This window comes from Hemitrygon akajei, chromosome 15 (genome assembly GCF_048418815.1).
Source record: "Hemitrygon akajei chromosome 15, sHemAka1.3, whole genome shotgun sequence".
Classification (NCBI taxonomy): domain Eukaryota; kingdom Metazoa; phylum Chordata; class Chondrichthyes; order Myliobatiformes; family Dasyatidae; genus Hemitrygon; species Hemitrygon akajei.
The window spans coordinates 29,278,311-29,350,399 of record NC_133138.1 but is presented as its reverse complement, the minus strand read 5'-3'; the positions used below and the strand labels follow the sequence as shown (position 1 = coordinate 29,350,399).

The following is a 72,089-nucleotide window of genomic DNA, read 5'->3' as shown; positions in this document are numbered from 1 at the left end:
TTCAAAATGCTTACAGTTCATTTAAGGAGAGACTTTTTAAGACGATTTAAATTCTCTTTTACGTCGTGTTGTTGCCGCGGTTCCAAATCGAACTTTTCCCACGAAGAATATACGAAGATGTAATGTAATGGCTTAAAGGCACTGACCTTTCCTTTACAACACTGTTCCCAATCCTTTCTGCTATTCACAGGGATTAACACGGGGACAGTCAACAAATTCCTTCCGAATGAGGATCAAACAAGGTCGAACCTGTTTCACCGTCGAAATCAACTTTCCTCGATCTTTTAACTCCCGAACTCCGATCTTCGCTCTCCACTGATTCTCAACTAGCAGTATTATAAAGAAACTGCTGGCAATGACCTTTTAAACTTTAGGCATTAAATAAAACTTCATCTTTCAACTAAACTGCATCATAACATTAAATCACGCAGTGGCATGTAGTCAACATGGCAAATCCAGCCACGAACTGCCCCTCCTCACAGGGAGGGGTCCTCCTTTTATACCCTGTAAAAAAAACCTGTCACATGACCTCTACTGGTGGGAAAATTACATCACTCCACCATCACAAGACCATTACCTCAAGTCCAGTACAGCTTCAACACCTGTCACGTGACAAGTACACCACTGTCACGTGTCACGGGTACGTAACAGGTGAAAGGCCTTGATAGAGTAGATGTGGAGAGGACTTTTCCTAACGTGAAAGGAAGGAATGGTGAAGGCACAGCAGGGATTAGAGCTGGGATTAGAAAGGGAGAGGAGAGTGGGAGGTGTCAGAGCAAGCAGAAGGGTTGTGGGTAATCAGCGAAGTTAGTGTCGAAGGGAGATGGAGTCCGGAATAAGGATCTCAGACTGAAACATTGACTGCTTGTTCATTTCCATGGATGCTGCCTGGGCTGTTGACTTCCTCCAGCATTTTGTGTGTGTTGATTTGGATTTCCAGCAACTGCAGAATTTCTGTGCAAATTCAGTACTGCAAAGAAGTCTTAGGTAGATATATGTATAATGAGGGTGCAGAAGATTTTTACACAATACTGTATTTGTCAACATGGAGGAAAGAAAGTTTGTAACTACGTCAGGAGCAAAGGATATTGGAAATACTGAGGGTGCGGCGCTGCAGTAGGGGTGTGGGACAGGTGGCACGGGTGCAGACACACCCTTAAGATAGGACATAGGAGTAGAATTATGCCATTCAGCACATCGAGTCTGCTCCACCATACCATCCTGGCTGATCCCGGATCCCACTCAAACACATCTCTGCCTTCTCATCATACCCTTCGATGCCTGGACCTATAAGGAAACATCATCTTCTGCCTGCAATATACCTATGGACTTGGCCTCCAGCGCAGTTCACGGTGGAGAATTCTGCAGATTCACTACTCTCAGGCTAAAAAAATTCTTGCTTATCTCTGTTCTAAAAGGTCACCCGTCAATTTTGCTGCGGTGCCTTATTGTTCTGGATACCCCCACCATAGGAAACATCCTCTCCACACCCATCCTTTCAACATTCAGTAGGTTTCAATGAGATCCCCATGCATCCTTCTAAATTCCAGTGAGTACAGGCCCAAAGCTGTCAAACACTGCTCATATGTTAACCCTTTCATTCCATGAATCATCCTCACGTGTCTCCTCTGGACTCTCTCCAATGCCAACACATGCCTTCTGAGATATGGAGCCCAAAACTATTGACAGTACTTCAAATGCAGCCTAACAAGTGTCTTATAAAGGCTCAGCATTATATCCTCACTTTTATATTATTTCCACCTTGAAATAAATGCCAACATTTTATTTGCCTTCTTTACCACAGACTGCACCTATAAATTAAACTTCCGGAAATCTTGCACGAGGACTCTGAAGTCCCTCAGCACCTCTGATGTTTGAATCTCTCACTCTTTGGATAGTCCACACTATGTTTCCTTTTACTAAAATGCTTTATCATACATTTCCCAACACTGTGTTCCATCTGCCACTTTTTTGCCCATTCTTCCAATTTGTCTAAGTCCTGCTACAATCGGATTGCTACCTCAGCACTACCTGCCCCTCCATCTACCTTTGTATCATCCACAAACTTTGCCACAAAGCCATCAATCCCACCATCCCAATCACTGACAAACAATGTGATAAGTCAGAGTCCAAATACTGATCCCTGAGGGACAACACCAGTCACTGGCAGCCAACGAGAAAAGGCCCCCTTTATTTCCATTTGCAGCCCCTGTCTGTCAGCCATTCCTCTATCCATGCCAGTAACTTTCCTGTGATGCCACAGGATTTTATCTTTGCAAACAGCCTCACATGTGGCACCTTATCAAATGCATTCTGAACATCCATGTAAATGACATCCACTGCCTCTCCTTTGTCCATCCTTCTTGTTACTTCCTTGAAGAACTCTAACAGATTTATCAAGCACAGTTTCCCTTCACAGAAAGTCATTTGACTTTGACTTATTTTATCTTTAGTCTTCAAGTACCCTGAAATCTCATACTTAATAATAGACTCCAGCACCCAGTCTCGAGACATGAAGCAAGGTCATTTGATTCCAAACAATTTGCTTATGGATCATTACAGAATGTCTCTCTGATGCTTCCCTCTCCCTCACCTTTCCCTTGCCATTTTCCAAATCATGATTCACCTCGCCCTGCCCCCTTCCCACCACAATGGAGACCCATATCAGAATCAGTTTATCATCACTCTTGTCATCACTCATGACATTTGATTTTTTTTTGCAGCAGAAGTAGAGTGCAATGCATAAAACAACTACAATACTATGCAAAGATCTCATGCACCCTAGCTATATATAAGTGCCTCAGATTTTTGTACAATACTATATGTGGGGCATTTCCTGTTCAATTTGGGCTCCTTCCTTCAACTGTTTCTCCACTACAATGACACATCCATTGGCTCTGCTTCCTACCCATGTACAGGACTCAAATCTTTCATTACCTTTGCTGACAATTTGCACACTGCTCTCATTTTCACACTGTCCATCTCTCAGTCTTTTTTTTTAATATGTAGAGGTACAGCACCGTAACAGGCCCTTCCAGCTGAAGGAGCCAGTGACACCTAATTGTACACCCATGTGAACAGTAAACCTACTATCCCGTACATATTGCTGAGCATCGGGAGGAAACCCCCATCATCATAGGGAGAATGTATAAACTCTTTATACTCGACAAGGGAATTGAACCCATGACTGCTGCAGGAATAGCAATGTGCTAATCGCTATGCAAATGTGCCTCCACTAAACAAGTCTACCGATCACTTTCTGAAATTGCCCAACTTCCCCTCGGATTTAGTGAGTGATGTGTATTCATTAAAGGCCATGAATTTCAATGATCATCCATTGTAATTTCTGTTTTCTGTAGCAAAGTTCTACCAGTAGACAAGTCTTTGCCTTCACTTTGAACATTCTGAAAGTACAGTCCTCCCTGGGCTGCATTATGATCTTCAACAAGTCACAGCATTTACCCAGACCACTACAGGACATGCATCACCTGCCTTTATTCCACTTCGTACCCATTATCCTGGAACTGAAGCAATCCACTGTACTGAAGCAGAGATTCACTTGCACATTTCCCAATCTAATATGCTGCATTTGTTGTCTAGAAGTTAGTCTCATTGACAGTAGAAGAACCAAATGCATACCGGGTGTCTGCCTTGTAACAAGAAAGAGTTTCCTGTTGCTTGTCACATTAATTCTTCATTCTATCTCCACTCTGACCTACCTCTGTTCTACCTACTGGGCAGTCATAATGAGACATAATATAACTTTGAGAAACTGCTCATCAACTGCCACAGAAGTACCTGGCATCCTTCTTGTCTCAATACCAAACATAATGGCATGAAGTACTGTGCTTTCTCATTGTCTCCATGATCTGATGTTTCTCTGATAAAACAACAGCCTATAATATTGATTCATATTCTCTCTCCACAATCATGGCCCAACATGTTGAGTGTTTTGTTCAGCTCTGTCCTAAAATCACCTTTTACTTTCCTTTGTTCTTGCCTTTCACTGCTTAAGCCCTCAATAACCTCTCATATATTGACCTTCATCAATATCTTGTCCCATGGCAATCATGACCTTACCCCTCAAATATTACCACATTGTCCAATCCATCAATTCCCACACACTGCTCCTGAAAACTTAAGCTTTTTTCTACAGTTTTCTGATTTCTGAAGATTGATTTTCCACCTGAAGAATATCCTCATGTACTTCAATCTGCTGAGTACTTCCAGAATTTTATGTGCTTGTTTAGGTTTTGAACATCAGCACTGTTTCATTTTCAGTTTCAAATAACCAATGTTTGCTTTGTGTTAAATCTGATAACCTAAATCATCACCAGCTTGACAAATCAGGGACAATTATTGCTTACAATTTATTATGTATTTAGACATTTTAAAGATAACAATGACTGAAATAGGTATTTATCCTTCTATGTATAAATTTCAGATCAAAAGCTACTTTACTTGGTGAGGAAGATTGTCTCCTCTCACATCAATGATGACTGTTGCACTCGCTGACAATGAATCCTGAAACAGCACAAGAATATTTCTTTAGGAACCAGAAGAGCAAAATTAAATCAAAAACTAAAGAATTGGTATTGACCAGGCTACAATAAAAGAAGAATCGAAGGAGATGTTCCAGCAGCCCAGTTGAATTGGGAGTGAGAGAGAAGTCACCTCACAGGTCCATACATGAGATGTAAGAAAGATTGTTCATGGGATTTTTTCCATTTTCCGGCAGCTGAATGAAACAGCAATCATCAGCAAGGACAAATAAAAATATGGTAGGTACAAATAGAGCATCCATTGTTGGAGTGGTCATCGTGTGAGTGGAGCAGTGTTTGAGTGGGAGGCTTTACTTCATCATGTTTAGGCATAAGCTTCTTCTTCATTCTCCATTCCTCATCTGTTAGTACATAGTTAGAGCAGTGCGGATGGCCCCAGGGCTGTGTTATCTTCTTTGTGAGAGATGTGGGAATTCCAGGAGACCTCCAACATCCTGTATAATCACATCTGTACCAGGTGCACCGAGCTGCAGCACCTCAGAAAACTTGTTAAGGAACTGGAGCTGCAGCTCAATGACTTTCATTACATACAGAAAACTGAGGAGGTAGTTGAAAGCAGCTAGAGGGAGATGGTCACCTTTAAGTTGCAGGAGTCAGGTACCTGGGTGACTATCAGGAAAGTAAATAGGCAGCCAATGCAAAGTAACCTCGTTCCTGTCAATAATCAGTGCAACACTTTGTATACTGCCGGGGGGAAGACTTATCAGGGAAAAAGCTACACAACTGAGTATCTGGCATTATGGCTCAGGAGGGAAGAGGAAGAAAATGATTGCAGTAGTGATATGAGATTCCATAGATGAGTAGACATGAGAATTTGGGGATGAAATATGGATACAAAGATGGTATGTTACCTCCCAGGTGCCAGGGTAAGAGACAACTTTGATCAGCTCCATGGCATTCTAAATGGGGAGGGTGATCAGCCAAAAGTCTTGGTACATATTGGCACCAATGATAGAGGTCGAAAAAGAGAAGAAGTCTTAAGGAGATAATTTAGGGAGCTAGTTAGAAAGCTGAAAAGCAGGACCTCTAGGGTAGTAATCTATGGATTGATGCCCATGACACGTGCTAGTGAGGGTAAGAATGGGATGCTTTGGCAGACAAATACATGGCTGGGGAACTGGTAAAAGGAGCAGGTTTTCAGATTTCTGGATCATTAGGGTTTCTTCTGGGGAAGGTAGGACCTGCACAAAAGGGACAGTTTTCACCAAGAACAGAGGGAGTTCAATATCCTCTGGGGTAGGTTTACTAGAACTGCGAGGGAGAGTTTAAACTAATTTGGCAGGGAAATGGGAAACTGACTGATAGGGCTGAGGCTGGGAAAGTTGGTATTGGAGCAGAGGCAGTGTGTACACCAACTGCCCCAACCTCAGCTCCATCCAGAAGGACAGGCAGATGATTGAGCAAAATTGCAGGATGAGTTGCAGTGTAACATGAAACCAAAATCAAAAAGGGCTTTGAATACAGAACTGAATATTTTATATTTGAATGCATACTGTACACATAATGGGATAGATGATCTTGTAGTGAAGCCAGAGATTGGCAGGTACGGTGTTTAATGAATTAGTGAGTTGCGGCTGAAAGAAGATGATAATCGGGAGCTTAATCTGCAAGGACAAACATTGTATTGGAAAGACAAGCAGGTAGGCAGAGAGTGTCTTTATTGATAAAAATTTACATCAGATCATCAGAAAGAGTTGACAGAAGAGGGGAAAATGTTGAATCATTGTGGGTAGCGTTAAGGAAATGCAAGACTTAAACGACCCTGATAAGAGTTTGGAACAGGCCTCCAAGCAGTAGTCAGAATGTAGGCTGGACATTACAACAGGAGATAGAAAAAGCATGTCAAAAGGACAAAGTTAAGATAGTCATGGGGGTTTCAATATGCAGGGGAACTGAGAAAATCAGGTTGGTGCTGGTTTTGGATTCCAAGAGAGAGAAATTGTAGAATTCCTATGAGATGACCTTTTAGATCAGGTTGTTTTTGAGCCAACAAGGGGATCAGCTATTCTGGATTGGGTGTTGTGTAATTAACATGAATTGAATAGCGTGCTTAAGGTAAAGGAGGGCTCGGGAGACAGTGATCATAATATGCCAGAATTTACCCTGCAATCTGAGAGTGAAAGACAGTTGTATGCATACTAAAATGGAGTAAAGAGATTTACAGAGACATGAGAGAACATCTAGCCAAAGTTGATTGGAAGGGTCCCTTGCAGGAATGATGGCAGTGAAGCAGTGGCTGGAACTTCTTGGAACAATTGGAAGGTGCAGGATATACACATCCCAAAGAACATCTATTCTAAGGGTAGCATGACACAAACCTGGCTGACAAGGGAAGACAAAGCCAACATAAAAGCAAAAGAGAAGGCATCTTATCGAGCAAAAATTAGTGGGAAGGTAGAGGATTGGAAAATTTTTAAAAACCAACCGAAGGTGACTAATAAAGCCAAAAGGAGAGGAAAATTAAATATCACCATAAGGTAGGAAATAATATCAAAGAGTATGATAAAATTCTTTCAGATATATAAAGATTAAAAGAGAGGCGAGAGTAGTTACTGGAGAACAATGCTGGAAAGGTAAATATGGAGACAAGGAAAAGACAGACAAACATAGTAATTTTTTGCATTAGTCTTCACTGTGGAAGGCACTACAGTATGCATGAAGTTCGAGACCATCAGGGGGCAGAAGTGAGTACAGTTGCTATTAAAAGGGAGAATGTGCTTGTCAAGATGAATAGTCTGAAGGTATATAAGTCACCTGGATCATATGAACTATACCTCAGGGTTCTGAAAGAGCTAGCTGAAGAGATTATGGAAGCATTAGTAAGGATCATTTAAGAATTATTCGATTGTGGCATGGTACAAAGTTTCAAATGGTTCAGAGATTCAAAGGTTCTCCAAACAGCTGAAACCAAAAAGAAAAGAATGGGAACATGATCATCAACCCCCAAATCCCCCTCCCCTGCACAATAAAAAACAAGAAAGACTAGGCAAAATCACAGAATATAAATAACTATGGGACTGGAAAAATAAGTCCATAGTCCTAGTCCATATGGATCCATATCCTTATCCAAAAGGCAGAAAACCTGGGTAACATTCTCCAGGCACAAAGACAGGCCATATGGTCTCCTGTCTCCAGCAGCAGAGTAATCCCACCAGCGATTATAAGTGAGGCAGCCAGCGCTCACTTCCACATTTATGAAAATGATGCTGGAGGTAGTGATGGCTCTGGGCTTGTTCTGGCTGGAATTTAGAAGAATTTGGAGACTCTCACTGAAACCTATCAACTGTTGAAAGGCCTAGGTAGAGTGGATTTAGACAGGATGTTTCCTATGGTGAGGGAGTTGAGGATCATAAGACACAATCTCAGAATAGAGATACATCGACTTAAACAGAGATGAGGAAGAATTTCTTTTGCAGGAGAATAAGGCTGACAGGGAAAATAGTTCAGCGAAGATGACATGACAAAGCAGACTCAATGGGCCAAGTGACCACATTCTGCTCATATATCTTGTGGTCTTATGGTCTGTGGTCTAGAACAGTTTAATGATATGTGGCAGTTGCTAAAATCAGCTAAATACCCTTTCTTTCATGCTTTTGAGTATAGCAGATAAAGCAATATTGGAAACTAAAGAAAAATCAGAAAATAATTGCAATGCTCTGAAGGTGATGAAAAGGAAACAATTAATATTTCAAGACAAAGACTTTTTGCCACCATCTAGTGTGTTTTTCTTTCCACAGATGCAGAGTTTTCGCAGTACTTTCTGTTTTTATATGTTCATTCCTTAGTTTAAAGTATTTCAGATTTAAAAGAAGAATTAGTCAACTAAAAGATCAACAGGGTCAAATGATCAGTTTTTACATTCTGTTTAAGCTAATCCTTTCCCTGAAGTGAGTCTGTAGTGAGGCTGCCTACATTGTGGGAAGAGAGATGTGGTGAAGCACAGAGACTCAGCAGCAAAGGTCCAAATTCAGAGACACACAATAAGCTGTGGCCCCCAGTCTCACTCTGCACAGTCACTGATGCTACCTCTTGTGAAATAATGTGGCAGCAAACTTCCTTTCCAGTTCAGGACGTGCATATCATTGTTACTCAATGCTGTTGAGCTTAAACACAAAAGGAAAACAGAGCAGGGCTTAAAAATGGGAAGTTAAAAAGCAGAAGGTCATTTTGGATGCTATTGGTCTAAGAACGTTTTTCAAAGACCCCCACCATGCAGGCCATGCTCTCTACTCAATGTTGCCATCGGAAAAGAGAGACAGTTGTCTTAGGTTGTACACCGCCAGGTTTAAGAACATTTAAATTCTCACAAACGTCATGTTCTTGAACAGTGAATGATGAATTCACTCACCTCACAACCTATGGAATCACTTTCAAGGCCTCGACATCTCATGTTCTCAATATTATTTATTTATTGGTTTAATATTATTGATTTTTTTTTGTTTTCTCCTCTTATTGACACAGTTTGTCACCTTTTGTACTTTGGTTGTCTGTCCTTCTTTTCTTGTGTGTAGTTCATCATTGATTCATTTGTGTTTCCTGTATCTACTGTGATTTGTCACAAGAAAATGTATGGTGACATATACAGTACGTACATTGGTTATGAATTTGCTTTGAACTCTGAACCTTGCTACTTTAAATTTAGCAGGGAGATCTCAAATAAGTGAGCTGGTAAATCAGAGAAAATGTTTCCTCATGAAATACGTGATGCCGTGATGGAATGGAATCAGTATTTGTGAGTTCAGGTTCATCTCTCCCCTGAATTTTCCTTGAAACAGATGCAAAATATAGATTTATTGGAAGTTTCATCCACTTTAATGATGACTTCTGATATTCCCAATCCATCCTGAGACTGAGTTTTGAGGCAATACATCCTGACAAGAAAAGTGAGAGAGAACAAAGTGGGAAACAATGTAACCAGATGTGTTTGGATCTCAGTCTACCTGGAGCAACCTGTGAAAAACTGGGTCAAGCCCCTGTTGCAGTGTTAAGCACAGCTTTGTTTACTGTATTTAGGGGAAGGAGTTTGCTGTGAAAAGTCATATTTGTGTTGTCTCTATCCCCCTACCACACAACACACCTCTCACAGGTTTTCCTCAGTCAGGAACAGAAATGGACATGAAGCCACGAAGAAATGACAGAGTGGACTCAATAGGCTGAACGGCCTTATTTTGTTCCTATATCTTATGGTCTTAATAGATCATACATCCCTTCATTGGAGAGAATCCACTGAATCGATTTACTTTCGATTTTGAACATGGAATGCTATAATTTCATGATGGGAAAATTATTTCATTTTAACATTCATGCTATTCAGAGAACGTACATTTGGCATTTTCTGTGGCGAAGAGCTCCATTCTTCGATCTCGCTTTGTATAGTGAAGTGTTTCCAATCTTCCTGCAAGGTTTCTGAATTTCTGACCTCTTGGCCAAGTCTGCAAAGAATCTACCGATCCAACACTCAAAAATCTGTACTCAAAGGAATTTTAAACATGAAATCCAAAGCAAAACACTCAAAATGCTGGAAGAACTCAAGAGATCAGGCAGCTTCTATAGAAATGAATGAACAATCAATGTTTCAGGCCGAGACACTTCATCCAGTCTCGGCCCAAAGTGTTGCCTGTTCATTCGATTCCATTGAATCCTGAGGAAGGGTCTTGGCCCAAAATAGAAGTAATAGAAGTCATAGAGAATTACAGTACATAAAAAGGCCCTTCAGTCCATTTAGTCTAGGCAAAAACCATTTAAACTGCCAACTTCTATCAACCTGCTCCAGGATCATTGTTTTCCATATCCCTACTATCCATGTACCTATTGAACTTCTCAGAAGCATTGCAATCAAGCTCACCTGCACCACTTGTGCTAGCAGCTCATTCCACACTCTCACAGCTCTCTAAGTGAAGAAATTTCCCATCATGTTCCCCTTAAACTTCTCATCTTTCACCCTTAACCCATGATCTCTGGTTGCAGTCCCACACAAACACTGTGGAAAAAAGACTACTTGAATTTAACCTATGTATACCCCTCAATTTGTATGCCTCAATCAAATATCCTCTCAATCTTCTACATTCAAAAGAATACTGTGCTAACCTATTTAACCTTTCCTTATAACTCAGGTCCTCCAGACCCAGCTACATCTTTGTAAATTTTCTCCTCACTCCTTCAACCTTGTTTACATCTTTCCTGTAGGATAGTGCCCAAATCTGCACACAATACTCCAAATTGGGCCTCATCAATGTCTTATACAACCTCAACATGACATCCAATCTTCTATACTCAATCCATTGATTTAAGAAGGCCGTTGTGCCAAAAGCTTTCTTTACGACCCTATCTACCTGTGATGCCACTTTCAATTAATTACATACCTGTATTCCCAGAGCCCTTTGTTCTACCACACTCCACAATGCCCTACTGTTCACTCTGTAAGACCTACCCTCATTGGTACTACCAAAGTGCAAAACCTTGCACTTCTCTGCATTAAATTCTATCTGGCATTTTTTAGCCAATTTTACCAGCTGATGCAGATCCCTCTGCGAGTAATGATAGCCTTGCTCACTGTCCACTACACCCTCAATCTTTGTGACATCTGCAAATTTGCAAACAACAAAGGAACCAGCACTGATCCCTGTAATATACCACTAGTCACAGGCCTCCAGTCAGAGAGGCAACCCTCTAATATCACTCTGGCTTCTCTCACAAAGCCAATCTCTAACCCAATTGATTAACTCATCCTGATTGTTGAGTGAACCTTCTTGACCAGCCTCCCATGTGCTTCTTTATAGAATTGTGAATGGTATTAATTCGATATTTCTTCAGAATCCTGGTGATCCTTGCCGAAAATGGAGAAATATAGTGAAGATGGGCGGTAGTGTTGGGTTCCTCCTCCTCATTAGGTTTCCTGGATTAATACTATCTACAAACAGATCAGAAAGTTTAAATCACAGCTTATTGGGGGTTAATGATGTTTTTGGACTCAAGACAGCTGGTGTTCACAGGATTCCCTGTGAATGCAGAACAGCAAATATTGGCCAGATGGGACACACCGTGGAAACCTGTATCAAGCAGCAGAGGAGGTGCATCCATTTGGGTTACCCAGAGAAATCAGCGGGAGCAGAACATTGCACTAGAAATGGCTACAGAACTGGCTTTGATGGCACAAAACTACTGTGCTGCACCAGTGTCTTCTGGGACTGCCTGGTGAAGGAAGCCATTGAAATAACACTGGGGGAAAAGAATTTTAACACAGATGAATGTCTCACTCTAAGTAATAACTGGAATTCTATTGTAAACAACGTGGTACAGCAGAAACCTGATTGGATGAGGAATATCCAATCAGGAAGGACAGACAATAGGGTATAAATGCCACCAGACTAGACATGCCCAGACATCATCCCTGATCAAGATAGTAGAATTTGTCATTGAAATGTTGGCTATAATTGATACCTGTACACAGCTGGAAGCCCGAGAAGATTTTATTGGCACATGCAAGCTTTCTATTCCCAAAAATTTTTTTGAAGGCCTCCCATTTTCCAAAGACACATTTGCCAGAAAACAGCCTGTCTCAGTTGACATTTGCAAGATCACTTCTGATACCATTAAAACTGACCTTTCTACAATTTAGAATCTCAACATGCAGATCAGATCTATCTCTCTGCATATTTACTTCAAAACTAATGGCATTGTGGTCTCTGAATGATAAGTGTTCCCCTGCACAAATGTCTGTCACCTGAATGGCAGATCCAGTATTGCTGTTCTCTCACTGGGATTTCTACATACTGTTGAAGGACTTTCCTGAACATACTTGACAAACTCTATCCCATCTAGTCCTTTTACAGTATGAGATTTCCAGTCAATACGTCAATAGTTAAAATCACTGACTATAATAACCTTATGTTTCTTGCAACAGTTTGTGATCTCTTTAGAAATTTGTTCCTCTAAATCGCTCGCATTGTTGGGTGGTTTGTAATATTGGACTATTAACGTGGTCATACCATTTTTATTGCTTGGTTCCACCCATAACGACTCACTAGTTGAGTTCTTCAGTCTGTCCTGATAGAACAGTTCTGTGACATTATCCCTGTCTATTATTGCCACTCCTCCCCCTTTAATCACTCCTGTTCTGCCCATCTAAAAGAGCAGAACCCCAGAATATTGAGCTGCAATTCCTGCCCCTCCTGTAACCAAGATTCACTCATTCACTCCACGTCCCATTCCCATTCTGATATGTCTATCCATGGCCTCCTCTACTATCAAGATGAAGCCACATTCAGGTTGGAGGAACAACACCTTATATACCGGCTGGGTAGCCTCCAACCTGATGGCATGAACATTGACTTCTCAAGCTTCCGTTAATGCCCCTCCTCCCCTTCTTACCCCATCTCTGACATATTTAGTTGTTTGTTTTTTTTCTCTCTCTCTGCCCAACACTCTGCCTGTTCTCCATCTCCCTCTGGTGCTCCCCCACTTTCTTTCTCCCGAGGCCTCCCATCCCATGATCCTTTCCCTTCTGCAGCTCTGGATCACTTTCGCTAATCACCTTTCCAGCTCTTAACTTCATCACACCCCCTCCGGTCTTCTCCTATCATTTCGCATTCCTACCCCCCCCCCCCAAATCTCTTAGTATCTTTCCCTTCAGTTAGTCCTGACGAAGGGTCTCGGCCTGAAACATCAGCAGTGCTTCTCCTTATAGATGCTGCCTAACATGCTGTGTTCCACCAGCATTTTGTGTGTGTTGTTCACTCATGGCTACTACATCAGATTGCCAGGTGTTGATCCATTCCCTGAGCTTCTCTGCCTTTCCTATGATACATCTTACATCGAAATATACACAGCTCAGGACACTCATCGCATCACGCTCAACCTTTCGATTCCTCAATTTGTGTGCAGTCTTGCCACCTGCTTGTGCCTGTGTAAGTAATCAGATTGAGTTAAACTGCTGCATGAGCCTGCAACGTGTTGGATTGTTTCTGGCTTCTTCTGGCATTTTCTGCATTTATCAGTTGGAAGTTGTTGGTCATTGTTGATCATTTTTGTGACCAGGTCCTGGTCCTGGTCCTGTATTAACACAAGGAACCCTTCTATTTCTGGTTGTTCCTTGTTGGTGGTTAGTAGGTAGAGTGATTATAATATGCCAATGCTTCATCAGATGTTGAAGACATTTCACAAGTATTGTGTCAAGTTTATGCATATTAAGAACTTCTATTCACTATGAGTGTGGAACAGAAAGCGACTGTTTTTGGTCGTCAATATATCAACATGCAAGACTTCTGCTTTGCTACCGGGCTTTATTTAGAATTACAGAGTCTATTGCCAGTTGTTTTTTTTAAATTTCTCTCATTCCTTTACAGTATCCTTTCTGCTCTTCTATAGGTATACAGTAGTTATCTAAGTGAGTGGTGACCAGTTGTAAAATGCATGATGTTACAATTTTATATATAGTTTGTAAACAAGTAACAGGGCGATTTCTTAATGGATCATTTGTGATTTCTGCTTTAGGCAAGAGATATGTTTTACCTTCTGTCAACAATTCAGACACCTCTTCAGGACTTTTAAAGAAAATTATTGATATGCATCAACGGATACGGACGAAGGAAAGTAAATTTTTTATACTAATAGCTATGAATATTATTACTGCCAGTACATTTCCTGTGGTGGGTATTTTTTTATTACCACATTCAGCACATTTGTTGTAACTTCAGGTATTTGCATTTCTTCAATTGTGTGAGTGCATTCTTTTTCCTCTCAATTCTAGCTTGCTTCTTGATTGTGAGTGACCCTGCTTCACCAGATACCTGACCAAAAGTTCCTTATGTCTGTGTTTGTTGGTAATTGTGTCCTGGAGTTGCTGACACTTTGGCACATCAAATTTTGTTTCAATGTCCAATAAACTTTTTCTGAACTGACAATTCTGTTGTCTTTGTGTAGTGCAATTCACCAATCTATTAAGTCTGTGTTTGGGTGATTATTTGTGTGGCTTAAGTTGGAGTGGCAGGGGGATGGGAACCAGAGTGTCAGAACAGCTAGTGGAGAGTCTGCAGAGGCATATGTTGACCTCAGTCAAAGTTAGGAATCAAAACTTTGAGCATGTTGTAACCACTGTTCTGAACTGCATATATTTCAATAGAAATATAATAGTGCTGAAGATGCGGAAGCAGGTTGACAGAGGCAATGTGTAGTGAGGAGAGGCTGTTGATAGGGCAAAATTGTAGTTACGAAGATAAACTGCAGAGTAAAAGGCGGGAAAGTTAAGGCCTAATGGGGACTGAAGGAAACAAGTCTCTATTAAATTTAAAGTGTCAGGGTGGAATGAAACTGAATCTCCAGTAAATCCTGTCATTTTAACACATGGGATCCCAAAACACCTACATGCAAAACAACGTCAGTGTAAGTGTAAAGTTGGGAAGATGCATCTTACTTTGAAATGAAGCCTAGCAACTGGGCCTCCAAACATTCTACTCCATAAATGGTTAAAATAAAAGCAAATAATGAGGTCTAAAATAAAATATCCCTAAAGTGATATGCCTTTCATAACCTGGTCCAAGGGAAGGGCACAGGCTGGCCTGAACCCCCCTGGCTGGGTCACCTTGGTGAGGCTGTCGGACCAGTTTAAATTTAAAGTAGGGACATTACAGCTTTCTTTGAAGTGAATCCTAATAGGTAGGCTCAGGACATTCTACTCCCCAAATTGTCAAAATGAAACCAAATAATGAGGTCTAAAATACCCTAAATTGTTAGGATATTTTAATTCACTCATGTCCTGAGTTGCATATCTTTCCATGCAGGACGTATCATAGGAAAGGTGGACGAGCTCATCACATGGATCAACACTGGTTATTATGACATTGTACCCTTCAATCAGTTGCAGGAGGGGCAGGATTGGCTGCTCAATATTCAGCAGTTCCATTGTTTGAGACATGAGAAACTTGGAGGGATTAAAGGAGGAGGGGTATTGTTTCTGGTCAGAGAGAACATCACAACAGTGCTCCATCAAACAGAGTGGAGAATATGACTGGTTCCTCCAGCAGGCCATCAGACTGATTAATTCATGCTGATACAATTGTATTTCTAAGCTATATTGACTCTTCTGTTGTATATCTTACTGTTTATTACAAATTACTATAATTACAACATTGCACATTCAGGCAGAGAGGTAACATAAAGATTTTTACTCCTCACGTTTGTGAAGAATGTTAGAAATAAAGTCAATTGAATTCAATTCAAGTGTATAGGGAACCTTGGTTTTCAAGAGATATCAAGCCCCTAATCAAGAGAAAAATAAAGGTGCATAGTGGGTTCAGGCATGAAGTTGCTCAAGTAGACAAGGTGAAGGAGAATCCAAAGAAATTCTATAGATATGTTAAGAGCAAAAGGATTGCAAGAGAAAAAATTAGTCCTCTGGAAATCCAGATTGGTCATCCATGTGTGGAGCCAAACGATATGGGGGTGATCGTAAATGAATTCTTTGCATCTGTATTTACTCGGGAGATGGATACGGTGTCTACAGAAGTGAGACTAAGTGGCAACAAATTCCTTCACCCTGTACAGGTTACTGAGGAGGAGCTGTTTGCCTCCCTGAGGTGGTCTCTTAATCCTCGTCAGGTCTCACTGATACATTCTGGAGGCCACACTCTTGAACAGACGGTGTGACTCTCACATCCTACTCGTGTGCGTACCACTACATTCTGTCATCAATGTTTCCTAAATGAAATAAAATTCAAAGCAGGAATTTTCAATTAGATTAGATTGTTGTAAGTTTTATTTTAAAAGTACAATGCTGGCACTTTCTCGATTCAGAATGACACATTAATGAGTCTACAGAAAATCGAGTCTATGTTCAGAGACCTATGATCATTGGTTGAGTGACAGATGCATTGTTTTCTGGTGTGCCTGCATGTGCCCTCTGACAGGAAACGAGTGTTCGGTGGTCACAATGGATGTGGTGAGTGTCCATGTTGTAAGATCATATGAGTCTAAATCACAAACTACTATCTTGTTTTTTTTTTATTCAAAACCTCTCAAGGCTTTCAGATTAGAGCTATTCATGACAGATAGTCCCAGTAACTATGACATTGTACACATTGTCTACTTTGAAGAATCATATATGATCTGTTTTTTTTTATTAGATGTGGGGCACAGTAAAAGGCCCTAATGGCTCAATAAGCCTGTGCTGCCCAATTCCTGAGTTATGGTTGTAAAAGGGAAAAGAAAGATAATGTGGCTGATAATCGATTAGGTAAATGGAAGTTGCAACTAGATCTTGGTGCCTTTGTACATCAGTTGCAGAAAGCAAATATTCAAGGGCAATGAGCAATGAGCAAGGCAAATGGTATATTGTTGGCATTGATTGCAAACAGAATACAATATACGTGCAAGAATGCTTTGCTGCAGCTGTGCTGTTGGAGTAACCCTACCTAGAGTTTTGTATGCAACTTTCATCTCTTTATAACATTCTCACTGTGAAGGGACTGCAACAAATATTGTCCGAATGATGCTGTGTTGTCTGGATTGACTGAGTTTGAGATGATTACACTGATATTTTCAAGAGTGTCCAGATCCCTGGAAAGAATATTCTTGCCAAATACAGTTACCACTTCTGAGGTGAAAATTGCCTATCAATATTATCTTTGGGGAATAAACTTATCTTGCCCTGTGAAATAGATTGAGAGTAACATCAGAAGTCAAGTTCCAAAACTTCCAGGCTGTATCAATCCAGAATCCGGAACAGGCAGATCTCTCTGGGGATTGGGCATGATGGGCCAAATAGACTCCCATGGGCTGGAATGTTCATTCGAGGATTCAGAAAATTATCAGATTTTGAGGCCTGATATGTGACATCTTCCTGTGAATCATCTGTGCTATTCTTCTCACTTTAACTGAATTCTCTCTGCAATGAATCAGACAAGAAACATGAAATACGCACTGGAAATGACTGACATAATTAAGTTAAAGAGAAGTGTGAATTTACAGAATAAGGAACAGATCTCCACATGATCCAAACATCACTGGCTCAACATTAATCCAATATTGCCAACCATTAAAGACTGTAAGAAGTGGACCCATTTAACACAGTAAACCAACTCCACTTCCTGAGAGAAAACATTGTGAAAATCTCCTTTGATTATATTAACCTCTTGGTACTGATGAGTCTAACGCTGATGGAACAATACGCTCTTTCTGTGGCCTCTGATCTTTTCTCTTCTGTTACACCCCTGAAGCAGGATCTGCTGGAATAGATTTTTAATTCTTTAACCGATATAATGTACATTCATGTCTTCAGTAAATCGTACTGTGTGATTCAGCACTCATCTGCCCCCTGACAGATTCTGTCCGTGTTAACATTACTAACTTCCGAGAAGCAGATATGCTTTATTGGAAAATGTTTGACGTTCAAATATTCAAGGATTCAAAGATTCAAAGTACATTTATTATCTAAGTATGTTTGCAGTATACAACCCTGAGATTTGTCTTTCCAAATTCAGCCATAAAGCAAAGAAAAACAGCAAAACCACTATCCCCCAATGCACCTGGATGGTTGAGGGGCAGCAAATGCTCTTGAAGCTGGTAGTGTGAGTCCTGATGTCTTCTACCTTCTACCTGATGGCAGTAGTGAGAAGAGAGCATGACCTGGGTGGCAGGGATCCCTGATGATGGGTGCTGCTTTCCTACAACAGTGTTTTATGTAGATGTGTTTTCCTTTTAATGTACTGGGCTGAACCCACTACTTTTTGGAGGATTTTCTGTTCAAAGGCACTTTTTCAAATGCAGGTATGATGCAGCCTGCATCATACCAGGCTGTGATGCAGCCAGTCAATATACTCTCAAATACACATCTATAGAAGTTTGTCAAAGTTTGAGGTGACATGTCTAATTTTGCAAACTATTCAATAAGTAGAGACGCTGACATACTTCCTTCACAACTGCACTTAGGTGCTTGGCCCAGGACTTGTCCTCTGAAATAGTATCACACTGAGGAATTCAAAGCTGCTAACCTTCTCTAGCTCAGATCGTCTGAAGAGGACTGGCTCATGGAACACTGGTTTCCCTCTCCTGTATTCTATAAACAGTAACTTGGTCTTACAGACATTAAGTTAGGGGTGTTGTTGTGAACTACTCAGGAAGATTTTCAGTCTACCTCCTGGATGTAAGTGCAATTGGGCAATAGTCATTGAGGCTGATCACCACACTCTTCATGGCACCGGTATAATTGATGCCTGTTTGAAGCAGGTGGGTACCACACACTGCTGAAGCCAGAGATTAAAGATCATCAGTGAACCCACCAGACAGCCGATTAGCACAGGAATTTTACATGTGGCCAGATACCTCATCCAATTCGGATGCTTTTGTGGATTCATCCTCCTGAAGGATACCCGTACTTCAATTTCAGAGACTGAGATCACTGGATCATCAGAGTATGTTGAACTTCGAGATGGTTTCCTCATGTTTTAACAGTTAAAGCAAGCAAGGCAGCTTTGAGCTCATCTGGAAGCAAAGTCCTGGTGACTCCCATGTCACCTGACTTAACTTCATGAGAGGTGAGTTTGTTCAAGCTCTGTCACATCTGTCGAGCATCCCTCGTTAATTTCAGTTTGATCCCAAATTTCAACTTTGTCCATGAGATGGACTTCCAGAGATCATACTTGCACCTCTTGTAGCTTCTTAGTCTCCAGACTTGAATACCTCTGATCTGGCCCTTTGTAGATGGTTCATCCAGGGCTTCTGAGTTTGGAAGACTCTGAATAATTTCATGGAGACCTACTCATCTGCAGCTATTTCAGTAAATTCCATTACAACCATGGTGTATTCATTCAGATCTTGAGTGGATTTTGTCTTTTTGAGGAGCAATAGACATTCATTGACTTAGTATAGCAGTGGTCTAGTATGTGTTGTGACCTCTAATGCTACAAGTTATATGCTGCTGATAATTGAGCTTTCTTCAAACTAGCCTTGTTGAAGTTGGTTTGGGCTGTTTCTTGTTTGCAGATGACATCATGCAGTGTCTCGAGCAGTTGATCGCAGTCGGCCATTGATGGTATATGAATTTCAGTCAGGATTACACAGTAGAACTTCTGAGGTAAATAAAATGGACAGCATTTGACCATTGAGTTCCAATCAGGAGAGCATGACTTTGACAGAAACACCACATCTGAGCAGCAGCGACAGTCAACCATAAAACACATGCCCCCTCCTTTGACCTTCCTCGAGTCAGCAATTTGATTTTTGGGAAATGTATGTACTGGAGGATGCAAAAAGTCTCTAATTTGCAAATATAGAAAGAAGTGGGTTTTGGGTAGGCTATACTTAGCTGACAATTGTTCAAATGAAGAGAAACTAATTCCAACAAACAAATCCTTAAAACATTTAATACCCAATCTATTCCACTCTTTAAAAACTACATCAGTCAAAGAAGGTTTTAAAAAATAGACAGAAAAAATGGGATTTGAAAGTGAAAAACTCAATAAACCAAAATATTTTCTAGATTGTACCTAAATCCTCAAGGTGCAGTTACCTACAAAATTATCAGTTAAATTACTTAAAGATAAAGGAATTGAGGATCCGTGAAGAGAAATGATAGAAAATTTATGAACAGAATTAGCTTCTCAAGAAACCCAGACTGGACAGTCCTCTCCATTAATATAATGTAACCAAACCGTAAGATTCTGTATATTGACTGCCCAGTAATAAAACCTAAAATTGGGTAGGGCTAAACCTCCATTCTTTTTAGCTTTTTGAGATGAACTTTATTAATTGACAAATTTTATTATTCCATATATAAGAAGCTATAATAGAATCCAGAGAATCAAAAAAGGATTTAGAAATAAAAACAGGTATGGCCTGAAATAAATATAAAAATTTAGGCAAAATATTCATTTTAATAGAATTAATTTGGCCAATCAATGATAAAGAGAGGGGTTTACCAAGTTGATAGTGCCTTCTTAATATAATTCAGAAGTGCAAAAACATTTTCTTAAAAAAGGAATTTATAATTCTGAGTAATTGTTACACCCAAATAAGTAAATTAATTTCTTACAGTTTTAAAAGGTAGGTTAGTGTTAGCTAATACCAAATTGTTCAAAGGAAAAAGTTCACTCTTATGAAAGTTAAGTTTATATCCTGAAAACTGAGTAAAGCAGGAAAGTAAAGAAAGTACGGAAGGTAAAAAAGGCTCCACATCAGAAATGTAGAGCAATAGGTCATCAGCATAAAGCAATACTTTGTGAGTAATACCCCTCCTTAAAAGACTAGTGATATCATTAGATTCCTGGAAAGCAATAGCAAAAGGTTCTAAAACCAAATCAAAATGCAAAGACTCAAAGGACAACCTTGTCTGGTTCCACATAGAGGTTTAAATGGTTTATAATTCTGAGAGTTAGTAAGAATCTGAGTGGAGAGAGACAGATAAAATAATTTAATCCATTGGATAAAATCAGGCCCAAAGTTAAATTTTTCAAATGTTTTAAATAAATAATTCTATTCAACCTGATCAAAGGCTTTCTCAGCATCTAAGAATATCACACATTCTGATATCATCTCCTTAGAGGGAGAATACATAACATTGAATAAACAACATATATTAAAGTGGGAGTATCAATTTTTGATAAATCTAGTCTGATCATCAGAAATAATAGTTGGCAAATTATTTTCAATTCTACGAGCCAAAAGTTTAGATAAAATTTTAGTATCAACATTAAGTAAGGAAATTGGTATATAAGAAGAACATTCATTCGGATCCTTTTTCTTTATAAGAATAAGTGAAATAGAGGCTTAAAAGGATTGTGGCAACCTACCTAATTTAAAAGAGTCTGAAAGGACTGACTATAAGTGAGGTATAAGCAAAGAAGAAAAAGCCTTATAAAACTCTCCAGAAAATCCAGAGACCCAGAACCTTCCCCGAGTGTAAAGAGTGAACATCCTCAGCAATTTCCTAATAAGAAGTGGGTTGATCCAGCAATTTTTGATTATCATCAGAAAGTGTAGGAATGATTAATTGATCTAAGAAATTATTCATTGGAGTATTATCTTTAGGAGGATCAGAACTATAAAGCTTAGAATAGAATTCTCTAAAAGCATCATTTATATCCAAATGATCAGATGTTTTATCACCATTAGCTTTACAAATTTCTTTAACTTGGTGTTTAACTATAAAGGTCTTTAATTGGTTAGCCAATAGTTTACCCGTTTTATCTCTATGAACACAAAACTGACCTTTATCTTTTAAAAATTGAGTTTCAATTGGATAATTTAAAAGCTGGTCATATTTATTTTTAATTTCAACATGTCTTTTATATAATGCAGGATCTGGAGCCAAAGCATATTTTTGGTCTAATTGTTTCAACTGATTGGCTAATTCAATTCTCTCCTTATTGGCTTTTTTCTTAACACTTGCAGTAGAAGAAATAATTTGTCCTCAAATATACATCTTAAAAGCATCCCATAAGATAAGACTTGAAGTCTCTTCTAGTGTATTATCTTCAAAAAAAGAGTAATTTGTCTCTCCAAATTTTTTTTTTTAAATCCTTATCAGATAACAGAGTCGGATTAAAACTCCAGAATCTGTTTATTCAGGAAACATCTGGAAGATTTAAAGATAAAAACACAGGAGCATGATCTGAAACAGCAATTTCTTTGTACTCACAGGATCAAACCAATGGAATTAATTGACTACCAACAAAAAAAATCAATTCTGGAATGCGTATGATGAACATAAGAAAAAAATGAATACGCTCTATCTGTTGGATGCAAAAAACACCAAATATCAACAACAGCACATTTCATTAAAATAGATTGGATAAAGGAGGCAGATCAACTAAAAGTCATTCATTTAAAATATGATCCAAAACAGGGTTTAAACAACATTTGAAGACTCCTCCTAAAACCAGAGAATACAGACTTAAATCGGGTAAAATGGAAAAAAAAAGCGTTCAAAAAAAAACCTGGATCATCTATATTCAGAGCATACAGATTAGCAAAAACCATTAATTTATTATCTAATTTCCCTGACAGTATAACAAAACACCCATTGGTATCAGACACTACATTATGTTGAACAAAATAAACTGAATTGTCTATGAGAATCGAACCTCCTCTAGCATTAGCCTGAAAGGAGGAATGAAACAATAAGTCCTTCCAATGGCTGAAAAGATGTAAATTATCACATTTTTGAACATGTTTTTCTTGTAAGAAAATAATTGAGACATTCATTTTCTAAATATAATTAAATATCTTATTTCCTTTCAAAAGATGTTTTAATCCTTTCACATTAAAACTAAGTAAATTAATAGTATGGTCCATTTTAAATATTACTTAAAAGAAAGATTAGAATAAAAACCGCTGGAATGTATATTAAATCCAGACAATGAGCTTTAAGATAAAGTAACCAAGCAACAGGTGAAGCTCAGAGAACTAAACAGCGGATAGAAAAGAAAAAAACCCACCCAAAGAGAGAAAATCAACCAAAGGACAGTCAACAGCTAAATCTACAAACATTACCCGCCCAAAACAATCTACTGGCTGAGCTCCAAAAAATTTTCAAGGCTAACTGCATTCCAACAAGATACAACAAAAAAAGAGCAAAATTAAACATATTAAAAAATCTCATAAAAATATATAGTATAAAATATTAAAAAGAACTACAAAAAATCAGAATGTATTAATTTGGAAAGAATTAGCTCAATGAAAACTTATTAATGTTAAGATCTTGATTTTCTAAGCAAAAAAATAAAGTACAAAAAAATTAAATATGAAGGTATACCAAAAATAAAAAAAACCAATTGTTCATAAAAGAAAATAATGAATGATTAGACTGCTGATTCTAGATAAAGGATCCATCAGGCAAACACAACATCTATTTATGTAGGAAATTATTGAACAGTTAAACTTCTGATACTGATTTGGAAGGTAAGAAATCGTGTGCCTCTTGAGTTGAACTGAACCATTTCTGAGAGCCATTTTTCAAAATGATTCTAAGACGAGTGGAATAACAAAGAGAAGGTTTAAAACCTTTATTATACAACTCAGACATAACTTTTTTAAACTTGAGGTGTTCACTCAACAGCTCAGGTGAAAAATCCTCCACAATTCTGATCTTTTGACCTTCACAATCAATCAAACCTTTCTGACAAGATTCACAAATTAAAAGTTCCTTTGTTTGAAAGTCGTGAAGACAAGCTATCACTGAACGGGGTTGTTCTCCCAGAGGAGGTCTTGATACTGGCAATCTATAAGCTCGGTCTATTTTAGGTGAAGATTTTAAAATATTCAGAAATAAATTAGCTAAAAGGTTTGCAAAAAATTCCGAAGGCTGATTGCATTCCATTAACTCTTTAAAACCCAGAATACGTAAAATTATTTCTTCTGCTTCTATTTTCTTAGTGAATAATGTTCTGTCTTAATGTTTCATTAACTTTCTCCAGGTCATCAGTCTTTCAATCCAATGTCGTCAAAGTTTCTTCATTTTCTTTTATCCATTTATCATGTTCACTTAAAGTTTTTTGCTTTCGAAGTGTCTCCATAATAGATTCCAAAGTTATGGGAGGGTCCTCTTCTCCTTTAGTAGCTTAGGCATGGCTCATCGTAAAACAATATTACATTTAAAAGTAAGTTTACAAAACAAGTTGGGAACAGTAAACTAAGTAGAGTAGGAGCAATTATAAAAACACTGCAACTCCATCAAGAGCCAGTAGGTGTGTCCCAATGAAGAGGATTCTGATGTCTGCATTGGGCATAGGAATCAATAATGGGCTTGCACCCTCAAGGCGTCAGAGAAAACCAATGGAGTTTCTCATGGGTTCATGCCCCATCTCCAGTCTTCCAGGCTTCTAAGCTGTAGACTCCGCTCCAAGCATCACTAAACTCCCTTGAAGACATAGAAGTACTAGATTGTTCAAATGGCCCAAAGACACGCCTTCAAAATGCAAATCATTGGCCTCTTCTGTCAGGGCTGCCACCCGGTGTTCGATCGGTGGAATGACAGGCTGGATTGTGTGCATCTGCACACTGCTGGGAGATTGTATCATCGATTGCCGGAGATTGTCTCTAAGGGTCTTGTTTTTTCCCAAGTGAAAATGTTTTTTTTGCTTTTTATTTTGAACATTACTAGCTATTTTTAAATGTTTGCTTTCTATTTTCAATGTTTTGCTCCTTAGCCCCAGAGGAATGCTGTCTTGTTCAGCTGTATCTACGTATGGTTGAATGATAATTAAACTTGATTTAACTTGATTTTGATTTGAGAGGCCAATTGCATTTGAAAGAAGTAAAAAATGTAAACAAAGTAGCTTTGCGAACTGTATGCAGGATGTTGCCATTGTTCGTGTTGTTCACTGGAGCCATTTTGTGGTGTAATTGAAGCAATCAGTAAACATTCCAGACAGTTGATTAGCACAGGTCTTCAGTTCTGTACACTGTCTAGGTCAAATGTTTTCGTAGGTTCAGACTCCTGAAGTATGATCTCACTTTGAGCACAGAGACTGATGTCACGGTGTCTCAGCCCAAAACATCGACTGTTTACTCTTTTCTATAGATGCTACCTGGCTTGCTGATTTCTTCTAGCTTTTTTTTGTGTGTTACTTGGATTTCCAGCATCAGCAGATTTTCGCTTGTTTCTGATATCCTTTCCTGTTTAGTCACCTTCCACACAGGAAGACAGGTCTTACAACTGTATGAACTGCTTGCAACCCAGTTAACCAGTGTAGGGAGTTCAGACTGAAGAAACGTCTTCACCAAAGGGTAGATGGGTTCTCAGCCACAGAATGCACAAAAGCCACGTCAGTAAATATATTCAAGGAAGCAGTGGGCATTTTGTTTAGTGCTCAAGGAAAAATGGGAGAAGACCGAAATGAGGTACTGAAGTGGATGATCAGTCATGATTGTTTTGAAGGGTGGAACAGGACAGAATGGACAAAAAAAAACAGCTATTGTGGCTGTTTCCTGTAACCTGGTGGGAGGCAGAAGCAATGACAGAAAAAGTTTAAAGTTCAAAGTAAATGTATGAACTAAGTATGTCTATAGTATGTCATCATATACTACCTGAGATTCATTTTCTTGCAGGCATTCATAATAAAATTTAAAAAAAATCTTACTCTGTTTTTCCTCGTCAAATTGTGGGAGAGTCCAAGACCAACAGCCAGTTTAACAAACAGGTATACAGCAATTCTGATGATCCAACTGTCTGGAAGAGATCTCACTGTGAAGGACAAAGTTAACATTCTGTATCACATTTAGTGCCCAAGTAGATCTGTCAGACATTCAGTAGAAGATGTGACTGTGAAAACAGTCTGCAATAAAATAATGACAAATATTCATGGTTGGACACTTCCATTGAGAATTATTTTGAATTATTTATGACTTTGTGCTTAACTATTTTTATCTGATCTTCATGGACACAGCAACTGTGACAAGATCATGATGATTGGAAGAACCAGATTCCTGTTCCTAACAATATTGATCACTTCTCTGGAAGATTCAAAATAAATATCAACATAAAGATATCCACATATAGCACAACCCTTCAAGAAGGAATTCAACTGTTTTACCAGTATTTTCACAATCCAGATTTCCTGACTTCATTCCACAGTCAGGAGTGCAATAACTATTGTGGACAGTTTTGGGACCCATATCTAAGAGAGGATGTGCTGGCATTGGAGAGAATCCAGAGGAAGCTCACAAGAATGATCCCAGAAGAAAAAGGTTAATGTATGAGGATTATTTGATATTTCTGTTTCTATACTTGCTGGAGTTTCGATAAAGCATACAATTGAGTAAACAGAGTGAACATGGACGAGACGTTTCCAATGTTGGGGAGTCTAGAACCATAAGACAGAACCTTAGAATAGAACAACATCCATTTAGAACAATGATGAAGAAGAATTCCTTTTGCCAGATGATGGTGAATCTGAGGATTTCATTGCCTCAGATGTCTGTGGAGGCCAAACCACTGGGTATATTTAAAGTAAAGGTTGATATTTTCTTGCTAGAAAGAACTTCAAAGATGATGGGCAGGAAGCAGGAGAATGGGGTTGAGAGGAATCATAAATCAGATAATGCTGAATGGCAGTGCAGACTCAAATGTCTAAAGGGTCTATTTCTGCTCCTATGTCTATGATGGTCTTACCCACCGAGTCCTTTGCTCAGACACTGGAATGCCAGCAATACTGAATTATAGAAATTCAGGGAAATTCAGATTTTCTGCACATGGTCTATATCCCTCTATACCCTGCCTTTCATGTATCTGTCAGTTTGCCTCTTCAACAATGTGACCTTATCTGCTGCTACCAAATCTCCATCAGTGGATTCCAGGTGCATTCCTCCCTGCGTCTATGAACCTCCACCCAACTCAGCTTGAACTTTATTTTAACAAGCCAGTACCCCACCTGTTTAACCCTAGGTTAATCACAGGGCAATGATCAATAAACATACCAACCAATACATCTTTGGACTGTGGGAAGAAACTAATGCACTTGGAAGAAACCCATGTGGTCACGGGGAGAACATATAATCTCTTAACTTCAGTGTCGGAACTGAATTCCGACTCTGACCTCCTGTGCTCTAATAATGTTACACTAACCACTATACTACCCTCTATATCATCAGTATTTGTAACATCTATCCTGGAAAAAACTATGACAATCTGTGATTCTCATCATTTTATGTACAAACGTTTGTATGTTTCTATCAGAAAACCCAGAACCTTAGGGTTTTTGCATTCTTCTCTCCTCCCTGTTCCCCCCCCCCACCCCCTACTCCTCATCTGCGCAGGAGCTCTGATGTGTGTCTACACCCCTCAGACACCTATGGTGGTTTCAGAAGCCAATCTGTCTGACAACCTGCATACCTTTGTGATGCTGAAAACTCTCACAGTCACAGGAAGAACTTGAGGATCCATCTGGGGCTGTTGGTGCTCTGACAGAGACTCATCACATACAGCCACTGTGCCACCAATTAAAAACAGAATGTTAACTGAGTTTAAATGCCAGAGCATCAATTGGAACTCCCCATGGCTACATGAGTTTTCCTCCCACAGTCCAAAGACCAACTGGTTGGTTATTTAATTGGTCATTGTATAGTATGCCATGATTAGTATAGGATTAAATTGGGGGATTTCTAGCCAGAGTGGCTCATAAGGCTAGAAGGGTCTAATCTGCACTGTATCTCAATAAATTAAAAAATGAAACTATTTATGATGCCATATCTGGAGTATTGTGAGGAGTATGGATCTCATTAACTTTTATTGGGCTAATATCTAGATACCTAGCCTGCATCAGTGAGAAACGACTGGGTAGGTTAGACATGTACCCACTAGAGTTTAGAAGATAGAATGGTGACTGAAGTGATCACATAGATGCGGAGATAATATTTCCTCTTTAGAGAATCTAGACTGGAGAAATACTTTTGAAAAATAATATGTTGACCAGTTAAGACAAACATGACACAATATTCTTTCTTTAAAAGGATTGCAAGTCCTATGTGATAATAATAGAAATTTAATAATAGATAATAATTGAAAATCGCAGCAAGAGGCGGAGGGGGAAGAGGTAAAAGAAGCTCGGAGAGAAGCTTTTTTTTTAAACTGATCACAGTAAAGAGGCTAGACTACGCAGGTGCGTGATGTAACGCTCCAAAGGTTTAAAAAGAAAGACCGCCATATACAGCGGCCATTGTCAGAGTGGACTGAGGCAGAGTGGGTCGGCTTTGGCTCAATCAGGCTTCGGCGAGAACAGTCAGAGGCGAGGTTTGAACGGGGCACAACTGCGCTAGCGCGTAAAAATCTGCCCGTGAGGCAGCGGGAGAATTTAAATATCGAGCAGAGGCTGAGTACGAGCTTTACTCCAGATGAGGTAAGGCTGGGTAAGCTCCTTTAATTAATCTAATTAGCTTAGGAATAGGTAATGGAGGCAGCAGTTAGGGCAGTTGAGTGTTCCATTTGCAGTATGTGGGAAGTCAGGGTAAGCACAGCTGTCCCTGATGACTACACCTGCAAAAGGTGCATCCAGCTGCAGCTCCTGACAAACCGTGTTAGGGAACTGGAGCTGGAACTGGATGAACTTCAGATCATTCGGGAGGCAGAGGCAGAAATAGACAGGAGTTTCAGGGAGATAGTCACCCCTAGGAGTCAGGAGACAGGTAGTTGGATGACTGTCAGGAGAGGGAAGGGGAATAGACAGGAAGAGCTGAGCACCCCTGTGGCCGTTCCCATCAACAATAAGTATACCGTTTTGGATACTGTTGGTGGGGACGATCTACCAGGGACAAGATGCAGTGGCTGCATCTCTAGCACCGAGACTGGACTCTCAGCTCAGAAGGGAAGGAGGGAAAAGAGGAGAGCAGTAGTGATAGGAGATTCGATAGCTAGGGGGACAGATAGGAGGTTCTGTGGAAGAGATCGAGAAACCCAGATGGTCTGTTGCCTCCCTGGTGCCAGGGTCCGCAATATCTCAGATTGAGTTCTCAGTATTCCTAAGAGGAAGGATGAGCAGCTGGATGTCATGGTCCATGTAGGGACCAATGACGCAGGTAGGAAGTGTGAGGAGGTCCTGAAAGGTGAGTTTAGGGAGCTAGGTGCCAAGTTAAAGGACAGGACCTCCAGGATAGCAATCTCAGGATTGCTACCAGTGCCACGTGCAGGTAGGTTTAGAAATAGTAATATAGTGCAGATCAACACATGGCTGAAGACATGGTGCAGGAGGGAGGGCTTCATATCTATAGATAATTGGGCAATTTTCCAGGGAAGGTGGGACCTGTTCCGGCGGGACAGTTTACATTTGAACTGGAGGGGGACAGATATTCTTGCAGGTAGGTTTGCTAGAGAGGCTCCAGTGGATTTAAACTAGATAGGAGGGTGAGGGGAACCAGAGTGTAGGAACAGATGTGGGGGAGAAGGAAGAAAAAAAAAGACAGTAAAATTCTTTGTACTGTTAGAGATAAACAGAGGAAGAGGTGGAGAATTTCTTAAATGCATTTATTTTAATGCTAGGAGCATTGTAAGAAAGGTGGATGAGCTTAGAGCATGGATTGATAACTGGAAATATGATGTTGTAGCTATTAGTGAAACATGGTTGCTGGAGGGGTGTGATTGGCAACTAAATTTTCCTGGATTTCATTGCTTCAGGTGTGATAGAATCAGAGGGACAAGAGGGGGACATGTTGCGTTGCTTATCAGAGAAAATATTACAGCGGTGCTCTGGCAGGATAGATTAGAGGGCTCGTCTAGGGAGACTATTTGGGTGGAATTGAGGAATGGGAAAGGTGTAGTAACACTTATAGGGGTGTATTATAGACCACCTAATGGGGACCGAGAATTGGAGGAGCACGTTTGCAAGGAGATAGGAGACATTTGTAGTAAGCACAGCGTTGTGATTGTGGGAGATTTTAATTTTCCACACATAGACTGGGAAGTCCATACTGTAAAAGGGATGAATTGTATGGAGTTTGTAAAATGTGTGCAGGATAGTTTTTTGCAGCAATACATAGAGGTACCAACTAGAGAAGGGGCAGTGTTGGGTCTTCTGTTAGGGAATGAGACAGGTCAGGTGACGGAGGTATGTGTTGGGGAGCACTTCAGATCCAGTGATCACAATGCCATTAGTTTCAATATAATTATGGAGATGGATAGGACTGGACCCAGGGTTGAGATTTTTGATTGGAGAAAGACAAACTTTGAGGAGATGCGAAAGGACTTAGAAGGAGTGGATTGGGACAATTTGTTTTATGGGAAGGCTGTAATAGAGAAATGGCAGTCATTTAAAGGTGAAATTTTGAGGGTACAGAATCTTTATGTTCCTGTTAGGTTGAAAGGAAAGGTTAAAAGTTTGAGAGAGCCATGGTTTTCAAGGGATATTGGAAAGTTGGGTAGGAAAAAGAGAGATATCTACAATAAATATAGGCAGCATGGAGTAAATGAGGTGCTTAAGGAATATAAAGAATGTAAGAAGAATCTTAAGAAAGAAATTAGAAAAGCTAAAAGAAGATACGAGGTTGCTTTGGCAAGTAAGGTGAAAATAAATCCAAAGGGTTTCTACAGTTATATTAATAGCAAAAGGATAGTGAGGGATAAAATTGGTCCCTTAGAGAATCAGAGTTGACAGCTATGTGTGGAACCCAAAGAGATGGGGGAGGTTTTGAACAAATTCTTTTCTTTGGTATTCACTAAGGAGAAGGATATTGAATTGTGTAAGGTAAGGGAAACAAGTAGGGAAGTTATGGAAACTATGACGATTAAAAAGGAGGATGTACTGGTGCTTTTAAGGAATATAAAAGTGGATAAATCTCCGGGTCCTGACAGGATATTCCCTGCGACCTTGAGGGAGGTTAGTGTAGAAATAGCAGGGGCTCTGACAGAAATATTTCAAATGCCATTAGAGACAGGGATGTTGCCGGAGGATTGGAGTATTGCTCATGTGTTTCCATTCTTTAAAAAGGGTTCTAAGAGTAAACCTAGCAACTATAGGCCTGTCAGTTTGACGTCACTGGTGGGTAAATTAATGGAAAGTATTCTTAGAGATGGTATATATAATTATCTGGATAGACAGGGTCTGATTAGGAACAGTCAACATGGATTTGTGCGTGGAAGGTCATGTTTGACAAATCATATTGAATTTTTTAAAGAGGTTACTAGGAAAGTTGATGAGGAAAGCAGTCTATATGGACTTCAGTAAGGCCTTTGACAAGGTTGCACATGGAAGGTTTGTTAGGAAGGTTCAATTGTTAGGTATTAATATTGAAGTAGTAAAATGGATTCAACAGTGGCTGGATGGGAGATGCCAGAGAGCAGTGGTGGGTAACTTTGTCAGGTTGGAGGTCGGTGACTAGTGGTGTCAACCCACATACCATTGTGATGCTGAAAACCCTCACAGTCACAGGGACAACTTCAAGATTGATCTGGGCTTGCTGGTGTCTGAGACAGCCTGACCACATACAGACACTCTACGCCCATTCAAAACAGAATAGTAACTGAGTTTGCATTCCAGAACGTTCATTGGATGTGAATGTGAGTCCTTAGATTGGTAATCCGTGCTTCTACAAACTAGTTAGTTTAGGTATTGTAATGTGAGAATACTTCAATTAATTCCAGTTAAATAAATTCTAATACTGTCATACATATACAGACCTGGTTTCAGCACCAACTAGAGTACTGTGCAAAAATCTTAGGCACATATATACAGTTGATGTGCCTAAGACTTTGGCATAGAACTGTAGTAATTGATGTATTGCACTGTACTGCTGCTGCAAAAAATATATATTTCATGAGGAATGTGAGTAAAGATTAATCTGATTATGATATGGGACTCTATTGTGGATCAAGAGTGGGAAATCATATAACCATATAACAATTACAGCACAGAAACAGGCCATCTTGGCTCTTCTAGTCCATGCCAAACACTTACTCTCACCTAGTCCCACCTACTTGCACTCAGCCCATAACCCTCCATTCCTTTCCTGTTCATATACCTATCCAATTTTATTTCAAATGACAAAATCAAACTTGCCTCTACCACTTCCACTGGAAGCTCGTTCCATACAGCTACCACTCTTTGAGTAAAGAAGTTCGCCCTCGTGTTACCCCTAAACTTTTGCCCCTTAACTCTAAACTCATGTCCTCTTGTTTGAATCTCCCCTACTCTCAATGGAAAAAGCCTATCCATGTCAACTCTATCTATCCACCTCATAATTTTAAATATCTCTATCGTCCCCCCCTAACCTTCTACGTTCCAAAGAATAAAGACCTAACTTGTTCAACCTTTCTCTGTAACTTAGGTACTGAAATCCAGATAACATTCAAGTAAATCTCCGCTGTAATCTCTCTATTTTGTTGACATCTTTCCTATACACAACTATACACAATACTCCAAATTTGGCCTCGCCAATGCTTTCTCCAATTTTAACATCACATCCCAACTCTTATACTCAATGCTGTGATTTATAAAGGCCAGCACACCAAAAGCTTTCTTCACCATCCTATCCACATGAGATTCCACCTTCAGGGAACTATGCATCATTATTCCTAGATCACTCTGTTCTACTGCATTCCTCAATGCCCCACCATTTACCATGTACGACCTATTTTGATTATTCCTACCAAAATGTAACACCTCACACTTATCAGCATTAAGTTCCATCTGCCATCTTTCAGTCCACTCCTCTAACTGGCCTAAATCTCTCTGCAAGCCTTGAAAACCTACTTCATTATCCACAACACCACCTATTTTAGTATCATCTGCATACTTAATCATCCAATTTACGACCCCATCTTCCAAATCATTAATAGATAGATAGATAGATAGATAGATAGATAGATAGATAGATAGATAGATAGATAGATAGATAGATAGATAGATACTTTATTCATCCCCATGGGGAAATTCAACTTTTTTTTCCAATGTCCCATACACTTGTTGTAGCAAAACTAATTACATACAATACTTAACTCAGTAAAAAATATGATATGCATCTAAATCACTATCTCAAAAAGCATTAATAATAGCTTTAAAAAGTTCTTAAGACCTGGCAGTTGAATTGTAAAGCCTAATGGCATTGGGGAGTATTGACCTCTTCATCCTGTCTGAGGAGCATTGCATCGATAGTAACCTGTCGCTGAAACTGCTTCTCTGTCTCTGGATGGTGCTATGTAGAGGATGTTCAGAGTTTTCCATACCGTAGCCTACTCAGCGTCCTTCGCTCAGCTACCGATGTTAAACTCTCCAGTACTTTGCCCACGACAGAGCCCGCCTTCCTTACCAGCTTATTAAGACGTGAGGCGTCCCTCTTCTTAATGCTTCCTCCCCAACACGCCACCACAAAGAAGAGGGCGCTCTCCACAACTGACCTATAGAACATCTTCAGCATCTCACTACAGACATTGAATGACGCCAACCTTCTAAGGAAGTATATGACAAACAACATTGGACCCAGTACAGATCCCTGAGGCACACCACTAGTCACCGGCCTCCAACCTGACAAACAGTTATCCATTATTCTCTGGCATCTCCCATCCAGCCACTGTTGAATCCATTTTACTACTTCAATATTAATACCTAACTATTGAACCTTCCTAATTAACCTTCCATGTGGAAACTTGTCAAAAGCCTTACTGAAGTCCACATAGACAACATCAACTGATTTACACTTGCCAGCTTCCCTAATAACCTTCTCAAAAAATTCAATATGATTTGTCAAACATGACCTTCCACACACAAATCCATGTTGACTGTTCCTAATCAGACCCTGTCTATCCAGATAATTATATATACCATCTCTAAGAATACTTTCCATTAATTTACCCACCACTGATGTCAAACTTCCAGGCTGATAATTGCTAGGTTTACTCGTAGGACCCTTTTTAAACAATGGAACCACATGAGCAATACACCAATCCTCCAGCACCATCACTGTCTCTAATGACATTTGAAATATTTCTGTCAGAGTCCTTGCTATTTCTACACTAACTTCCCTCAAGGTCCTAGGGAATATCCTGTCAGGATCCAGAGATTTATCCACTTTTATATTCTTTAAAAGCACCTTTCCTTTCAACCTAACAGGAACATAAAGATTCTGTACCCTCAAAATTTCACCTTTAAATGTCCTCCATTTCTCTATTACATCTTTCCCATGAAACAAATTGTCCCAATCCACTCCTTCTAAATCCTTTTGCATCTCCTCAAAGTTAGCCTTTCTCCAATCAAAAATCTCTACCCTGGGTCCAGTCCTATCCTTCTCTATAATTATATTGAGACTAAAGGCATTGTGATCACTGGACCCAAAGTTCTCCCCAACACATACCTCCGTCACCTGACCTATCTCATTCCCTAACAGGAAATCCAACACTGCCACTTCTCTATGTTGGAACCTCTATGTATTGCTGCAAAAAACTATCCTGCACACATTTTTCAAACTCCAAACCATCCAGCCCTTTTACAGAATGGGCTTCCCAGTCTACGTGTGGAGAATTAAAATCTCCCACAATCACAACCTGGTGCTTACTACAAATATCTGCTATCTCCCTACAAATTTGCTCCTCCAATTCTCGTTCCCCATTTGGTGGTCCATAATACACCCCTATAAGTGTTACTACACCTTTCCCATTCCTCAATTCCACCCAGATAGCCTACTAGATGAGCCTTCTAATCTATCCTGCCAAAGCACGGCTGTAATATTTTCTCTGACAAGCAATGCAACACCTCCCCTTCTTTCCCCTCCAATTCTATCACACGTGAAGCAACAAAAAATGCTTGGAAAAAGGGGTAGGGAAAGGGGAAGGACTGTGAAGCACCAGAGAAACATTTTATAATGATCTAGAAACCAATTGTTTAGAATCAAATGTCCTTGCCTGGTGTCTAAAGCCTCAGTGTGTCTACACCCGTGCCTTCCCCTGCCTCAGCACTCCATCTCTGGCTCCTGCCCACACCCCTCCTGCAGCATTCCACCCTGTCCAATCCCAAAATACTTTGCTCCCTGTCAGAATGATAAACTTCCTCTCCTCTCCACATTGTGCAAAAGTCTTAGGCATCCAAGCTATACAGTATATACACAAAGTACACTGCAGATCTGCAGATGCTGGACTCAAAGCAACACATACAACACGCTGAAGAACTCAGCAGGTAGGGCAGCATCTGTCAACGTTTCGGGCCGAGACCCTTCCTCAGGACTGAAGAGGGAGGGGGCAGGTTCTCTATAAAAAGGTGGGGGGAGAGTGGGAAGGAGAAGGCTGGTAGGTGCCAGGTAAAAAACCAATAAGAGGAAAGATCAAGGGGTGGGGGAGGGGAAGCAGGGAGGGGATAGGCAGGAAAGGTGAAGAAGGAATGTAAGTGGAAAGCACTATGGGTAGTAGAAGAAGTCAGAATCAAGAGAGAGGTGATAGGCAGCTGGAGGAGGAGGCACAGTGAAACTGGGATGGGGGAAGAGAGAGGGAGGGAATTACCGGAAGTTGGAAAATTCAATGTTGATGCCAAGGGACTGGAGACTACCCAGACTGTATATGAGGCGTTGCACCTCCGACCTGAATTTGGCCTCATCATGGCAGTAGAGGAGACCAGGTGTGGACATATCGGAATGGGAATGTGAAGCAGAGTTGAAGTGCTTCCGGACTGAAACGTTAACTGCTCGTTTCCACACATTCTGCCCAACCTGCTGAGTTCCTCCAGCATGTTGTATGTGTTGCTATACAGTATATATATGGCTGAAGACATTTGCATAGTATTGTAATTATAAGCTTCAGCTGTCTGGGATTCTCCCACACGGCATAGAAATAGATGGTCACTGGGGGCAGAAATAAACAAGCCTCATGATGAAACTCAGTACACTGGGAAAAACTCGCGACACTTACCTCTGACTTCCAGATTATATGGTAGTGAAAGTCGGGGCCTTTCCCGATCAAACATAACACATGTCCATTTCCTTCTGCCTCTGTCAGCTTTCTGTATGACCAGACTCAGTGATTTTTCTTCCCCATTCAGTGTTTTGTCTCCAACAGTCTCACCGTCTCCATTGATCCAAACCAGTCTCGTTGACGCAGTGACGTCAGACACAGAGCAGCTCAGGGTAACGGTGTCTCCCTCAGTCACTGTATCAGATGGTTCAGCTGTGACTGTGGAAGCAAGAAAAACATTATTGGTCTCCTTAAAAACAGGAGTGACATTCTGCACTAAAGCAAAAAGCTGTCATTCTGGGAGACCTATCGTCACACATTTTGTCTCCTACCTTTAACTGTGGCTAGTTTGATAGTCAGAATTGCTTTTTGTTCCAGTGTACAGGAGTAATCTCCTGCATCTTCAAACACCACAGGAAAAATCCTCATACTGAAATTCCAGCCGTTAAAAGGTGTCGCTGTGAGCTTCAGCCGATTCACAAAGTGGCTGTCACTGACATTCACGGGCTGAGATTTCAATGCTGTTGCAATTTGTTTCTTCAGACTTTGATTAAAACTTGATGTCCAGCTCCAGGTAGCGCTGTTGTAAACTTCATTACTGTTGTAACAGATGAGGTGGAATTCACTGTGATCCGTAACTGAGCGATAAAACCTGAGAAGTTCACGTAGTTTACCTGCATGAAAGAGAGGAGAACTCGTTAAAATGTTACAAAGCCATTTGGTTGAGAGTGACGAGAAGCCGCCATTAAACCATCAGGCATAGGAGCAACATTAGGCCATTCAGCCCATCGAGTCTCCTCCACCATTACATCATGGCTGATTTATTATCCCTCTCAAATCCATTCTTCTGTCTTCTTCTGTTAACCTTTGATGTTAACCCTAACCCTAACCCTAATTATGAACTTATCAATCACTGCTTTAAGGTAACTCCACAGATTCATCACCCTCTGGCTAAGGAGGCTCCTCTTCATGTCTGTCTTAAATAGATGACCCTCTATTCTGAGGCTGTGCTCTCTGGTACTAGACTTCCCACTATCGGAAACATCCTCCCCACATCCACTCTGTCTAGCCCTTGCAATCTTCAATAGGTTTCAATGAGACCTTTCTCAGGACTTGAGCCATCAAGTACTCCTCTTTCTTAACCCTTTCATTCCCAGAGTCATTCTCATGACACTCCTCTGGACCTTCTCCAAAGCCAGAACATCCTTTCTGAGATAAAGGACCCAAAATTGCTCACCATTCTCAAAGTCCAGTCTGAAACTTCATCAAGATGGCGGTGCGACGCAGCTTGCAGCAGTTACTCCGGAGCTCATTATCTGTTATTTGTGAAGCGGGGTGCCGTGCACAATCATAATCGGATGAAAAACGGACGTGGGAGCACAGAGGAACATCTGGAAATCTCCAGGAAGACCTTCTTCATTGCTGCTGCTGCTATGAGGTCCGGGTCTCTGCTGGAAAGAACAGGCCCCCAGTCCTCGGGGTCTCGTTGCCGATGGCCGTTGGCGGGGGCGTCTTAATACACTCGGCAGAGGATGGTGCTCGAGAGAGCTGTGCCAGAGGGGATGGTTGGAGGCTCGGAGGCTCAATTGACTCAGAGTCCGCTGCGATCAGGTCGCTTTCAGTGTGTGCTGTGTCTGCAAGGCTGGGTTCGATGGAGCTTTCACTGTGTGCTGCATCTGCGAGGCTGAGTCGGGCAGCGCCGTGGAAGTCCATAGTGGGGGTATTCCCTTCTGCCGCCTGCGTGGGATGACGAGTCTATCGGGGGCCCTGAGGGCTTGTGGAAACTGTGTGGTAGTTTCTTTCAAACCTATAGTCTTTTAACATCTTTGGACTATTTTTACTGTGCCCATGGTCTGTTTTTTTATCAATTATGCTATTGTTTGCACTGTTGTAACTATGTGGTTTTGTGCAGGTCTTGTAGCTTTAGTTTTTGGTCTTGTTTTGTCTGTTGGAATTGGAGCTCCTTTCCGGGGAACGCGCTAAGATGGTAGTGTGATATTAATACGCAGCAGCCTCTCCAGACTCTGGATTGGGGATTCCCAAACGTTATGTGGATTTTCTGGTGTAGTCTGTTTTGTCATGTGCTTTTGTGATATCATTCTGGAGGAATGTTGTCTCATTTATTAACTGCATTGCATTTGTGATTTCTAAATGACTATAAACTGAATCTGAATCTGAATAATGTCTTATAAAGCCTTGACATCCTTGCTTTTATACCCCAATCCTCTCGCAATGAATAGTGACATTGCTTTACCTTCCTTACCACTCAATCAACTTGCAAGTTAACCTTTAGGGAATCCTGCTCAACGAAAACTGAGTCCTTTTTTACTTCTCTTTTTTGATTTTATTTTAAATAGCCCATTCCCCTAATTATTTTTAAGTCACGTAATCAGCTGCAATTTCTGGATGGACTGGACGTGCCTCACCCTCTCATTGGTCCACATGTGGGACCTGAATCCCACTGAAGCCTGAGTCTGTCATTGAAGCTGGAATCACATCAAATATGATAAAGACTTGGTGGGAAGCGACACTAAGAGAGAGAGATAATGGTTTGTTGTTCAGTGTTGCTCTGTGAACCAGGACCAACTGCTGAGTGTGTGTAGGAACTGTTGGTGGTTGTCATGTGGACTCCTGCTTCTCTGTAACACTTTGACATGAGTAACACTTCAATATCCACCACCGCAGTTGAACAATTACCCTATCGAATCGTGATTATGATTGGTTTTAATCTCAAGAGTGGAGAATGCAGCACTGATATCTGCTTCCGTCTGGTAGGCACTTCAGATCCCTCCAGACTAAGACTAATAGGCACTGGAGAAGTTTTTTCCCTACTGCGGTCACTTTGCTGAACAGTTAACTGCCGGTTAACTGTCGGCTAACTATTACTTGGATTGCACTACCTGTATGTACAATCTATATTTTCATTTATATTTATCATTATTATTGTTATGAGCAGAGAGACAACATCTGCCAGAAATAAATTCCTTGTATGTACATAGGTACTTGGCGATTAAAGTCTGATTCTGATTCTGATATATTGAATGACCCATTGGAATGATCGGTACGATCCCATTATAGCTAATTAACTTTAATGACTTGTGATGATGTAATCTGAAATTGTCTCCACCATAGATTTGCTCCTCCTGATCAATGTGTTATTATCCTCAATGTCCTCTCATTGCCCGATCTCTGTCACGGTTTTAAATGAGGGTGAAGCAGATCCTTTGGTTCAACTCTTCCACGCCAAACAAGATGCTACAGAAATGAGACGAGCTTGGATCGGCATGGACCAGTTGTGTTGAAGAGCCTGTTTCCATGATCTACCACTCCATGGTTTACAGACTGCCGATGTCTCCTCCTTCATACTGTTGACATGCATCAGGATATCACTTTTCTCCTGCCTCAATTCACTAATTTCCATGTCCTCTGCATGGTAAATACTGATGAGGATCCATACAGACCCGGCCATGATCTCTTCCTGTACTATTTTTAACAACCTCGTACCAGACAGATTTATTCCACCCCAATTCTTACAATGAGGTAGCAGCACTTACCCGTGCCTACACTAAAATCTCCTTTCATTGTTTTAACAATGTTTCCATTTTCCCGCACTTCACACTCATACAACTTCCCATCCTCCACTGTAACGTGTCGGAGCATCAGATAGACGGTGTTATTCAACCAGATCTGATCAGTGTTTCTCCTGTTCTGCTGGGATGAGCCCACTGGTTTCCAGCAGAGACTGACGGTATCTGGGAGTCTGGAGATGGTACAGCTGAGGGTGACGTCACTGCCTACCACAGGTGATCGTGGATTTGCTACAACTGTGAGAAATACAAACATAAGACAAAATGACATAGGAGCAGAATTAGACCATTTTGCCATTTGTGTCTGCTCTGCCATTCCATCATGGCTGATTTATTTTCTTTCTCAACCCCTTTCTCCTGCCTTTTCCTTGTAACCTTTCACAATCTTAATCATCAAGAACCTCTTCACCTCTGCTTTAAATCAATCCACTGACTTGAACTCCACAGTCACCTGTGGCAATGAATTCCATAGATTCTGCATCCACTGGCTAAAGAAATTTCTCTTCATCTCTGTTCTACGGGACATTCTTGAATATGTGAGTCTGTGCCATCTGGTCCTATACTGTCCCACTATCAGAAACATCATCTGCACATCAAATCTATCTCGGCCTTTCAATATTTGGTCGGTATATTGAATGAGTGGAGTGAGTAGTAACATGTCCAATGATTGGATTCAAACTGACCTCAGGATGTGACTGTGCTACAGGACAGAGAGAGTGTTGGGTTTCAGATGCAAAATAACACAGTGAGCACACAAACTCTCAGTCTGGTTACATCAAATTCAGTGATTCAGCAGAAGGATTGAACGCTTTACCCACCCTCCTGAACCTGATGGAATGTCAGGGTTCAGTTTAGGGTCACACAGTTTGGACACTATCTGAGGATGCCAACCATGGGGTGGTGCCCTGGCACAGAGGCTAGTGTTGCTGTCTCACAGCTCCAGCGACCCTGGATCAATCTTGACCTATGTTGCTGTTGCTGTCCATGCTGTGATTACCGATCTTGACCTATGATCTTGACCTTCTCCTTGAAATACTGTGGCTGTCATTCAGGTGATCTTCCCATATCCCAAACACGTACAGGTTGGTCGGTTGTTTGGGAATGGACCAATCTAGTCTGACTCTATTTGGATTGTTGGCACACTTCATTAAGACCCCACCCCATCACGTATAATGATACAGTGTGCATAAAGCCATTAAAAAAAGTGGTGAGAGGCCCAGAAGTTATTTAAATCTTGAAGATAAACAATTTTTTGCACTTTTCAAATATTTGTCCCACTTACCTTTGACCTCAAAATTTTCATTTTGCTTCATGGTTTCATAACTCGGTTCTCTTTGCGCCAGGATGATAGATCCTGCAAATTTAACATTCTCAAGTCAACATTATCAGCGTTATTCTCCATTTCATGAAAGATGCCACTGTATTTGAAGTTTGCTTCCCATTGTGGGGTCCACCCTCTGGATCCTTAGAAACATAGAAAACCTACAGCACAATACAGGCCCTTTGGCCCACAAAGTTGTGCCGAACATGTCCCAACCTTGGAAATTACTAGGTTTACCTATAGCCCTCTATTTTTCTAAGCTCCATGTACCTATCCAGAAGTCTCTTAAAAGACTCCATCGTATCTGCCTCCACCACTGTTGCCGGCAGCCCATTCCACGCACTCACCACTCTCTGAGTAAAAAACTTACCCCTGACATCTCCTCTGTACCTACTCTCCAGCACCTTAAACCTGTGCCCTCTTGTGGCAACCATTTCAGCCCTGGGAAAAAGCCTCTAACTACCCGCACAATCAATGCCTCTCTTCAGAAAATGTCACAAGTCGCTGGGTGACCTGTGTGAAGCGTGCTTTCCAATCCCAGACAACAGCGCCATTTCGAGGATTGTCTCGTCCAGTTAACATAATGTTATCTGTCTTATCAAAAATAGAAAAATGATTGGGATCTTCTTTAAAAAAAGAGAAACATTGAAAGTGTTTTAGCATGAAGTCACAGATGTTTAATTCTACTTCACTCAGTATTAGTGTCCATTGGTGCAGAATTACCTTTTTATCAGTTGATCACAACATAACCACAAACACAATAAAATGGTAAGTTGGTTCATTATTGTCACTCATACCAAGGTATATGAAAAACTTTGTTAAGTTGCCATCCACACAGTTCATTCAATCTCTTCAGCACGTTGAGACAATGCAAGGAAAAGCAATTACAGAATACAGAATAAAATGTTGCAATTACCAAGAAAGTGCAGTGTAAGCTAGTGATACACTGCAATGCCATGATGAGGTGGATTGTGAGATCATGAATCTACCTTATTGTACAAGAGATCCATTGAATTGTCGTCAAATGGCAGAGTAGAAGCTTTCATTGAAAGGGGATGATTCAGAAATTTTATAGGGAGGTAGTCACTCATAGTTTGCAGGAGACGGGTAAGTGGGTGACTGTCAGGAGAAGGAGGGGATATACACAGCCAGTGTAGAGTACACCTGTGGCCATTCCTTTCAGCAAAAGTGTATAACTTTACATACTTATCATTGAGGGGAATGACCTACCGGGGGAGCCATGGTGACCGGGTCTCTTGCACTGACTCTGGTGCTGTGGTTCAAAAGAGAAAAGAGATGTAAGAGGAGATTATTTCATTAGAGGAACCAAGACGAGGTTCTGTAGGCCAGTAGGGGCACCCAGATGGTATATTGCCTCTCTGGTGCTGAGATCAGGGATGTCTCAGATCATGCCCATGGTGTTCGAAAGGGCTGGGGTGAATAACGGTACATACTGCTTATCCACAAAGGTCAGTATTACTGTGGACAGGAAGATAAGAGAATTGCCAATGGATATACTGGGGTCAAGTTTGTGTTTCTTTTCCCTTTGGAGGGGTTTCCTAATGTGATAGAGAGCTGCACAATCTAACGTATCAGACACACCCACATGGGCATATTGATATCAAGAAGGTGATGTTGAGTCTCCTGAAAAAATAATAGAGTAGATAAATGCTCAGGGCCTTATGGGTTCCATCCATCATTATGGAGAGAGATAAGGGAACAGATTGCTGGCCGAGATCTTAGTATTCTCCGTAATCAAGTCCAGCTTACAAAAAACTTAGGAAGAGCCGATGTTGTTCAGTTGCTTAGATGGACAATAGGGAGACATGTTGGGTAATGTAATGGGTGACAGATGACACATATTCTTCAAAATGGAGACTATTCTGCACAATTCATAAACACCATCATTGAGTTGTGTTCACTTCACGTGATGGTGTCTGACGTAATGACATCAGTGTAAGGTTACTGTGTTTGGTCTGTTCATAATGGTAGTAAAAGGCTGCAGCTTTTAAAGAAACATGTAAAATGCCTCTTGCCTGTTTTATGTGTTAAGTCCTACATTGGTGACCCCGACGCTCTCGGACTATTCCAGACAATGACATGTTAACCGATACTGTCACTTTGAAGCTGCCAGTGTTTTGTGAGCAGCAGACTGCCGGGTTATTGGAAAGGGTGCAAGCCCCTTTCATGTTGTGAGAAATCACCGCTGACAATACCAAACTTTACAACACCATAGCATCACGAAGCTGTTCTACTGCAGCCAGAGTGGTGAGTCTATTAGTAGATCTGCCTGCACGTGATAAAAGCTCACCTACTGCAGACTTTTAGATTGTCTGAGTCGAAGATACATTGTTTCCCCTCCTTTCCCTGTCTCCGGGAAAGAACCTGTGTCCAAGGACTGTTAGAAGATCTAAAGATCTGGTGGCTTGTGGACACAAAGGACTTTGGGTCATTACCCTGTACCCCCAGTAAGTTCCACCAGCACATTTCCACAACTGGCTCGTCCATGTACACTGAACTCAGGAAAGCTGGCCAGCACAAAAGCTGAGTTTGCAAACATGGAAATGCTTGGCTTTCTGTTCAGGTTGAATAACCCTTGGGCTTCACCACACCCCACATGGCCGCTAAGCCCGATGATGGTTGCTGTCCATGCAGCGATTACCGCCACCTTAATGAGGCCACCACCCCCCGATTATTATCCAGACCCACATATTCAAGGACTTTCAGCACGTTTAGCCAGAATACTTGTCACCAGCGCATCAAAAACTAAACACTTATCACACCTTCACACACCTTTCAAGTGCTTAAGCCAACATTATACAATTATTGATCCTGCCAAATGCCAGTTCGGGATGTCTACTATTGACTTTCTCAGCTACCACATCTCCGCAGTGGGTATGACCCCAGCCATCAAAAGTCACCAGTCTCATGGAGTTTTCACAGCCCTGCACTACCAAAGCAATGCAAGTGTGTTTGGGTATGGTGAACTTCATCACCACTTAATTCTGTGAGCTGCTGAATTTATGCTGCCCTTGTACAGTGCCCTTTATGGCACTGCCCCAATCACATTCTTCAGTAGTCTGCGGTCATGATCAGAGCACTTGATGAGATGAAACAAGCTCTTTCAAATGTGATTCAACTACGCACCCGATGGCCAATGCGCCAAAAGCTATTGCTGCTGACGCTTCAGTCGATGCCAGCCTTTCTCAATATTTGCCCTGGAGGATCCCTTGAAATAATATTCACAGGCTTTTCGGTGACATCATCGTCGAGAATGGCAGCTTAAGTCACTAGCTCCTCCGGAAAAACACATATTAAGTCCTGTTAAACCATCAAATATAGTATTTTTCAAAAAATATTTGAACTGAAAAGAGGATTAAGCATGGAAGTTAAAAAATGTGACACTCCGTAGCCTGCAGCTGAGAGGAGTGCAGCGAGCAGCTCCCCTACTGGACTGCATGCTAGTCAGGCAGACGCTGGGCCTCGTTCAGGCGAAGCGCCAAATTCTGAAAGAGATAACGGAGTTTCAGAAAGAAATAAAGCAGCAGCTACGTGATATTAAGTCAGAGCTCGCCAACGTCAATCAAAAAATAGCGGTGGCAGAGACTCGAATAGAGAAGGTGGAAGATCGCATTCAAAACGTTGATTGAATACTGAGTAAGATGATAAAAATATTAAATCACCAAGAAGGTAAACCTGGAGGGAAGATCATGGCGGAAAAATATCAGAATCTACAAATTTCCCGAAGGAGCGGAGTGCGCGTCTATGATGGAGTTTGTCAGAAAGTTACTGCGGGACGTGCTGGATCTTCCCTCGACTATGGAGCTGGAAATCGAAAGAACGCATCGCGCGTTAGTCCTGAAGTCTACCCGGGATAAGTCACGCTCAATAATAATTAAATTCCTTCGGTACAGTACCAAGGCAGAGATTCTACAAAAGGCCTGGGGTAAGAAGAGAGGGTTTTTAGATGATAAATTAATATATTTTGACCAAGATTACCCCCCCTGTGGTCCTGCAGAAACATAAAGAATACTCCGAAGTAAAGCGAGTACTAAAGCAAAAAAAAGATAAGATTTCAAACTCCATACCCTGCTAAACTTTGAGTGTTTTATGAAGATGGGACGGGGTTGTACCAGACAGTAGAAGAGGCGACTACAGACATGAAGGCCAGAGGGTTGCCCATCAGTGTGACCAAACCGAGGGAAAGCCTGGCAGAGGAATTATCCCACTCTGCTTGGGAAATAGTGCGAGAATCAAGAAGGCTGGAGATGGGAGGGGACCAAGAGAAGTATATCAGAAAGAGACCGGGGGTTTTCCAAAGACAATCCTCACCCCCTCCAGAAGAGCCATAAGGTTTGGCTAACTTTAAAAATGTTGAGAAGCTAAATGGAAGCAAAAGTAGACGGTGATATACCTATCTCGAGAAATACTTATTATAATGTGGATTTTATATTACTTAGTTGTTATTCTTTATTTGCTCAATTACTCCTTTTTCCCCACCAAAATGAGAATATATATATATATATATATATATATATATATATATATATATATATATATATATGTCCATATATGTGTATTTAATATATATGTGTGTGTGTATATATATATGTATGTATAGGAGGAGTACACAGGAAAATCTTTGTGTAATGGATTTGTTCACTGATTTTTATGAATACTGCAATGGGGCCCCTCAACTCACAAGTAGGAGGGGTTATCCTCCACAGCTAGACATTTCCTCTAGCTCAACACAGGGGTCGTTGCCATTTTTGTTATTATTTGTGTTTCTTGGTTCTTATTTGTTCAGGGAGTAGATCGTTTCAGTTTTATTCTGCTAATTTCAATGATACATTGATAGATAAATACCGATGGCTAAGGACAAGGTAAAATTTATTTCTCTTAATGTCAATGGGCTATTAAATCCAATCAAACGTAATAGAATTTTAACCAAAATGAAAAAAGAGCAAGCCCATGTAGTATATTTACAGGAAACTCATTTAAGTGATAATGAGCATAAAAAACTAAAGAGAATGGGCTTCACTAATTTGTTTTTCTCCTCATATAAATCAGGACATAGCAGAGGATTTGCTATTCTTAACTCAAGTAAGCTAAATTTTGAAAAAGTATTCGAAATGGGAGATAAAGAGGGCAGATATATTCTGGTAAGGGGGAATGTAGTTGGAAATTCAGTTACTCTATTGAAAATATATGCACCCCCGGGAAGTGATATTGGTTTCTTTCAGAAAATTACTGATAACAGAAGGGCTCCTGATATGTGGAGGAGACTTAAATTTACAATTAAAACCAAACTTAGACTCCTCCAATAGAAAAACCTATGAAACAAAATCTTTACATAAGAAAGTTAATAAACTTTTTGAGGATGTTGGTTTAATTGATATTTGGAGGGACCTTTTCCCTGACAAAAGGGATTACACTCATTATTCTGATCCCCATTATGTATATACAAGAATAGACTATTTCATAACATTTGGAAAAGACAAAATAAACACCTGTGGAATTGGGACAATAGATGTAAGTGACCATGCACCTATATATTTATCTGTTGATTTTGACCTACAACCAAAGAATACTATTTGGAAACTAAATTCAAGTCTAATCAATGATCTGTACTTTAAGGAACAAATTTAAAAAGAAATTGGTCTCTACTTAGAATTTAATGATAATGGAGAGGTTTCACCTCCCATTTTATCGGATACTCTGAAGGCTGTCTTAAGAGGGAAAATTATAGCGATATCTTCATATAAGGAATAAAATATTAGAGGAACTACAAAATAGGCTGAAGGAACTAGAGAAAAAACACAAATTCAATTTGGCACAGGATACATTAGGGGAAATTAAAAGAATTAGGGATGAAATTAATAGTTTGGCTATGCAAGAAATCAGGAAAAATTCAATGTTTCTGAAACAGAGACATTATGAAAGTGGATCAAAGTGAACTTTTGAAGTGTTTTACAAAACTCCATATTCCAAAGATCCAGGGGGAAGCATAACCCAAATTGACACCTTCTTGAATTCTCTAGAGTTACCCACTTTAAGCAAAGAACAAAATAGAATGATGACTGCTGACATAACTGAAGTTGAATTAAAAGCTGCAATTAGTAGGCTTAAATTAAGCAAGTCACGAGGATCAGATGGGTATACAGCAGAGTGGTACAAAGAATTTAAAAATGAGGTAATTCCTGTTTTACTCCGCACGCTGAACTGGGCTCTAAAAAAGGCACAAATGCCACCCAGTTGGAAGGAAGCGATAATCTCAGCTATACCGAAAGAAGGCAAGGATAAAATGGAATGCGGGTCATTTAGACCAATATCCGTTCTTAATGTAGATTATAGATTATTTACCTCCATTATGGCTAAATGATTAGAGGAGTTTCTACCCATAATGATACGTAATGATCAGACAGGTTTTATATGACAATGCCAGACACAAGACAATATACGAAGGACACTTCACATTATGGATCATATACAAAAAAAATAAAATCGAAGCAATAGTGACAAGTGTGGACGCTGAAAAAGCATTTGATTCGGTCAATTGGAATTTTCTTTACAGAGTTTTACATAGATTTGGCTTCCAAGACACAATTATTAATACTATACAGACACTATATGACAATCCTACTGCTAGGATTAAAATTGATGGCTATTTATCAAATAGTCTTACCCTAGAAAGGGGCACGAGACTGGGTTGTGCATGGTCACCGCTACTCTTCGCGTTATATCTGGAACCATTAGCTCAATACATCAGATAAAATGAAGATATCTGGGGAATTACTATTAAAGGGACAGAGCATAAATTGGCTTGTTATGCAGATGACATTTTGATCTATCTAGGGCAATCAACAGACTCTTTACCTAAATTGATGCAATCCTTTAAACAATATGGTCAATTATCAGGATACAAGATCAACATAGATAAAACCCAATTACTTTCATATTACTATAGCTCACCAAGAGAAATTGAAAGTAGATACCCCTAGGCATGGTACATAGAGTCTTTCAAATATTTGGGAATCGTTATGCCAAAAGATTTGGCAAAATTATCAGAATGAAATTATCAGCCTTTATATAAAAAATTAAGGAAGATATGGCAAGATGGAAACTGATTCCTTTTTTCAGTCTCAGTTCAAGGATTGAGTCTATTAAAATGAATATACTGCCAGACTGTTATATCTCTTTCAGACCCTACCAACAGAGATTAATCAAAATCAATTCAATGAATGGAACAAGATGCTATCAAGGTATATTTGGCAGGGTAAAAGGCCTGTCTCGTAAAAGGGTAAAAGGTTCATATTAAAACTTTGCAATTAGCAAAGGAAAAGGGGGCAAGGGGCCTACCTTCTCTTAGAGATTATTATTTTGCAGCACAGTTGAGAGCTGTGATATGTTGGTGCAACCCATCATATGATGCTCAATGGAAAAACATTGAGGAGCGGGTACTTCCCATTCCCATACAAGCAATTTTGGCTGATAACAACCTGCAAAGGTACATAAACACTATTGATAACCCATGGGTGAAATTGACTCTTAAAATATGGAAAACTACTATAAAAGAATAATCTAGAGTGAAATATTGCAATTATTAAATAGTGTGCATATGACTCAGATTTTACATCAAATAAATTGGATGCTGGATTTAAGGACTGGACAGCTAAAGGAATAACAGTTCTTTGCAACATAATGAAAGAAGGAACACTGTTCAGTTTTGAAATGCTTAAAGAGAAACACTTATTAGAAAAACAAAATCTTTATCAATATTTACAGATGCGACAATATGTTAATAAGACGCTTAAAAATGTAACCAAGGCAGGTAAGTACATGCTTGATAGAGCTATTTAGAAAAGCATATAATTCAGATAATGGTAGCAGGATCGTTTCAAGCATGTATAAGGGGTTGACAAATCTTAAAACACATTCGACTTCATACATTAAAAGAAAATGGGAGAAGGAAGGAGGGATAATTATATCTGAGGAAGAATGGACAACAATATGGAGATATCAATGGAAGTGTACCAGTTCACAGAAGGAAAAACCTGCTCACACATGCAAGAAATTGAAAACTGCAGTAAAATGGTCATTGCTTTCCTCTGAATGGCTGGATACTCTTCATTCACAGAAATCCAGAACTTGTCCAGGGGCAGGTCAGTAAATCTCATCATGAGTGCACAATTAGAGGACATCTCACAAAGTTCTTCCTCTTCTCTCAAAGTCAAATTCTCAGGCTGAGCAGAAGATTCAGTGAAAGTAACCCTCACCTAGTCATACACTTGTGTTGAAAGAGAGGAAAAATATTGTTCAGTTTTCTCCTGCATTTCTTCCAGTTGGTTGTCAATAAGACTTGAGACTTGAGTTATCATTCCTCACTCTCAAGCCCAAGAAGCAGTGGAAACATTTCAAGATTTCCTTTTGCAACATGATTTTTCCAAAGATTTGATTTCCTTTTGAATCCAAGAAGCTTGGCACTTGAAGTCAATACAGGGCCTTACAGAGACTTGTTCAAATAATTCCTATGATGAAAAATGAAGTAAGTAGCTAGTTTCTGCAGCCATTTTTCAGCTTCAAACCACTCAGCAAAATCTGACTTTATATTTCCTTGAAAGTATTCCTGCAATTCACGTTTCAGCTCAAACACCCTGTTGAGAACTTCCTCTGCTAAGCCACCGGATTTCTGTATGTAGCAAGAGATTAGTGTGCTCTTTGTCCACTTTTTCAAACATTCTCGAGTGAATTGGTCTTTGTGTAATAAAGTTAACTATTTTTGTAACATCAACTAGGAATTTTTTTCATTTCATCTCGAAGACTTTTTGACATCTGCTACTCTCTGTGAAGAAAACAATGTCTTGTGACAATGTCTGGAGTTCCTTTTTTAACAAGAGAAACAAAACCTCTCAAGGAGCCAACTATTGATGGGGCACCATCAGTACAGATGGCAATACAAATCTCAATGACAGACTTTTTGTTTCTAGATATAAAGACAAAGCACTAAATGTAGACTGTAAGACATTAAGACATAGGAGCAGAATTCGGTCATTCAGCTCATTGAATCTGCTCCCCATTCATCATGGTTGATCGCAGATCCCACTCAACCCCATATACCTGCCCTCTCACCATATTCTTGATGCCCCGACCAATCAGCAATCTATCAACATAGCTTTGAATATACCTGCGGACTTGGCCTCCACTGCAGCCTGTGGCAGAGTATTCCACAGATTCACTACTCTTTGATGAAAAACATTCCTCATCGCTTTTGTTCTGAAAGGTCACTCCTCAGTTTTGAGGCTGTGCCCTCTAGGTCAGGATACACCCTCCAGATGAAACATCCTTTTCACATCCACCTTATCTAGTCCTTTCAGCATTCGCTAGGTTTCAATAAGATCCCCATGCATTCTTTTAAATTCCAGTGAGTACAGGGCCAAAGCTGCCAAATGCTACTTGTATGTTAACCCCTTCATTTCTAGAATCATTACAGTGAAACTCCTGTGGATGTTCTCAAATGACCACACCTCTTTTGCGATAAGGGCCCAAAACTGTTGACAATGCTCCAAGTGCAGCCTGACTCGTGTTTTATAAAGCCTCTGCATTATCTCTTTGTTTTTATATTCTATCCCTCTCGACATGTGCCAAAGTTGCATTTGCCTTCTTTACCACAGACCCAATTTGTGAATGAACCATCTGGGAGTCTTGCAAGAGTAACCCTAAGTCTCTTTGGACCTCTGATGTTTGAAGTTTCTCCATTTTTCCAATTTTGTCAAAGTCCTGCTACAAAGGACCTGCTACTCAGCACTACCTACCACTTAACCTATCTTCGTATCATCCGCAAACTTTGCCACAAAGCCATCATTTCCACTTCTCTTTGACAAACAATGTGGAAAGTAGTGGTCTCAATACAGACACCTGAGGAACACCACTAGTCACCAGCAGTGAACCAGAAAAGGCCCCTTTTATTCCCACTTACTGCCTGTCAGTCATTCTGCTATCCATGCCAGTATCTTTCCTGTAATGCCATAGGATTTATCTTGTTAAACAGCCTCATGTGTGGCACCTTATCAAATGCTTTCTGAACATCTGAATAAATGACATCCGCTCTTCTCCTTTGTCCAACCTGCTTGTTTTTTTTGTTTTTTTATTTATTAAATTTTTAGAAAATTACAAAGAATAAACGTAATGAAAAATTAGTAAGAAAAAGAAAAATAATATTAATCCTCCCCCCTCCCCTTAACCCTCCCCCCTTAACCCTTATCTAAAGAAAGAAAAGAAAAGAAAGGAAGAAAGAAGAAAAAGATTGCCTGGATATCGGAGGATCCCCACATGCTCCATGGAGTTCAAAATAATTTGAATATTTATTTTTACTTTCCCCAATTACTTTATAATTTTATCTTCAAAGGACCTATATACTTAATCCCATCTTTTGTAGGTATGGGAGCCAAATTTTCAAAAATATGTCATATTCATTTCTTAGATTATATGTAATTTTTTCAAGTGGAATGCAACTATATATTTCATTATTCCAATGATCCATAGTTAAATATAAATCAGATTTCCAAGTAACTGCGATAACTTTTTTAGCTGCTGCCAATGCAATTTTTATAAATGTTTTCTGATACTTATTCAATTTAAGTTTCGGTATTGTCCCTTCAATATCTCCTAATAAAAATATTATTGGACTATGTGGGAGTTGTACTCCAGTAATTTGTTCCAATAAAAGTCTTAGATTTATCCAAAATGGTTGAATTTTAAAACAAGACCAAGCAGAATGTAACAAAGTACCAATTTCTTGATTACATCAAAAACATTGGTCAGACATATTTGAATTTAATCTATTTATTTTTTGTGGTGTTATATATAATTGATGTAAAAAATTATATTATATTAATCTAAGTCAAACATTTATTATATTTACCATACTATCAGAACATAATCTTGACCAACTTTTTCCATCAATTTTAACATTCAAATCAGATTCCCATTTTTGTCTTGATTTATGAATTCCAGATTCAATTGTCTGTTTTTGAATCAAATTGTACTTACAAGATGTAAATTTTTAAATTTTTCCTTTTTGAATTAATATTTCTATTTCACTAGGTTTTGGCATCAACATTGTTTGACCCAGCTTTTCTCGTAAATAAGCCTTTAATTGAAAATAACAGAAAAGAGTGTTGTTTGATATTTTATATTTATTTTTTAATTGATCAAACAACATCAATACACCTCCTTCAAAACAATCACCTATATATTTAATCCCCTTTTGAATCTAATTATGTAAAAGTTTATTATCCATTGTAAAAGGAATAAGCCTATTTGGAATTAAAGTTCTTTTTGCTAATAAAGATTTATTTATCTCATCGTCCATATTTACCTTATTCCATAAATCAATCAAGTGTCTTAATAAAGGGGATTCTTTTTTTTCCCGTATCCATTTGGATTCCCATTTATATATAAAATCTTCTGGTGTATTTTCTCCTATCTTATCTAATTCTATTCTAATCCATGCCGGGTTTTTTTCATCAAAAAAAGACGCAATAAATCTAAATTGATTTGCTTTATAATAATTCTTAAAATTTGGAAGTTGTAACCCTCCTAAATCAAATTTACATGTCAATTTTTCCAATGATATTCTTGACATCTTTCCTTTCCAAAGAAATTTCCTTACATATTTATTCAGTTCTTGAAAAAACTTCTGAGGTAATTGTATTGGTAAAGTTTGGAATAAATATTGCAATCTAGGAAATATATTCATTTTTACTGCATTAACTCTACCTATTAATGTTATTGGTAACATCATCCATTTATCAAGATCCTCTTTTATTGTTTTTAATAATGGCAAATAATTTTGTTTATATAAATTTTTTACATCATTATCAACTCTAATACCTAAATATTTTATCCCATTTATTGGCCAATGAAATTGAGTTACTAATCGACATTGATTATAATTTCCTTTGGTAAGGGGTAAAATTTCACTTTTATCCCAATTTACTTTATACCCTGATACTTTCCCATGTTCTTCCAATCTAAAAGATAATCTTTGCAAAGATTGCAATGGGTTTGTTAAATAAATCAAAACATCATCAGCAAATAAATTAATCTTATATTCTTCTTGATTAACTCTAAAGTCCCCAATGTCTGAATCCATTCTAATTAATTCAGCTAATGGTTCTATTGCCAATACAAATAAAGCAGGTGATAATGGGCAGCCTTGTCTAGTTGACCTCATTAAGCAAAATGGTGTTGAAATCTGACCATTTGTAACTACTTTAACTTGAGGATTTGTATTTAAGGTTTTAATCCATTGTATAAAAGATTTTCCTAACTCATATTTTTCCAATACCTTAAACAAAAAATCCCATTCCAATCTATCAAATGCTTTTTCTGCGTCCAAAGCAACTGCCACACGCATTTCCTCTCTTTTTTGTGCCAAATGAATTATACTAAGTAACCAGGTTATATTATCCATTGATTGTTTTTAATAAAACCTGTTTGATCCATATGTATTAATTTTGGTAAATATTTAGATATTCTGTTAGATAAAATGTTTGCTATTATTTTATAATCTGTATTCAACAAAGAAATATGATGTTGGTTTTAAAGGATCTCTATCTTTTTTGGCAATACAGTTATGATCGCTGTTAAAAAAGATTGTAGGAGTTTATGCATTCTTTCCACTTGATATATTAATTCCATAAAAGGAGGAATTAATAAATCTTTAAATTTTTTATAAAATTCAGGAGGAAAACCATCTTCTCCTGGGGATTTATTACTCTGAAGTGATCCTAAAGCTTCTTCAACCTCTTTTAATGTAAAGGGCATATCTAATCCTTTCTGTTCTTCCAAATTTAATTTTGGAAGGGTTATTTGTGATAAAAAATTATCTATCTCAGCAATCTTATTTTGTGATTCTGATTGATATAGTTCAGTGTAAAAATTTTTAAAAGTTTCATTAATTTCTAAAGGTTTATAAGTAACCTTATTTACACTTGTTCTAGTTGCATTTATTGTTTTAGAAGCTTGTTCTGTTTTCAACTGCCAAGTAAGAATCTTATGTGATCTTTCACCTAATTCGTAATATTTTTGTTTAGTTCTCATAATTACTTTTTCTGTACAATATGTCTGGAGTGTATTATATTGTAATTTTTTATTAACAAGTTGTCTTCGTTTTTCTTCTGTCAGATATCTTTGAGATTCTTTTTCTAACTTTATGATATCTTTTTCCAATTGATCTATTTCTGCCATGTATTCCTTCTTAATTTTAGATGTATAACTTATAATCTGACCCCTTAAATGTGCTTTCATTGCTTCCCATAATACAATTTTATCCTCAACTGAATGTAAATTTGTATCCAAAAAAAATTGAATCTGTTTTTTCATAAAATCACAAAAATCTTGACATTTTAATAAAATTGAATTAAATCTCCATCTATAGATCGATTCCTCCTTATCCATCATTATCATTGTCATTATCAAGGGGGAATGATCTGACAGTATTCTTGCTTTATATTCCACACTTTTCACTCTATCCTGAATATTTTTTGATAATAAAAAAAATCAATCCTTGAGTAAGTTTTATGTCTATTTGAATAAAATGAATAATCTCTTTCTCTTGGATTAATTTTTCTCCATATATCAATCAGATTTAAATCTTTCATTAATGATAAAGTTAGTTTTATTACTTTTGATTTTGTAGCAACTTTAGTTGACCTATCCAAAACTGGATCTAAACAAAAATTAAAATCTCCACCTATTAATATTTTATCATGTGCATCAGCCAAGTTCAAAAAAACTTCTTGTATGAATTTTGCATCATTTTCATTTGGTGCATAAATGTTCATAAAAGTCCATAATTCTAAAAAAATTTGACAATGTATAATCACATATATCCCCACAGAATCAATTACTACATTTTGTCTTTTAATTGGTAAAGTTTTATTAACCAAAATTGCAACTCCTCTCGATTTTGAATTAAATGAAGCTGCAATGACATTTCCAACCCAATCTCTCTTTAATTTCTTATGTTCTATTTCTGTTAAATGTGTTTTGTAAAAAAGCTATATCTCCTTTCATTTTCTTAATATATGTTAAAACTCTTTTTCTTTACACAGGTCCATTAAGTCCATTAATATTAAAACTTTAAAAATTAAGTAAATTAATCATTCATAATACCTTGGGAACTCTTTGAAATTCTCCATGTTGCTATGAGTCTCTCCCCAACCATCCAGGCAAAAAAGAAGAAAAAAAACCCAAAATAATTCATAATTAATAATTCATAATTCACTAATGTTGTGAATAAAAAGAACACAACATTACCCCCCCCCCCCATTTTACGGGTCATGGCAATCGCCATGATTCTACATGTGAAACTCGCAGCCATCGATCAGGAGCTCCTCTAGCTCCCCCGCAAAAAAAAAGAAAGAAAATATATTAGTGAAGAAAAAAAAGAAAATAATTAATGTCTCTACTCCCAATTAATACTCCTCAACTATTTTTGTTTTCCTTATAAATGTCTGTCAAGTCCAACCTTATTTCAGTCTTCATCATTAGTCCACTTCATTTCTATAATTCTTTACTCCTCTTCGTGGACATCAGGTAATTCTTGTACAAATTTCTCCGCTTTCTGGTAGTCAACGAAAAATCTTCTTTCCTCGTTATCCAGGAAAATTATCAATTTTGCTGGGTAGCTCAATAAAAATTTATAGCCCTTTTCCCATAAAGACTTTTTCACTGGATTAAATTCCTTCCGCCTCTTCAGAAGATCGTAACTTATGTCTGGATAAAAAAAAACTCTTTTCCCTTCTATTATCAATGGCCCATTTCTCATTTTAGCACCTTGAGTAGCTGCCTTCAAGATCATTTCTTTATCTTGATACCTTAAACATTTTATCAAAATTGATCTTGGATTTTGATCTTGTTGAGGTCTTGGTCTTAAAGCTCTGTGTGCTCTTTCAATTTCAATTACTTGGCTTCCTTCTTTCATTTCCAAAATTTTTGGAATCCATTCTTGAAATAATTTTATTGGATTTTCTCCCTCTGTACCTTCCATAAGACCAACAATTTTAATATTATTTTGTCTACTAGAGTTTTCAAGCGCATCTATTTTTTCCAACATCCGTTTTCTTTCTATTGTCCAGGCAAGATTATTGTTTTCTATCTTATCTATTCTTTCAGTGTTTTCTTCCATTTTTACTTCCATCTCTTTAACTTTATTATCCATCTTCTTTTGTTTTTCCACCACATTATCGAGTGTATTCTGCATCCTTCTTGTATCTGTTCTTATAGCTTTTAATTCATTCATCGTATGTATCAGGATATCTCTTATGTCTCTTTTAATCTCTTCCTTCTTTTCCTCTTCTTCATCCTCTGTATTTCCCAAAGAGTCTGATTCCACTTCCAATTCACTTCCAGCCATAGTTGAGATTTGTAGTTTTGTTAATATCTGTTCATGCATACTTGTTTCTTCGCGCATGCATTGTTCTTGCCGTTTCTTCTTAGAGACCGCCAACATTGCTGCAACTTCCTGTCCCGCATCATCAGAAGTGCCATGCACTTCACCGGGAGGAGATCCAACTTGAGTCCGAGGCTTCGCCGAGACGGTTAGGCCTTTTTCCCCGCCAAGACGGTTAGGCCTTTTTCCCCGCCGATTTGCGCAGTCTTCAAAGTAGTAGCTTTCTTCTGTTTCGGTTTAGGAGCCATATCCAAAAATAATCCTGAGTTACTTATAAATAGTTTCTAGTAGGTATTTATTAATTCTTCTTCATTTAAACCCTATTTCATTACTTTTTACGAGGGAGCTGGATTCCCAACGTCTCGACCCTACATCATCACGTGACGTCCCCCGTCCAACCTGCTTGTTACCTCCTCGATAAATTCTAACAGAATTGTCAGACAAGATTTCCCTTTACAGAAACCATGCTGACTTCGACTTATTTTATCATTATTCTTGAAGTACCTGGAAACCTCGTTCTTAATAATGGATTTTAACACTTTCCCAACTAATGAGATTAGGCTAACTGACCTATAATTACTTTTCTTTTGTCTTCCTCCCTTCTTAAAAAGTGGAATGATATTTGCAATTTTTCAGTCCTCCAGGAAAATGCCAGAGTCAGGTGATTCTTCAAAGATCATGACCAATGCATCCATTATCTCTTCAGCAACCTCTTTTAGGACTCTGAATGTACTCCATCTGGTCCAGGTGAATTGTCCACTCATTCCTGCTCCTTGACACGCAAAGACCTCTGGCACACTGCTCGTGTCTTCCACAGAGAAGACTGATGCTAAATACTCATTAAGTTCATCTGCCATTTCTGGCCCCCCAATACTTCCTCACCAGCATCATTTTCCAAAGATCCAATATCAACTCTCACCTCCATTTTATTTTTTATAAAATTGAAAAACCTTTTGGTATCCTGCTTTGATTTATTTGCTAGTTTGTTCTCACCTTTCCCCTTCTTGTAGGTTTTTTAGTTGCCTTTTTGTTGGATTTTACAGCTTTCCAATCATCCAACTTCCCATTCACTTTTGCTGCCTTGCTGATTGAGATTTTAGTGTTTTAAGATTCCAGTAGTCATTTAAAATAATCAGAACTTTTAAAATACATATGGCTGTGATTTTTAGTTAAATCTCTTTTCAGTTTTGCAGGAGCCATTGCTGAATTAGTAAATTGTTTGCCACAGACGAGCACAATGGTTCAGACAACTTGAATCACCAGTACATGTAAAACTCATTGAAAAGTAGCTTTCATTGTAAAGGCGGGCTTTTCTGTGTCCGTTATTGCACTAGTGCAGTGAAATGGTTCAGAAGATTGTAATTCTTCATCATAAACATTATCAGAATTGTCCACAGGCCTAGGCCTAGAAACCTCTTTTTGCATTTCACACTTTCTCTTCAAAAATCACCACATTGGACCATAGAAACATAGAAACATAGAAAATAGGTGCAGGAGTAGGCCACTCGGCCCTTTGAGCCTGCACCGCCATTCAGTATGATCATGGCTGATCATCCAACTCAGAACCCTGTACCTGCTTTCTCTCCATACCCTCTGATCCCTTTAGCCACAAGGGCCATATCTAACTCCCTCTTAAATATAGCTAATGAACTGGCCTCAACTGTTTCCTGTGGCAGAGAATTCCACAGATTCACCACTCTCTGTGTGAAGAAGTTTCTCCTCATCTTGGTCCTAAAAGGCTTCCCCTTTATCCTTAAACTGTGAACCCTCGATCTAGACTCCCCCAACATCGGAAACAATCTTCCTGCATCTAGCCTGTCCATAAGATCCCCCCTCAATCTTCTAATTTCCAGTGAGTATAAGCCCAGTCGATCCATTCCAGCAAGTATAAGCCCAGTCTTTAGAATGAAAAGTTCCCTCCAATTTTCTGCTGCACCAATTGAGTTTATTTGCTCCCAGAAGTCAGTCGGCGGTGCAAAAGAGGAAGAAGGGAGAGGACTACTGGATAAACACAGTGCTACTGCGCACTACCATACTGGGCTGAGAGACATCAAACAACGTTGTTAACAGGGCTGCTCTGTCACTGCCCACCACAACCGCTAACAGCGCACATCACGCAAAGTTCAAAAAACAATGATATATTTTTAATCATGATCTCTCGCGAAAGCCTGGGTGAGAAACATTGGTATAAGGTGGCAGCTTTTGATTTGATTGCAATAGATGTAAAGGACAGTGGCTTTTGTTATGCACATAAAATACCTCTTGCCTGTTCTATTTGGAAAATCCTACATTAATGACCATGACAGTTGAAGACAATTCGAGAGTTACTGAATAATATGTCAACCAATGCAGTTGCTCTGAAGCTACCTGAGATTTGGGAGCAGCCTATTAACATGTGGCTTGCATAGATAGAAACCCAGTTCACACTGTGTGAAATCACTGCGGACACTACCAAATTTTACTCCACCGTAGCATCACTTTGCAGTTCCACTACAGCCAGGGTGGTAAGTATACTGAAAGACCCGCCTGCGCATGATAAATATGTCACTCTGAAGACTCACCTATTACAGATTTTTGGACTGCGTGAGTCTGAGTGTGCCGATCTCCTTGCCTGATGTTGATGATACTAGGCCATCAAAACTAATGGACCACAAGCTGCCTCTCCTTGGGGATCACCATCCTTCTTTTATTTTTGAAGAACAAATGCCTGATCAACAGGAGAGGCTTCAAACAGGTCCACTGCCCGAGGATAAAAGGCAGGAGATGTTTACGGAGCGTAACAGAGCTTTCACCTGCAGCCAGTCAGTGTTTGCATTTAATTAAAGGAAGGCGGGGCAAGCACAGCGGCCATTGTATGAGTGCACATTGAGTGGTGATCTTCAAGCTTCAGTGAGTGAGGATGACTCAGAGAAAGCAAAGGAATGAAAAGCTCAGGTTTTCTTCCTCTCATTTTTATATCTGCGCAACTCAGTAGAGAAGACAGGCAGGATAGTGAAATGCTCTACTCACAGGATGTAGGAAGGCAGGGGGACCTCCAGCATCCCTGACCACTACAACTGCGAGAAATGCATCCCAGTGCAGCTTCTAACAAACCATGTTGAGGAGCTGGAACTGAATGAACTCTGGATCATTCGGGAGGCTGAAGTGGTGATTGATAGAACTTATAGAGAGGTAGTTACACCCAAGTTGCAGGACACAGAAAACTGGGTGACAGTCAGGAAGGGCAAAGGGGTTAAGAAGCCATAACAGTGTACCCATGTAGCTATTCTCCTCAACAAAAAATAGATGACTTTGGATGTTGTCGGGGGTGGATGACCTAACAGAGGACAGTCACATTGGTCTAGGCTCTCGCACTGAATCTGTCTCTGTGACTCAGACCGGAAGGGAGAAGAAGAAGCAAGCTGTGGTGATCGAGGATTCATTAGTTAGGGGAACAGACAGGATGTCCTGTGGGCGAAAACAAGATTCCCAGATAGTATGATGCCTCCTGGGTGCCAGGGTCCAGTATTTCTCAGATTGAGTCCTCAGCATTCTTAAAAGGGAGGGTGAACAGCCAGAAGTTGTGGTCAATGGAGGTACCAATAACATGGGAGGATGAGTGATGAGGTTCTGCATATGGAGTTCAGGAAATTAGGCACTTAGTTAAAGGGCAGGACCTCCATGTTTGTGATTTCAGGATTGCTACCAGCATCACATTCTGGGAATGCTGGAAAAAAGAAGATTATACAGTTTAATACATGGTTGGTGAAGAAGGGAGGGCATAAGATCTTTGGATCATTAGGCTCTCTTCCAGGGAAGGTGGTACCTTTACAGAAGGGACAGTTTGCACCTGAACAGGAGAGGGACTAATATCCAAGGAAAAAGGTTTGTTGATGCTGCATGGTGGTGTTTAAACTATAGTTGCAGGGGAATGGGAACCAGAATGCCAGAAGAGTTAGTGGAGCGGTTGTGGAGGCTGACGTTGGTCAGATCTCAGACACAGTTAGGAATCACAGGTTTGAGCATGGTGTGACAAAATTGAAAAGGGTGAATACAGGTCTGAAAATTTTGTATCTGAATGTGCACAGTATACAGAATAATGTAGATGAACTTTCAGCCCAGTTGCAGATTGGCAGATACGATGTAGGCATCACAAAATCATAGCTGATAGATGATATCTGGGAGCTTAATGTCCAATTGTATTGAAAGGATATGCAGGAAGGGTTGGTAAAAATTATATCAAATTGTTAGAAAGAGGTGACATAGGTTTGGAAGTTGTTGAATCATTGTGGATAGAGCTGAGGAACTGCAAGATAAAGAGACCCTGATGAGAGTTGTATGCAGACCCCCAAACCGTAGTAAGAATGTGGTCTATAGATTACAATGGCAGATAGAAAATGCTTGCCAAAAGAACAATGTTACAATAGCCATGGCGAATTTCAGTATGCAGATATATTAGAAAAATCAGATTGGTGCAGGATTACAAGAGTGGGGACTTCTAGAGTGCCTTATCCCTTATCACAGAAAACAGTGACCTTGCAAAACTTCCATATTTTTGACACTTTCAGATATTTCTCTCTTTTCAAATTATTATGCAAAACATTCATTCTTTGAAACAGATGAATAATAAGTGTTATGGAATACCAAGATGTCGCAAAAAGGAAAACAAGTTGGACAAATATTCAATTCCTGGTAAATTTGATGAGATATTGTTTTAGTCTGTAAGCTGAAAACAATTTTATGCAGACTGTAAGGTGCAGATTGTTGTCACTGTTATAATAATGTTGATCAACTCCCTAGTATGATCAGATGGACTCTTTATCTGGCAGTTGAACTTGTTTTGATATTGCACCTAAATATCTGACTGCACTGCACTTTCTCTGCCACTGCTGAAAAAAATTCTGCATTCTGTTTCTGTTTTCCCAGGTACGACCTCCACACACAGTGTAATCAGTTGGTCTGTATGAGTAGCATGTAAGACAAGATTTCCACTGCACTTGTGACAATGATGAACCAACACCAATAAAAAGCACTATTGTCTGAAGAGTATTTTCAGTAATTAACTCTGGATCAGAAAACAGTGACCTTGCAAAACTTGCATATTTTTGACACTTACAGATATTTCTCTCTTTTCAAATTATTATGCAAAACATTCTGTCTTTGAAACAGATGAATAATAAGTGTTATGGAATACCAAGATGTCGCAAACTGGAAAACAAGATGGACAAATATTCAATTCCTGGTAAATTTGATGAGATATTGTTTTAGTCTGTAAGCTGAAAACAATTTTATGCAGACTGTAAGGTGCAGATTGTTGTATGCAGAGTTGTGGACATAAAGACCACATTGGCTTTCTGAATAACCAGTGCATGATTTCAAGAAACAGGTAATGTATAAGGAATTAAAGTAGCAATAGCCCATCATGTCTGCTCTATCGGTATACAAGATCATGTCTGACCTACTTCCTCAGCACCACTTTCTTCTACTAACTCTATGTCCCATATTTGCTTGAACATCCAAAACATTAAAAATAGAGCATACACAATTCTGTACGACTGCAAATCATGAACATGATCATGAATCTCTTGTATCCAAAATATTATTTTTTCTCTTACCGTTGCCTACACTAAACAATCAAAAGTTTTGTATGTTTGAGTAGGATTATCTTGCACTCCTTTAACCTCTGAATAATTCAGATGCAGTCCACTTCATCTGTTCTTACTGAACAATATCCATAGCACCTCAATTGTTGGAATATCCTTGGTGCACATTTCCATCTTACACCCAATAACATCTCCATTATTTTGTGTACAACTTCACTGAAGGAACAGCTAAAAGTCCAGACAAACCAGATCTACAGTCCCACCTGGTAAGTACACGCACTGAAAATGCAGAAAACAACAGAGACTAATCAGTGAGCTAAAGTACTTACTTTGGGTGAAATCAGACTGAAGAAGCGAAACAAATAAACTGAATATCAGAAGAGAAGACATTTTGCCGCAGGCAATTTGAAGCCTCATTTCACAGATTCCATTCCTTTCCCTGTCAGAGTGAAACAAATAGTGAAACATGTCGATCCAGACTCCTGAAACGACCTGAAGTAAATCTGCAGCAGATTTAGTCAATGTTTTTAACACCTCAGAATCTGAACAAAATGAAGACTGTGTATTTGCTCATTCCAGTTGTAAAGTGTAACTGTTCACAGACGCTCCCTCTTCCTGTTCCAATATAGACGATGGTTACTTCTTTCATTTCCAAGGAAAATGACTACATTATTTTGGTTCCTCTTTCAGTTGTGAGAGTGGTAAAGAACAGTAAACTTGAGAAAATTGTCCCAAAATGTCACAATTTGTACTGATCAGGAACTAGTCAAATTGATATAACTGAGGATATGAAGTTAGAGAAATTATTATTTTCTTATGTCTGATCATGTGTTAATGACATCTACATGGTAATATCATGTAGTGGAATGAGCATCAGCAAATCCCAACAAACACCTGCTGACAGTCGACATGATCAGAAAATCTAATGAACCAGCCAAATGGCAAATGGACCAGATCAGAGCAGGATGTTGTGAGACGGTGGGCAGTGAGGTCTCATGCATCTGTTACTCTCTGACATTGACAGTGTATGTGAGAGATGTAAAGTATTTTTTTCTAATTCAATGGAAATGTGAGGCTCTAACAAGAAAAGACACTCACTGATATCCAGAATAGATTGGCTGTAGTGAAGAGATGCCTATTGATGCTCTCAGATACTGACTCCATTCTCTGCTGGTTCACTGTAGACTCATGGTCCCACCGTAAATAAGATGATATTACAACAGTGTCACCTGGTTTCTCCAACAGCACCCTGGAATCCAGCGTTCTCCAAAGACATGAAAGCAATATGGAAATTAAGGAACAGCAGGATGTCCTTCTCTTTCAAGGACTAGATGGGCTGAAGGACCTATTTCTGTCTATACTCTCATTACTCTGTGACTCTGTCTATGTCATCATTGTTGACATGAATTTAAAAACTTGTTACTCAACAATGCTGGTGCAATCATAGAAACATAGAAAACCTAGAGCACAATACAGGCCCTTCGGCCCACTAAGTTGTACCGAACATGTCCCTACCTTAGAAATTACTAGGCTTACCCATAGCCCTCTATTTTTTGAAGCTCCATGTACCTATCCAAAATCTCTTAAAGGCCCTATCATATCCACCTCCACTACTGTTGCCAACAGCCTATTCTGCACATACATAACTCTCTGCATAAAAAACTTACCCCTGACATCTCTATACCTACTCCCAAGCACATTAAACATGTGCCCTCTTGTGGCAACCATTTCAGCCCTGAGAAAAAGCCTCTGACTATCCAGACAGACAGACAGACATACTTTATTGATCCCGAGGGAGATTGTGTTTCATTACAGCTGCACCAAGGATAGTGAAGAAATATAGCAATATAAAACCATAAATAATTAAATAATAATAAGCTAATCATGCCAAGTGGAAATAAGTCCAGGACCAGCCTATTGGCTCAGGGTGTCTGACACTCTGAGGGAGGAGTAGTAAAGTTTGATGGCCACAGGCAGGAATGACTTCCTATGCTGCTCAGTGTTACATCTTGGTGGAATGAATCTCTGGCTGAATGTACTCCTGTGCCTAACCAGTACATTATGGAGTGGATGGGAGTCATTGTCCAAGATGGCATGCAACTTGGACAGCATCCTCTTTTCAGACACCACCGTCAGAGAGTCCAGTTCCACCCCCACAACATCACTGGCCTTACGAATGAGTTTGTTGATTCTGCTGGTGTCTGCTACCCTCAGCCTGCTGCCCCAGCACACAACAGCAAACATGATAGCACTGGCCACCATAGCCTCGTAGAACATCCTTAGCATCGTCCAGCAGATGTTAAAGGACCTCAGTCTCCTCAGGAAATAGAGACGGCTCTGCCCCTACTTGTAGACAGCCTCAGTGTTCTTTGACCAGTCCAGTTTATTGTCAGTTCATATCCCCAGGTATTTGTAATCCTCCACTATGTCCACACTGACCCCTTGGATGGAAACAGGGGTCACCGGTGCCTTAGCCCTCCTCAGGTCCACCACCAGCTCCTTAATCTTTTTCACATTAAGCTGCAGATGATTCTGCTCGCACCATGTGACAAAATTTCCCACCGTAGCCCTGTACTCAGCCTCATCTCCCTTGCTGATGCATCCAACTACGGCCGAGTCATCAGAAAACTTCTGAAAATGGCAACACTCTGTGTTCTAGTTGAAGTCCGAGGTTTAGATGTATCCACACGATCAATGCCTCTCATCATCTTATACACCTCTATCAGGTCACCACTCATCCTCCTTCGCTCCGAGGAGAAAAGGCCGAGTTCACTCAACCTGTTTTCATAAGGCATGCTCCCCAATCCAGGCAACATCCATGTAAATCTCCTCTGCACCCTTTCTATGATTTCCTCAGTTCAAACTTCTCCAAAACATCCGGTGATGATCAAAGCACACAAGCATTACCAACAGTTTGCTCAGTGCACAATGTCAGTTGTGCCTTTTGAAAGGCATTTTGCAGCTGATTTATATCCAGTTAATGAACATACAAGATCCCATCATACTATCTGATGTTTATGTACAATGAAACGACCTGGGCTTTGGACCCCTCCAGCAATGCAAAACACATTAACAGTTAATGAATATACACAACTCCATCTTTGAAACTGATGACCACGGACAATTAAATGACAAATAGAAACCTGGGGTCTGGACAGGAGCAGGCAGAGACAATGGGCCTACCTTCATAGTCAGTTAGTTGATCTTGGATACTAGGTAGAAACGGGCAGTGTGAGGTAAGTGAACTCTATGTTTTGTGGCTGTGGATGGGAGCTCTCCATGATTGATGAGGTCAGTGATGGTTCTGGAGTCAGTTTTCTGTTTGCCCCAGTTGGGATCCTATACAAGGAGTAGGTAAGAGTGGAGAGCAGTATGTTCTGAGAGCAAAGGTTGGAGGAGGAGAGCAGAGTACAGAAATTGAGAAGTTTGATGTTTTCTCGGTAAATCAAGATGAAGTGATCCGTAGCCAAGCAGAGAACCAGTGTGAGTTATCCAGGAAGAGAAGAGTTGGAGCTAGGAGAAAAGGTCACCAGTACAGGTTGGGTAATTCTTGCCAAAGGAGTGAGCTTTGAGGTGGAAGTGTTGGAAGCAGAGCTCGGCGTCATGGCAAATGCTGATCTCACCGAATTGCGGGTGAAGGGGGACAAAGGTAAGACATTTGCTGAGCACAGACTGTTCTGCCTCAGAGAGGAGAAGATCAGAAGGAATGGTCAAGGCATAGCAGGGATTAGAGCTGGGATTAGAAAGGGAGAGGTGAGTTGGTGCTGTCAGAGGAAGGGACAGGGTATGGGTGTTTGGGTCGAAGGACCATAAAGTGATGGTGGTGCCTGAGAAGCCAAGGGTGGTCAGTCCATGGTCTGCTCTTGTTCCACAATGAGACCACCCTCAGCATGGAGGAACAACGCCTTATATTTCACCTGGATAATCTCTCAGACCTGATGACATGAATATTGTATTCTCCTACCAGTAAATTCCTGGATTGCTGCCTGTGCCATGTGGTAGTGATGATTTGACAGAGGAATGTGAGGATCTGGTGCAAGGAGCATGTCCTTGCAGGCAAGTTTGCTAGAACAGTGACGGATATTTGAAAATCACATGGCAAGGGTTTAGGGAGCAGACTGCTTGGGCTGAGGATGGGGAAGTTGGTATCAAAGAGAAGGCAATTTGTATACCAACTGCACCATCCTCAGCCCTGTCAGGAAGAGCAGGCAAAATTACAGGATGATTTACAGAGTAACCTGGGGATGAAATCAAAAAGAATTTTGAATACAGGACTGAATATGTTATATTTGAATGCATGCTGTACACAGAATAAGGTTGATGATCTTGTAGTGCAGACAGAGTTTGGCAGGAATTGTGTTTAGGGAATAAGTGAGTCATGGCTGAAAGTTTATTATTGGGAATTTAATCTCCAAGGATACACATTGTATCAAAAAGATAAACAGGTAGGCAGAGGGGTTGCAGATGTGTGTTGGTAAAAATTTAAATCAAATCATTAGAAAGATGTGACAGCAGAAGATAGTCATGGGGGGTGGTTTCAATATGCAAGTAAATGGAAAAATCTAGTTGGTGTCTATTTTATCATGTGCCTCAAAGTAACCTAAAACCACATCATTAACAATTGAGTCCAACATCTTCCCAAACACTGGGGTGAAACTAACTGGCCTATAATTTCCTTTCTTCTGCTTCTCTCCTTTCTTGAAATGTGTAGAATTCCTATGAGATGGCTTCTTAGAACAGCTCGTGTTTGAGCCCACTTGGGGACCAGCTATTCTGGATTGGGTGTTGTGCAATTAACAGGAATTGATTAGGGTGCTTAAGGTAAAGGAACTCTGAGGAGACAGCAAACATAATCTGATGGAATTCTTCCTGCATCTGAGAGTGACAGTTGTATTACTCAGATGTATCAGTATTAAACTGGAGTAAAAGGATCTATGGAGGTAGGAGAGAAGAGCTGGCCAACGCTTATCGGAAGAGCACCCTTTCAGGAATGATGGCAGAGCGGCAATGGCTGGAGTTTCTGGGAACATTTGGAAGGTGTAGGAATCAGAATCAGAATCAGGTTTATTATCACCAACATGTGTTGTGAAATTTATTAACTTTGCAGCAGCAGTTCAATGCAGTACTTAATTTAGAAGAAGAAAAATAATAATAATAAATAAATAAATATATCAATTACAGTATATGTATATTAAATAGATTAAACATTGTGCAAAAGGAAGAAATAATATATATTAAAAATGAGGAATTGGATGGCCGAGGGGAAGAAGCTGTTCGTGAATCACTGGGTGTGTGCCTTCATGCTTTTGCACCTCCTTCCTGGTGGTAACAGTGAGAAAAGGGCATGCCCTGGGTGCTGGAAGTCCTTAATAATAGATGCTGCCTTTCTGAGACACCACTCCTTGAGGATATACTGGGTACTTTGTAGGCTAGTACCCAAGATGGAGCTGACTAAATTTACAACCCTCTGCAGCTTATTTTGGTCCTGTGCTGTAGCCCCACCACACCAGACAGTGATGCAGCCTGCCAGAACGTTCTCCATATTCTGTTTGAACTCACCCTTTCCTTGAAGTGAGACTGTAATGAGGCTGCCTACATTGTGGGAAGAGAGATGTGATAAAGCACAGAGACTCAGCAGCAAAGGTCCAAGTACAGAGACACACAATAAGCTGTGGTCCACAGTCTCACTCTGCCCAGTCACTGATGCTACCTCTTGTGAAACAATGTGGGAGTAAACTTCCTCTTCCTTTCTAGTTCAGGACGTGAATATCATTGTTGCTCAATGCTGCTGAGCTCAGATAGAAAACGAAAATAGATCAGGGCTTAAAAGTGGGAAGTAAAAAAGCACAAAGTCATTTTAGATGATTTTGCTGGAAGAACTTTGATCAAGGACCCCCACCATGCAGGCAATGCTCTCTACACACCGCTGCCATCGGAATGGAGAGACAGTTGTCTTAGCTTGTTCACCTTCGGGTTTAGGAACATTTAAATTCCCACGAACATCATGTTCTTGAGCAGTGAATGATGAATTCACTCACCTCATATCAAAAAATGATTCCACAAACTTTGGAATCACTTTCCAGACCTCAACAACTCTTGGTCTCAATATTATTTATTTATTTATTGGTTTGTTATTATTGTTTATGATTTCTCCTTTATTGACACAGTTTGTTACCTTTTGCACTTTGGTTGTCTGATCTTATTTGCTTGTGTGTAGTTCTTCATTGATTCAATTGTGTTTCTTGTATCTGCTGTAAATTGTCACAAGAAAATCTATAGTGTCATATATAGTACATAGATTGGTTATTGAATTGCTTTGAATTCTGAACCTTGCTACCTTAAATTTTGAGGGAGATCTCAAATGTGTGAGCTGGTAAATCAGAGAAATATTTCCTAATGAAATGTGTGATTCCGTGAAGGAATGGAATCAGTATTTGTGAGGTCAGGTTTATCGCTCCCCTGAATTTTCCTTGAAAACAGATGTAAAATATATATTTATTGGAATTTTCATCCACTTTAATGATAACATCTGATATTCCCAATCCATCCTGAGACTGAGTTTTGGGAGGCAACTGATCCTGACAAGAAAACTGAGAGAGAATGAAGTGGGAAACAATGTAACCAGATGTTTTTAGATCTCAACCTATCTGAAGCAATGTGTGGAAAATTGGGTCAAGTTTCGGTTCCAGTGATAAGCACAGCTTTAGTCACAGCATTTAGGGGAAGGAGTTTGCTGTGAAAAGTCATATTTGTGGTGTCTCTATCCCCCTTCCACACAACACACCTCCCACATGTTCTCCTCAGTCAGGAACAGAAATGGACATGAAGCTCTGATGAAATGGCAGAGTGGACTCAAACGGCTGAATGGCCTTATTATGCTCCTTTGTCTTATGGTCTTATTAGATCATACATCCCTTCATTGGAGAGAATCTACTGATTCTATTTCCATTTCCTGATATAAGTCTGCATGTTTTGATGAAGAAAAGATTGATGGCCAGGAACCATATTGGGCTTCATACAGCAAAAGGTGGTGCAAGTGCCTTCTCTGCCTTTACAGGGCATGGGATTTGTTGGTAACAGGGGGCTATTGACCTGCTGCTCCTGTTTGGATCAGAATCTGTTGCCTCTTTCTGCCATTGTTCCAAAGTCCATCAATGGCACAAAGTGTTGTTTTTTTCATTTCCCAGTCATCAAGATAATTATGAGGGAAGGGGTCAAGTGATTCATACCCATTCAGGGAGACTGCAGCTGTTCAGTAATGTAAATTCAAGAAAAATCATTATCTCTATACTCTGTACACATTTCAAGGAGTCTGCAAGTCATTTCCTCAGCATATGTTTGTGAGTTTGTTTATTTATCTATCTATTTCGTTATTTTTATTGTATTTTCACAGATCATCTTCATTCCGTGCTGTTTTCATTGATTCTATCCACTTTCTTTGTTCTAATGTGAATGCCTGCAAGAAAATTAACCTCTGGTTCGTATAGACTGTCATATAACCATATAACAATTACAGCATGGAAACAGGCCATCTCGGCTCTTCTAGTCTGTGCTGAATGCTTACTCTCACGTTGTCCGACCGACCTGCACTCAGCACATAACCCTCCATTCCTTTCCTGTCCATATACCTATCCAATTTTACTTTAAATGACAATATCAAACCTGCCTCTACCACTTTTACCGGAAGCTCGTTCCACACAGCTACCACTCTCTGAGTAAAGAAGTTCCCCCTCATGTTACTCCTAAACTTATGCCCCCTAACTCTAAATTCATGTCCTCTTGTGTGAATACCCCCTACACTTAATGGAAAAAGCCTATCCATGTCAACTCTGTCTATCCCATTCATAATTTTAAATACCTCTATCAAGTCCCCCCTCAACCTTCTACACTCCAAAGAATAAAGACCTAACTGGTTCAACTTTTCTCTGTAACTTACGTGCTGAAACCCAGGCAACATTCTAGTAAATCTTTTTTCTGTACTCTCTCTATTTTGTTGACATCTTTCCTATAATTTGGTGAACAGAACTGTACACAGTACTCCAAATTTGGCCTTCCCAATTCCTTGTAGAATTTTAACATTACATCCCAGCTCCTATACTCAATGCTCTGATTTATAAAGGCAAGCATACCAAAAGCTTTCTTCACCATCCTATCCACAAGAGATTCCACCTTCAGGGAACTATGCACCATTATTCCTAGATCACACTGTTCTACTGCATTCTTCAATGCCCTACCATTTACCATGTATGTCCTATTTTGATTAGTCCTACCAAAATGTAGAACCTCACATTTATCAGCATTAAACTGCATCTGCCATCTTTCAGCCCACTCTTCTAACTGGTCTAAATCTCTCTGCAAGCTTTGAAAACCTACTTCATTATCCACAACGCCACTTATCTTAGTATCATCTGCATACTTACGAATCCAATTTACCACCCCATCATCCAGATCATTAATGTATATGACAAAACAACATTGGAACCAGTACAGATCCCTGAGGCACACCACTAGTCACCGACCTCCAACCTGACAAAGTTACCCACCACTGCTCTCTGGCATCTCCCATCCAGCCACTGTTGAATCCATTTTACTACTTCAATATTAATACCTAACAATTGAACCTTCCTAACGAACATTCCATGTGCAACCTTGTCAAAGGCCTTACTGAAGTCCATATAGACTGCTTTCCTCGTCAACTTTCCTAGTAACCTCTTTAAAAAATTCAATATGATTTGTCAAACATGACCTTCAACGCACAAATCCATGTTGACTGATCCTAATCAGACCCTGTCTGTCCAGATAATTATATATACCATCTCTAAGAATACTTTCCATTAATTTACCCACCACTGATGTCAAACTTACAGGCTTATAATTGCTAGGTTTACTCTTAGAACTCTTTTTAAACAATGGAACAACATGAGCATTACGCAAATCCTCTGGCACCATCCCCGTTTCTAATGACGTTTGAAGTATTTCTGTCAGAGCCCCTGCTATTTCTACACTAACTTCCCTCAAGGTCCTAGGGAATATCCTGTTAGGATGCGGAGACTTATCCACTTTTATATTCTTTAAAATCGCCAGTACTTCATCTTCTTTAATCATCATAGTTTTCATAACTTCCCTACTTGTTTCCCTTATCTTACACAATTCAATATCCTTCTCCTTAGTGAATACCAAAGAAAAGAATTTGTTCAAAATCTCCCCCATCTCTTTGGGTTCCACACATAGCTGTCCACTCTGATTCTCTAAGGTGAAATTTTGAGTGTACAGAATCTTTACATTCCTGTTAGGTTGAAAGGAAAAGTTATATATATATATATATATATATATATATATATATATGTATGTATGTATGTATGTCATGTAAGTACTTTGATAATAAATTTACGTTCAATTTTGACCATGGAATTTTATAAATTCATGATGGGAAAATTATTTCATATTAATATTCACATTTTTCAGAGAACGTACTTATGGCATTTTCTGTGGTGAAGAGCTGAATTCTTTGATCTCGCTTTGTATGGTGAAGTATTTCCAAACTTCCTGCAAGCTTTCTGAATTTCTGACCTCTCAGCCAAGTCTGCAAAGAATCTCCCGATCCAACACTCAAAAATCTGTACTCAAAGTAATCCAAAGCAAAACACTCAAAATGCTGCAGGAACTCAACAGGTTAGGCAGCTTCTATAGTAATGAATAAACAATCGATGTTTCAGGCCGAGACCCTTCATCCAGTCTCAGCCCAAAGTACTGCATGTTCATTTGATTCCACTGAATCCTGAGGAGGGGTCTTGGCCCATAATAGAAGTAATAGAAGTCATAGAGAAGTACAGTACATAAAAAGGCCCTTCAGCCCATTTAGTCCATGCCAAAACTATTTAAACTGCCAACTTCCATCAACCTGCTCTGGGATCATTGCTTTGCATATCTCTTCTATCTATGAACCTATTAAACTTCTCAAAAGCATTGCAATCAAGCTTGTATGCACCACTTGTGCTGGCAGCTCATTCCACACTCCCACAACTCTCTGAGTGAAGAAGTTTCCCCTCATATTCTCCTTAAACTTCTCATCTTTCACCCTTAACCCATGATCTCTGGTTGTAGTTCACACAAACTCTGGGAAAAAAAGACTAATTGAATTTAACCTAAGTATATCCCTCATAATTTGTATGCCACGATCAAATATCCTCTCAATCTTCTACATTCAAAAGAATACAGTGCTAACCTATTTA

At 39.6% G+C, this 72,089-nt stretch overlaps 1 protein-coding gene across 2 annotated transcripts; it reads right to left on the bottom strand.

The window, feature by feature from the left end:
- Nucleotides 1-16,328: 16,328 nt before the first annotated feature.
- LOC140739575 (uncharacterized) lies at nt 16,329-62,438 on the bottom strand. Of its 2 annotated transcripts, none has more exons than XM_073067965.1 (7): nt 62,187-62,438; nt 40,780-40,851; nt 39,465-39,734; nt 36,243-36,584; nt 35,869-36,129; nt 25,634-25,737; nt 16,329-17,442 (listed from the first exon to the last, which is right to left on the bottom strand). In XM_073067965.1, exons 1-7 carry the CDS (start codon nt 62,323-62,325, stop codon nt 17,428-17,430), a joined length of 1,203 nt encoding a protein of 400 aa, XP_072924066.1. In that variant the 5' UTR covers nt 62,326-62,438; the 3' UTR covers nt 16,329-17,427. The 2 variants fall into 2 exon arrangements, with proteins under 2 accessions (XP_072924066.1, XP_072924068.1); XM_073067967.1 differs by lacking the exon at nt 62,187-62,438 and adding an exon at nt 58,837-58,944.
- Between the last annotated feature and the right edge of the window lie 9,651 nt (nt 62,439-72,089).

Excerpts from the sequence above, each read along its gene's own strand:
- LOC140739575 (XM_073067965.1), bottom strand. The coding sequence starts at position 62,325 with ATGTTTCACTATTTGTTTCACTCTGACAGGGAAAGGAATGGAATCTGT. Across the intron at positions 39,735-40,779 it reads TGAAAATTTTGAGGTCAAAG|TTGTAGCAAATCCACGATCA; the intron begins GTAAGTGGGACA and ends TATTTCTCACAG. Across the intron at positions 36,585-39,464 it reads AGATTTTAGTGTAGGCACGG|GTAAACTACGTGAACTTCTC; the intron begins GTAAGTGCTGCT and ends TCTTTCATGCAG.